Below are 70,621 nucleotides of genomic sequence, written 5' to 3'. Positions count from 1 at the left end.
CTTCACACCAGATATGGAGAGTGTGGGAGTCTTCACCCAGATATGGAGAGTGTGGGAGTCTTCACCCAGATATGGAGAGTGTGGGAGTCTTCACCCAGATATGGAGAGTGTGGGAGTCTTCACCCAGATATGGAGAGTGTGGGAGTCTTCACACCAGATATGGAGAGTGTGGGAGTCTTCACATCAGATATGGAGAGTGTGGGAGTCTTCACACCAGATAAGGAGAGTGTGGGAGTCTTCACCCAGATATGGAGAGTGTGGGAGTCTTCACCCAGATATGGAGAGTGTGGGAGTCTTCACACCAGATATGGAGAGTGTGGGAGTCTTCACACCAGATATGGAGAGTGTGGGAGTCTTCACACAAATATGGAGAGTGTGGGAGTCTTCACACAGATATGGAGAGTGTGGGAGTCTTCACACCAGATATGGAGAGCACAGTGCCCTGAGGATGAGACCTCGAAGCTCTGAGGTTTGAGAAGTGAGGCCCGGGTTTGAGCCCTGGTTCCTGGCACGAGGCTGGAGGGGCAGCTGGTGGGTGGGGCATGGGCAACCTGAGTTCTGGAGGGGCTCCTGGGCGCTGGCTGGAAGCTCAGGAGTCAGGCCGGGGCCCCTCCCACTCACCACAGCTGCGGGCAGGGGGGCAGCTTGTTCCTGTCACATGGGCGCTCACCTCTGGAGCAACACCACCTGGGCTTTCGGGCAACACGGGCTCTCCCCCCAAGCTCAGCATTCATTCATTTACTCGCTTTAGTCTTTCATCTCGGTCCAAGCCGCTGGGCACCATGGAGGAGCTGTGTCAGGGACAGGAGCAAGCTGGTCAGGGCCCTGACTGGCCCTGTGGAGCTCACAGCCTGGAGAGGGAGACAGAGAACTGAGAGGTTCTTCCCTGAAGAGTGAGGCAGCCTGGGCCGGGAGCTGAGCTAGAGGGAGGAGGGGCCGCTGCGATTGTCTGGGGGTGGTCAGACAGGGCTCCCTGGAGGAAGCAGCACCCAGGCTGAGAGCTGAAAGGCAGTGGGAGGAGCATGGAGACATGGGTGGGGAGGGAACAGCACCTGGAGGCCTGGGGGCGGAGAGTCCTTGGGGAGTGCGGAGGAGCTTGGCGCTCTGCGGTGGGATTCCGGCACCTGACGGTGATTGTTTTGGTTCCTCCTCCCCCCATGGTCACGCTGCGGGAGATCCCTTGCTTGGTGCCAATGGCCTCAGGCCTGGGGGTGGCTCTGTGGCTGGGGGGTGTCAGGGGCGGAGAACCAGGGGAGTGCTGACCCTGGGTGTGTCTTGGTGGCCGCTGGGTCCTGAGCATCTGCAACCTCTGGATACGCTGGCCTGTGAGCCTGGAAAGACCACAGCATGTCTGGAAGGACGGAGCAGCTGAAACCCCCCAGAGGCTGCTGGGATCTGCGCCAGAGAACCGAAAGGTGACAAATGCCCTGCCTGATCCCAGGGGGCGGAGGGTGCGGGCTGGGGCGCCTCGGCTGCGGCTGCGGCCCAGAGGGTATTCCCTCCTGACACTGCCAGCTGGCGATGTAACTTGCCGCCCTTCCCGGGCGGAGCACGTGGGTGCAGACGAACGCGGACGGGGCATCCAACAAACAGGCTGCAGGCACCGGCCGCCTGGCCCCCTGCCCCCCTGCCCACGGCCCCTGTGGCCTCAGGATCACACACAGGAAGCATAGCAGTGGGTGGGGGCCTCCTCCATGAACATGGCCCCCCAAGCACGAAAACGAGCTCCGGGGGAGCCAGAAACCGAGCACAAATCAATATTTCTCCTTGATGAGCTGCCTCCTGCCGGGGAGGTGAGACTCTCGTGATGAAGCAGGTCCTGTCCAAGCAGGAAGTTGTGGTTTTCTCATTCCCGCCCCCGGGCGAGCGAGGCGGGGGAGGGGGGCGCATGTTTATTTCATCATGCACGGGCTTTGGGGCTGCCAGCAGGGGGCTGGGTCAGTTCAGAGGGTCCTGCCCCCCGCCCTGCAGCCCACAGCTCTCCCCAGGGAATCTCCCAGCCAGGCGTGCGGCGGGCTCTGGCGACACCAGCTCAGCTTTGCTGTCTTTTGCGTGATGTGTCTGAAGGCTCCTGAGCTTGTCTGCCGCGCCGGCCCCCAGGGAGGGTTTGAGAGGGGAGACCGAGGGCTGTCTGCGGGCTGGGCTCTGGGAGACGCAGGTGTGGGGATGAAGGGCGATGCGTCTCGGACCAGGTCCCAAGGGAAGCTGGGACTCACTTGGCAGCAGGGCTGGGTGGAGAGGCGGCGAGCAGACCTTAGCCAGGCTCTGCAGGAGTTCCACGGAGGTTCTCAGGGGAAGCTCCTTTAAGGGTGCGGGCCGAGCTGGAGGCTCCTGACAGGTACCACAGGGCTTTGCGGGCAAGAGGTCAGTGGAGGGAGGACACAGGGGCCAGAAAGGGGCCGGCTTCCCGATCCCCATCAAGTCCCGGCGGGGGAGCGGACCTTTCGGGGACGCGGGGGAAGCTGTGTGGTCTTGGTTTGAGGGCAGGCCCTCCCACTTAAAACATTTCTTTTTTCTTTATTGATATTAGAGAGAGGAGAGGAGAGGGAGAGAGTGATGGAAACATCGATGAGAGAGAACACCGACTGGCCGCCTCCTGCAGGCCCCCCACTGGGGATCCGGCCCACAACCTGGACATGTGCCCTGACCGGGAATCGAACCGGCGACCTCTTGGTGCACGGTCGACGCTCCGGCACCGAGCCACACCGGCTGGGCTGCTCCCCCACTTTTAGCAGGTGGCCCAGGCGACCTGAGTTCTGGTTGTCCTATCGCAGGGTTTGGAAGGTGAATAGGAACAGGGTCTTCTCACTCTGGAGACCTACGGTGTGCCAGGATTCATGCCCATGTCCCCTCGCATGTGCTCACCCCACATCCTGGAGGCGGCAGGGTCTCATTTCCTGGAGAGGTTGGAAGAAACCCCGGGAAATTTATTAACTTGCCTAAGCCCAGAGACCCTGAGTCTGAGTCCCCCGACCCCCACCCCCAAGCAGCTCTCCTCTGGGCTGTGGACATTTCTGAGCTGGTCACCCATGTCCAGCCTCCGCTTCTTCCTCCCTGTCCCCAGGGGGATGGTCCTAAAACCACCTGCACCCCTGGCCATCACGCGGATGCCTAAGAACTTCCCCCGACTCCTCAGTGCTGACGAGGGGAATGATGCTGTTCCAGAGCCCCGGCACCCCCTGCTCCCGCCTCACTCGGGAGCCTGCGCCTTGCGGTCCCCAGGTCCACGTGCATCTCTGTGTGCTGTCGCATGGTGTCCTTTCCGCCAGGAAGCCCCCAGCTCTCCCTTCGCCCTTGTCTGGGAGGGGGCTCCACAGCCTGGGGACAATGAGGCAGCAATGCCAGAGTAGACGCGTCTCGGCCTGTGAGTGCCATGCAGTCCCCCGCCGGGAGGTGCGTACAGCTGCGAGTGTGTGACGCCTCTTCCTGGGGCTGCGGCCCTGCAGAGTGCCCATGTCTGACACCGCAAGCTGGGCCCGTGCCCGGCTCTGCCCACGCAGGACATCTGGTCACACCAGCCGGCACCACCCAGCGTGAGCCTTTAAGGTGTGTTCACACGCACAGCCCCGTGCACCTGCCTGGCTGGCCAGGTGAAGACTCTGAGGCCAGTTTGCACAGGGGGACCTCAGACAAGCACGGACTCGCCCACTTCCTGGTGAGCGGCCCTCCAGGTCTCCGTAGTGTCAGAACAGGGTGTCTGGGGATCAGGCACCCCCAAGGGCTCTAGCCGGGGCTCCTCCAGCGGGCTCTGTCTTTGCTGGTCACGGTCACGCAGCAGGCTCAGACCTCAGCCAGCTTCCTGGGGCTGCGTGCAGCCAACCTGCCACCCACCCAGCCCCCGCCCGCCGCGTTCCCGCCGCAGCCCTGACAGGCGGACATTCTCCCTCGCGAGAGAAGAGGACCTTAAGAATTAGCAAGAGGCCTCCCAGAACAGAGTGGGCGTCTGACTTGCAAACTCTGTCCCCTGCTGTTATACTCTCTGTCCCCAAAGAGTCAGGGGTGAATGGATGCCCACACCGTGCTCTCGGTGCGTGGGGCTCAGGTCAGGTGTGCTGGCAGCCCTGCTGTGTCCTCTGGGCAGACGGCGTGTGCTGGAGGCTTGCTCTGTGCTGGAGTGTGGTAGATGCCAAAGTGGCCACGGATTTGTCCCTCCCAAGATTCATGCCTCTTGGCCGTGCTCCTTTGCGAGCTCCTTCTTGCCCTGGACTCGCTGGCCCGTGAAATCCTGGCAAGTGTGCGGTAAGTGGAGCCTTGAGGAGCCTGCCCAGTGGGGCTGGTGCCCTCTTGCTGCTCATGCAACTACGTCCCTTGTGAGATGGCCTCCTGGGGACGAGAGACCCGTGGCCCAGTTGCCTCTGTTGCCTTGTGGACAGCCTGCCAATTGCCAGACATGAGAGAGAGGCCTTCCCAGTTATTCAACCACCAGCCAACCCACCAGCCGACCTCAGACACGTGGGACAGCCGAGGAGAGGGCAGCTGGCTCAGCCCACAGCACAGGAGCTGCCCAGCTGGCCCACGCAGCCGTGAGCTGAACAAATGCCTGCTGTTTGAAGCCACTGAATTGTGGAGTGGTTTGTTACACAGCACACGCTGACTGATGCAAGACAGTGGATTTCTGTTGCTGCCGCTGCCTGACAAAGCACCCCAGAAAGTAACTGTTAAAACAACCATCTTATGATGTGAGCCAGGGGTTGCTCCATAACGTCTGGGGCCTCAGCTGGGAAGACTCGGGGCTGATGAGCTGGGGTGTGGGCAGAGGGGCTGGGCCCTGGAGGCGTCCCCACTCACTCCTGGTGGTTGATGTCGGGTGTCCGCTGGCCTCCCAGCCGGGGCGGCCACCAGAGCAGCAACATGGCCTCTCCATGCGGCCTGAGCTTCTGTTCAGCGTGGTGGCTTCCAGGCCGCTAGACGTCAGAGGACGCCCCGGGCTCCGAGGGCGAGTGCGCCAGCCAACCAGGGGTCGGGCAACTCGGAAGTCACGCGGCCTAACTGCTGCTACCTTCTCTTCCATTGGTCACAGGCCAGCCACCAGCTCTCTGCTCCCCCAGGTTCAAGGGAAGGGAATTCGACTCCACCTGGATGGGGGATGGTGGGAACGACATCGTGATCACTCTGGACAATATAACCCGCCACCCACCATCCCGCCCAATTCCTACAGCAACCCGACGAGGTAGGTACTATGGTTAGCCCCACTTTTCAGCTGAGGAAACCGAGGTTCAGACGATGGTAAAGTGCTCAAGGGCACCCAGTTAGAGAAGGTCAGAGCTGAGTCTAACCATTGCCCTCCCCTGCCTTTCATCGGTTGGCTTTTCATTCCTTTCCTCCTGCTTCAGGGTTTGTCTCCACCTACTGGGCAGCTGGACTCTCAGCATCTCTCTCGACCTTGTGGGTGCTGCTGTTTCCTCGTCTCCTTTCAGAGGCCGGGGCTCTGTTCCTGTGGGGGAGGGAGAGTGGGAGGGTCTCCCCTGCCCTCCCTCCTCCCGTAGAGACGGTCAGGTTTCCAGGTGCCTCAGGGGCAAGTCGAATTTCAATCTGGAGGATGAAGAGGGCTCGTGTTTCTGGTCCGTGAGAGGTTTACTTTCTGCCTTACAGAGAGGGTTTGCGGTCCTGTCTCCCACTCTCCCTGCCCAGCCCGCCAAGGATTCCACCTTCGCCCACTGACATTGCCCCGCCTTCAGGAAGAGGAAGGGAGGGCACGGTCCGATAGCGGTGCTCTGGGAGGTTCTTTATGACCTTGATTGACGTGTGAAACGCGCGTCTGGTTTGTGCCGACGGGAGAGCACGGCTGTAGCAGGAAGATGGAATGGTGCCATCAGATGGAGCCCGGCGCTCGGTTCAAGGTGAGCCTCCGCGAACACCACATGCTTTCGCTAGAAGCTCGTCTCACACTCATAAAAGGGTCCGCTCATGACTGTAGAGTGTCATGAATTTCAAAGTGGGCTCATCTGGTAACCAGCCCCCAAATAAAAAAATGGAATATTCCAGACTCCCCAAAGGCCCCTCGTGTTCCCGGCCAGGGACTCCCACCCTTCCCTCCTGACTTCTCAAGATGAGCTTTGCCGGTCTGAATGCCAGGCGGTGGACCCCCGATGTGTGTCGTCTGTGGCTGGCTCTTCTCTTCATCACCATGTCTGTGAGGTCCATCCACGCTGTGTTCGGCCGTGGTCCATTACGGGTAATGTGACTACTGTGTGGGACACGCTCACACGGAAAAATTATTTGTTGTTTATTTGAAATTCAAATTCCGCCAGGTGTCCTGTATTTCATCTGACGGCCCGTTCCCTTCCGCCGTTAAGGGACGTTCCGCGGGTTTCCATTTGGGGCTCTTACGAATAAAGTGGCTATGAATCTTCTAGTGCTTGTCTTCTGGTGAACATATGGACTAATTTCTCCTGGGTATTTACCTAGGAGTGGAGTTTGGGTCCCAGGAAATGCATATGTTCAGCTTCGTGTCCCTGCCGAAAGGCGTCCGGAACGGTACCCATTCCCTCGCAGCCGGCCCAGCGGCTCTCTCGCCGGGGCTCGGCCTTTCCTGCCTTTTCCTGGACACCCTCCTCGGGGTGTGTTCTGTTTCAAGGTCGCTGCGGTTTTATCTGCAACCCCCCGAGCACTCCTGCAGCTGGGCACCTTCCGCCTGCTCAGCGGCCGTTCGGGTCTCTTCCCCTGTGACTCGCCTGTTCCCGCGAGTCGCCCTGTTTTTGGTGGGTCGCCCTGTTTTCCTATAGAATGGGGAGCACGTTCCGTGTGCGATGCATGTCAGCTCTCCCCTTGGGGAGTTTTGGGGAAGAGGTGGGAGAGGATCGCTGGCCGGCGCTGGGGCTTGCGGGTGGCTTAGAAGTGGGCGGCGAGAGGCGTTCGGTAAGAGTCGCTCTGGAGTGAGTGGGAGCTCCCGACAGGCACGGGGGAGACCGAACTAAATGTCTTACTCGTTCCGAGACGGGCCACTCGGGACCCTCAGATAAATTCATGGGGTGCAGGCGGACGCCATTGTACTGAGTTCATGACGTGTCCTGGGAAGTGTAACCTGGGGAGGTTGGAAGCAGGAACTTTGCAAATGTCCCGCCCAGACTCTGTCACACACTCCCACGCCCTGAGGGCAGAGGTCAGCGCTGAGTGAACAGAGAGCCTTATCCTTCCCGGAGGGACGAATCCCGCAACACACACTCGGTGAGAATGACACGGTGGGGACTTGGACGCTGGTGGCACCTAAAGGTGCACTTGGCTCACGAGTCAAGGCCAGTGCCGATGGTGCGTATGGCAATTCTCGCCGGGGACGGTATTAAAATTTGTCAGAATTATAAATGCTGTCACACAAAATACCACAGTCGCCAGGCATAATGGATGACTTCCTCTTGGATGTGCTGAATACATTAATGTGATTGCTATACAGGCGACATTAGTGTGCTTTTATAACGAATGCAGATCCGAGGGCTGCTTGGGTGCGAGGTCTCGTTGGAGGCAGAAAGCGGCTCCAGGCAGAGGTTGCCACGTGAAGAACAGTTTCGAAATCGAACAGGATCACACGCTGGTGGAGACAGCAGTTTGGGGAGGACCCTGCGGAAGAGAGGACACACCGGGCGTCTGTGCGCGGCAGAGCGGAAGGCCAGGACTCTGTTTCCGACATTGCTCCGGGTCCCCTGGGCTGCCGGGGTTCCGCGCATGCGGTGTAAGAATGGGGTGCAGTGCAGGGGGACCGCCGAGCAGGTTGAGGCCGGAGCCCCTCGTTACCGAGCTGGCCTCGGAGCAGGATTCTGAGGGGCTCTAGGAAGGGGCACCGAATGGTCAAATCATGCTTCTTGGAAACGGGTCTTTTCCCTGGAGGCTTCCTTACAAGTAAAACAACCCCAACCTAACACACATGAAGGCTTCTCCTCTTGCCACTGTGCTAAATTCTTTACATTCATGACGTCAATTCCAGTTATTTCTTTCCTCTTTAGAAAAAAATAACCACGGGTTTATTACAAACTAATGCATGCCGACTGGATATTGTTGATTATTTATTTTATTTTATTTTATTTTATTTTATTAATTATTTTATTTTTTTATCCTTACCCGAGGACATTTTCCCGCATTTATCTTCAGATACAGTGGGAGGGAGAGAGGGAGGAAGAGAGAGAGAGAAACATCGATGTGAGAGGGACACATCGACTGGTTGCCACCCACACGACCCCAACTGGGGCTGGGAACAAACTGCAACCGAGGTACGTGCCCTTAGCGGCAATCGAACCCGGGTCTCACTTGTCCGCAGGCCAATGCTCTAACCGCTGAGCCAAACCGGCCAGGGCTGGATATTGTTTAGAACATATAGATCAACAAGCCCAGCCATGCTCCCCCTTGGCTGCTCTGCGCCCGTGCTCCACTCAGGGGGTGTAGCCCTGGACTGGGTGGGTAGTAGGCCACAGACTGTTTTTCCAGAAGTTTCCCTGTTCCTTAGAAAGACCCCCAAGACAGAAGGAGGTGGTTTACTTGGAGAGAATTTTTCGTGGGTCCCCCTGCCTAAGGGCTTGAGTCAAGTATGGGCCTTAGTCTCTGCCTGATTTACAGTCGTATTTCAGTAAAAGTCCCCCAAAGCGTGGTCCAGTAGATGCATTGTGGACAGAGCGATGGTATTTCTCTAATCCTGAGGAGCACGAGGCTAGGGCTCAGTGCACACAGAAAAGCCAGGAGTCGAAGGTAGACAACGGGAAGGGTTAATGGCAAAGAAGGTCCCCAAACTCAGTTTCCCCAGAAACAGTGTTCCCTCACTGCAGTTCACCCTGACTGGCGGCAGCCACACGACAGGCCCTGGGCAGGTGTGAGGGGGCTGTGTGGTGCTTGTGTGTGGGTACATGTGAGAGCACGTGTGGGGATGTGTGTGCTGTGGACGTGTGTGCATACATGTAGGTGGTGGTGCATATGTGTATGTGTGTGTGCATGTGTGATGGGTGTGTGCTCACATGTGTGAACACCATGCATGCGCATCAGACTGATTATGTGTGCATAACTGTGTGAGTGGGTATGAGTTGTGTGTGTGCGTCAATGTGATTGTGTGTGCGCATGCCTGTGTGAGTGGGTATGGGATGTGTGTGTGTGTGTGTGAATGCCTGTGTGAGTGGGTATGGGTTGTGTGTGTGTGTGTGCATGCCTGTGTGAGTGGGTATGGGTTGTGTGTGTGCATGTGTGTGCATGCCTGTGTGAGTGGGTATGGATTGTGTATGTGTGTGTATGCATGCCTGTGTGAGTGGATATGGGTTGTGTGTGTGTGTGTGTGTGCATGCCTGTGTGAGTGGATATGGGTTGTGTGTGTGTGTGTGCATGCCTGTGTGAGTGGGTATGGGTTGTGTGTGTGCATGTGTGTGCATGCCTGTGGAGTGGGTGAGCTGTGTGTGCGCGTGGTGAGAAAGGAGGGGATGCAGAGGTGAACAGGATGTTTGTTCTGCCCCAGGAGTTGTGACCTTGCAGGGAGAGAATACAGAGCTGCTCCCAGACTCTCCTTTGACACCAAAGCCCCTTGACCGCCCTCCCACCTCTCCCCTTCTCTACGGCCCTAAACAACAGCCACCCTGAACTGGTGGGGTTCCCCACACCTGCTCCCCACACCCCGTCCATGACCTGGCCTGTCTTCGGGGGTGGGGGGACAAGCGCCCCATGCGTCCCGCCCCATGTTTGCGGGGATTCAAACGTGACCCCAGCTGCGCTGCTGTGCGGCTGGGTGTGGGGCAGCCTCAGGGAGCAGCAGCAGACTCGCACCCGTGTCCGATGGTGAGGGGCGCCCAGATCAGAGGCTGCAGTCGGGGAAGGAAAGTGAATGCAGGGAACACAGGAAACTGAGCGGCTGAGCGTGGGGACCCCGCGGGGAGGGGGGCGCGGTCTGCACAGCTGGTTAGACTTCCACCTGAGACCTCGCGGTGGAGGGAGGACAGCTTCCACCTGGGAATGTGGGGAGGGGCGCTCAGCCCCCGGATCCTCGGCTGAGCCCCCAGAGTGGCGGAGCTGCTGGCTGTTTGCGGGGCCTCGCTGTCCGTCGGGCTGGGCAGCCGAGGAGGCCAATGTGTTTACTGAACCTCTGCTGTCTCAGAGACGAGCGAAGAAAACTGCTTTTCCAAAGCGTATTCCTGCTTCCCGTCCAGATCCCACAGTCCTCTTCAGAGAAACGTTGTGGCTAGCCAACCTGGCATCACTGACACCCTCATCTGCCTTCGGTGTAGACCGTCGGATTTTTAACTGGGCAAATGCTCTGTGGCGTTGAGGCCCCTGGTCAGTGCAGGGCAGTTGAAGGATATTCTCAGTGTGCATTTTTTCGGCATCCGCGTCTGGAAATCTTTTAGCCTCAATGTTGTGGCAGGTACTGTCTTCCTGCCCCTCTCAGAGAACCTTTCTTCAAATACTTTACAAGACAAAATCCACCAAATAAATGGTGGTGCCAATTCTTCAGCAGCCCCCATTCAATTTAGATGCTGCGAAATTGTAGGCTTTTTTAGTTTCATGTCTTTCTGGGGTCGAATGTATTTTTTAAAATTAAGACTAGGAGCTCCAGCCCTGACCAGTGTGGCTTGGTTGAGCGTCATCCCGTGTACCAAGAGGTTGCTGATTTGATTCCCCATCAGGGCCCAGGCCCAGGTTGTGGGCTTGATCCCCAGTGGGGGGCGTGCAGGAAGCAGCCGATCGATATTTCTCTGTCATAGACGTTTCTCTCTCCCTCTCCCTCTCCCTTCCTCCTTCTCTCTAAAAGCAATAAAAACATAGTTTAAAAAAAATAGGAGCTCCATCAAAAGATTCTTATGCATCAAGATAGTCTGAAGCTCCCTTAAAGAATTTCAATATTGAGCTCTTATTATATAATGTGTTCTGCTTCTCCTTATTTTTTTAGGGATGAATTCCAACGTCTTTGTAGTTGGCAGCTTTGTTTTCAATTAATGCAATTCTTCCAAAGCTTCAAAAACTGAAAGCCATGTGTTGAATAATTTGATCAAGGATCTCCAATTTTTTGAACAATACACATCTAGAATTCAGAGGACTCATTTACAAAAAAGTTCCACATTGTGGCAGGACACGTTGGTTTCAAAAGCTCGACCTTTTCTAAAATCTGGTGGACGGTGGGAGCAGAAAGAAAGCTAAAGCATGCTCTCGCTGGTTGTTTTTCATTTTTCAGCAGCGTTGTCACAAAATGTGGCCAACTACACCTTGTACTTAAATTGGTAGTGATCACAGCTTCTTTGGATCTGATTAATTCCAAGTCGATGTATGTCTCATGGGTGTCCACTGTGTTTGTAATGTCATTGCAAAAACAAGTGCTATTTAGTGTCAATGTCAACCTCGCAGAAGGATTCGTGACGACTCACAGTAATAAAGAATACTCCCAAAAGTTTTGTTTCGAGTCGATGACTTGAAATAATGAAAACCTTTGGAATGAACTGATTTTATTCATTCATTCATTCATTCATTCTTTAATTTTAATTTTTTTCTTTTATCCCTTGAACTCATTTGACTTTTTTTTTATTGTTGAAAGTATTACAATTGTCCCCCTGTGTCCCCCCATTGACTCCCTCCTTCCTGTTCCCACTCCTCCTTCTTCCCTTCTTCCCCCAGCCTAGTGTCCGTGCCAGTTGGTTGTGCATATGTACATGTAAGGTCTTTGGTTTATCTCCCCCACCCTGTCCGTCTGAGGTTTGTCAATCTGTTCCCGCCGTCCATGACTCTGGATCTCTCTGGATCTTATTTTGTTCATTATGTTCCACAAATAAGTGAGATCATGTGGTACTTCTCTTTCTCTGACTGGTTTATTTTGCTCAGCATAATACTCTCCAGGTCCCTCCACGTCGTCTCAAAGGATAAGAGATCTCTCTTTCTCACAGCTGCATAGTACTCCATTGTGTACATGTACCACAGCTTTTTTTTTTTTTTTTCATCCTCACCTGAGGACATTTTTCCATTTTTTGTACAGATAGAGTGGGAGGGAGAGAGAGAGAAAGAGAGAGAGAGAGAAACATCGATGTGAAAGGGACACATCGAGTGGCTGCCACCCGCACGACCAACCAGGGCCGGGGACAAACTGCAACCGAAGTACGTGCCCTTAGCGGGAACTGAACCCAGGTCTCTCTGGACCGCAGGCCGACGCTCCAACCGCTGAGCCAAACCGGCCAGGGCATACCACAGCTTTTTTATCCACTCATCTACTGGTGGACACTTGGGCTGTTTCCAGATCTTAGCTATTGTAAACAGTGCTGCTACAAACATAGGGGTGCATTTATTCTTTCTGATTGGTGTTTCAGGCTCCTTAGGGTATTGGAATGAACTGATATTATATTTGAAGACTCTGATGACACCAAAATAAAATGCATCTTTTTTATTATTTGTATAGTTTTTCTAGTGGAGCCAATGTGTGAGCAGTAATATCTTCGCTTTTTGTCTATGACAGCGTAGAATTGAAAATGAATAAAATCCGAGTCTCACCTTAAAATAGGATGTAGAAAGTGATAAAAGACGGTCTTTCCTGAGAAATACTAAGAAAACACTGGATAGGAGTGATTTTTAAATATACTATTTATAAATATATTTTAAAAAGCCTTTGAAGAAGCAGTGGATGCAATGAAATTTATACTCCAGGGAGGGAGACCAACCCTTTCTAGACGAGCAAGATCAGTGGCTGATTTTATACCAGGGGGTATTATCCAGATAGCACATGGTGGGTAGAGGGGTCAGTTTGCCATAGATGAAGATATTTTGCTGGAGTAAAATAGCCAAACTAAAAAAATTAGAAACATTTTAAATTACACTTGACATGCAACATTAGATTAGTTTCAGGTGTAGAGTATAGTGGTTAGACATTTATATACCTTACAAATGGATCCTCTGATAAGTTCAAAAAGGCAAACTTTTATTACTGTGTGGACTGGCATGAGGGACTGGGATTTTGAAGAATTCCAAATGCAGACGAATCTTCTTTGTCTGTGAATAAGCTGAGTAGGCTACGGCTGAGGGTGTGGCTGAAAAGCAGAACCACCTCATGGTCTCAAGATGCCTGGTCCCAGAGCTGTGCTGGAAGGCCGGATCCCAAACTTGAACCTGTTGAAACCAGAAGTAAACAGAAACTAAATTTACACCCAACCCAGCTTAAACCAAGCTCAATTCCTAACTGTATCAGGGTGATCTACTCTTAGTTGCCTGACAGAGGACAGGGCATCAATGATCTAACCTCATCTCTGCTTTTCTTTAATAAGCAGTGTCCAGAATTGAATTTAAAATCATACGACATGTAAAGCATCAGGAAAATAAGACTTGTAATCAAGAGAACAAACAGTAAATAGAAGCAAACCCATAAACAAGCCAGATGTTGGCATTGATGGACAAGAACTTTAAAATAATACCTATTATAAATATGTTTTAAAAGTCAGAGGAGAAAAATGGGCAATGTGGTTAAACAGATGGAGAATTTTATGAGAGAAGTGGAAACTCTGAAATACAAACAAATGGAAATTTTAGAACCAAAAAAAAAAAAAATTACAATGTGTGAAATAAAAAAAAATTGCTTGGCCTTAATAGACTAAACAGATCAGACGAAAGGATTAGTGAACTCAAGGACAGTCAACAGAAACATATCCAAACGGAAGCAGAGAGGAAAAAGAATAAACAACAAAAACAGAGTTTTAGAAGCTATGCGATTGGTAAACATTTCATATGCACTTTACCTGTTGTCTCTCACATAACCCCCTGACCCCACTGACTGATGGCCTGCTTGGCAGCTTGCACCTATCCAAGGTTGTTGCATAGGCCACAGCACACCTGGCTGGTGTACTAAGTGACCCAGCAAGAACGGCAGACTTGGAGACTTCTACCACCATCTGCGATTTGAGGGATATCCAAAGCTGTTCATTTTCCTGTGGATTTTATTTTATCAGAGAGGGTCCTAAATAGTATTGTTTAAAGGGAGGTTAGTTACCGGGACACAGGGTCACCCTACTGATGGCCCGTGACCCATGGCCTCCAAAAAGTCTTTCTGATATGCCCTGTAGTAGTCTGCAAGGGCTGTCATAACAAAGCACCACATCCCACACTAAACATCTCATTTTAATTTAATTACCTCTTTAAAGGCCCCATCTTCCAATACAGTCACATTTTGAGGTTTTGAGTATTAGGTCGTCGACATGAATTTTAAGGGTTATGATTCTGCCCACAATACCCTGCCCTGGAGCGCTCTCTCTTCTCTGTTCCTTTATCTGTAGTTTCCTTACAATACCGACCACCATTCCACTTTGACTTCCAGATGTCTCTGTGCATGACTCATCTCTTCTATTAGAGTGGGGGCTCCCCCAGGGCAAGGGGAGTCCCTGGTTCATCTTGCATTCGGACTTCTTAGCACACTGTTCAAGCTTTATAGTTATTTCAGAGAAAGACAAAAATGTAAGTGTGACCCGAGACCTCCCTGGGTGCGTGTCAGATGAATGAGTTCAGAGGACCGAGGAATTTCCTGGCTCTTCTGAACTCCTTGATGTGAGGGACTGTGTCTGATCCACCTCTCTGTCCCAGGGTCAGGGAGAGCTTCATGGAAGAGGAGGCATTTGGGCTGGTCTATAGGGAATAACACGTCAGAGGACTACTTTTCGGTTTGTACTCGGAAAGAAATGTGTTGCATATAGGAAACGACTCAAACAATACAAGAGAAGGGAGGACGCTCCTGGTAACCTCCTGGGCGTTGCTGTGTAGCAGTACCTCTTGCTGTATTCAGTACTGCAGGGCTCACGCCATGTCTTTGTACACTTTGCGTTCACCGGTCTCTCTTGGTCGGGCAACCCCATCGGTGTTGAGTGAAACCCTCATCTGAAAACAGGTTTAGCTCACTCACACTAATCCACCTCTTTGTACCTCTATCCCCTCAAAACATGCCATTTGTTACACTCACATTTCAGTTCCAATGGTTGCTTTGATAATGTTAAGTATTATCCTTATCCCTTTATTTTTTGTTTTATCACCTTTGTATAGAGTCTCAACTGTTGACCAAGCAAGGGATAGAATTACATGTTCTTATGGTTTCTTTACATCTTTTCTTTTTATCTCGCTCGTTTTCAAGTTTAATGTTGCCGCCCTATAATTTCCACATCATCCGTGTTTACAACGTGTACGTTCGTTTCTTAACTAGAGTGCAGTGTTCAGCACTTTATTTATAAGATTAAGTGTTAAGGGAGAAAAAGAACAAATGGCATTCAAATATCACCATTATGTATTATTACAGACAGGGTGAACGCATTCAGAGGAAACACAATTCCATGCTAGCACATTTTACTGCTAAAAGGTGAATATTTTAAGAGCCTGAGTGAAAAGGATTTTCTTTTGTTAGATTGATAGGTCAAACTTTGCTACATTTTAGTTTCTTTATATTCTAAAGACCATGACTTTTTCTTATAGAGATTTTTTTCTTCCTGGAGTTTCTAATTGCCTTGCTTTTTTCTTTTTAACAAAGGAGCGATGTCTTTAGGCTACTCAGTCACTCAACCATACTCTTTGTTGAAGAGGTTTTCTTCCTGAATACACATATTTTTTCTTCTCAGAGTTTTCTGATTCTAGTTCTGCTGCCCATCTGTGACCTTGACATTTTTTCCTTGAACTCCTGGGGCAAGTCTCCCCTTTTAAAGAATCCCCACGTCCTTCTTCCTGCTTGAGTTCCTTTTTAATTTTGCCGGAGAATATTCTGGGAGAATATTTTTCAAAAAGAATATTTGAGATGTAAATTTTCTAAGTAATTAATGCCTTACAATATTCATTTTGCACGCACACTGGTTCAACAGTTTTTTAAAAAAGGTAAAGTAGAACCATAAGTTTAGAATTTTATTTCTTTGCTGAGAACTTCAGAGCAATGCTGTGTCTTCTAGTTCCCAGCGTCGCCGATGAGAAGCCACCTGTTAAAGTGATTGCCATGCCTTTCGGATGCCTGGTTTTCCTGTCTGGGAGCTTTGAGAACGCTCTCCTTCCTTGCCGGGTTGCAGTTTTCAGAGTGTGTCTGGAAGTGGGGTGGTTTTCCTGTCTGGGAGCTTGGAGAGCGCTCTCCTTCCTCGCCGGGTTGCAGTTTTCAGAGTGTGTCTGGAAGTGGGGTGGTTTTCCTGTCTGGGAGCTTGGAGAGCGCTCTCCTTCCTGCCGGGTTGCAGTTTTCAGAGTGTGTCTGGAAGTGGGGTGGTTTTCCTGTCTGGGAGCTTTGAGAGCGCTCTCCTTCCTCGCCGGGTTGCAGTTTTCAGGGTGTGTCTGGAAGTGGGGTGGTTTTCCTGTCTGGGAGCTTGGAGAGCGCTCTCCTTCCTCGCTGGGTTGCAGTTTTCAGGGTGTGTCTGGAAGTGGGGTGGTTTTCCTGTCTGGGAGCTTGGAGAGCGCTCTCCTTCCTGCCGGGTTGCAGTTTTCAGAGTGTGTCTGGAAGTGGGGTGGTTTTCCTGTCTGGGAGCTTGGAGAGCGCTCTCCTTCCTGCCGGGTTGCAGTTTTCAGGGTGTGTCTGGAAGTGGGGAGGTTTTCCTGTCTGGGAGCTTTGAGAGCGCTCTCCTTCCTCGCCGGGTTGCAGTTTTCAGGGTGTGTCTGGAAGTGGGGTGGTTTTCCTGTCTGGGAGCTTTGAGAGCGCTCTCCTTCCTGCCGGGTTGCAGTTTTCAGGGTGTGTCTGGAAGTGGGGTGGTTTTCCTGTCTGGGAGCTTTGAGAGCGCTCTCCTTCCTCGCCGGGTTGCAGTTTTCAGAGTGTGTCTGGAAGTGGGTCTTTTTTTCACTCATCCTTCCTGAGACCTGGGGAGTCTCATCCATCTGCAGACCGCGCTCCCTTCAGTACCTGGAGATGTGATTCTATCTTTTGTGTCATTTATACATTTTCTGTATCCGCCTTTTCCTGGCGTTCTCAGTAAGTGAGCGCAGGACTTCCTAGATTGGGCCTGTGTGTCTCATCTGCGTTCCCTCACGTCTTCCTCGGTCCTGTTGATCTGCATTCTGAGAGACTTCCTGAACTTGAAACTTTTTTTTTTATCCTCGAGGACATTTTTGCATTTATCTTCAGACAGAGCAGGAGGGAGAGAGGGGGGAAGAGAAAGAGAGAAACATTGATGTGAGAGAGACACATTGACTGGTCGCCATCCACACGACCCCAACTGGGGCCGGGGACGAACTGCAACCGAGGTACGTGCCTTTAGTGGAAACGGAACCCAGGTCTCTCTGGTCCGCGGGCTGACGCTCTAACCGTTGAGCCAAACTGGCCAGGGCTGAACTTGAACTTGAAACTTTTTTGTGTGGAAGTTTTACTTTAGCAATCACACGTCTCAGAGGGCAGAGCAGAGTCTGAGCACTGCCCACTGTGGGGCTGGGAGAGGAGGAAAAGAGCTCAGGGGTGTGCAGCCTCCGCTCATCCATGCATTCACTCTTCATACAGTCATACATTCATTCATTCGTGCATTCATTCATTCACGCATTCATTCATGCATTCATTAGTGCATTCATTCACTCATTTATTCATTTATTCACGCATTCATTCATACATTTATTAGTGCATTCATTCATTCATACATTCATTCGCGCATACATTCATTCCCTCATTCACTCGTGCATTCATTCATATATTCATTCACTATTCATTTGTCCATTTATTCATTCATTCACTATTTATCCATGCATTCATTCATACATTCATTCACTCATTCACCAGTGCATTCATTCATGCATGCATTCATTCACTCACTCACTCATTCATTCATTCATGCATTCATACATTCATTTACTCATTCATTCGTGCATTCATTCATACATTCATTCACTATTCATTTGTGCATTCATTCATTCACTCATCACACTCACTAAATACCTCTAAATGTCCCTGTTGTCCCTGAGCCAGGCGCTGAGGGGCTCAGGGGGTGGAGTCCCTCACCCAGCACTGCCCCTGTCTTCAAACCAGGAGCCCGTAAGACACCCTTTGTGTTTAAAGCAAGTGGTAGCTGCCCACCTTGTTGTCATCTTGTTGTGTGTGACCTCAGTTCTGCTTGGTGACCTCATGCAAATTGCTTACCCTCTCTGAGCCTCCGTGTCCTCCTGTGGAAAGCCAGACAAGAACATCGTTGTCACTTCGCTTTTCTAAGCCTCAGGTGCACCCACGTGAGATCAGATCAGCACCCACCCGTCTCGGCTGCGCGAGGATCCACGCAGAGCCTGTGGGTCCTCAGTTGTTACTGCTCAGCCTTGAGGAGCTGTGCTCAGGTTGGCGGCTGCCCTCTGGTGCGGATGGACCCAGGCTCCACGCTGTGGATGGAGAACCTGGGACCTCCGGGTCTGGGTCCCAGGCTGCCTGAGGTGTGCAACCCAGTCCCACTCCGGTGCCCTCAGGGCCTGTCTGCATCCTGGAGGAAGAAGAGAGTATGTGACGATCCCCAACTCCTTCCGCCGCCGACGACACAGCGCCCGGCTTTTCGCTGTCCTCACACCTCTGCTGAGCTCTGCTCTGACGGGAGGGGCTTGTTCAGAGGAGATGAGACCAGGAAAGGACAATGGGCAGAAGAGCCGTCCGTTGTCCACGGCCGGTTCCCAGTCTGCGGACCTGGACGGCCCGTGGTCTAGCACATGAGGAAAGCCCACCTTCTGTCCCGAAGCGCTGAGCAGCAAGCGGCTCTGACCCCTAAGCATCACGGAGCCGGACCGCAGACAGTGACCCTGTTCATAGCCCGTGCTGCTAGAGAGACAGAGGACGCTGAGCCCGCCGGTCACTAAACACAGTTCTGACTCTGAAAGGAAATGGATTGTGTGCAATCAAGTTCATCCGGGATCAACAGGAGCGTCCTGCTGGGGAGCCTCTCTGGCAGCTCCCCTGGGACCCGTGCTGAGGCCTTAGGAGAGCCCGGCAGCCCCCTGGTCCCCTAGGAGAGAGCGGCAGCCCCCTGGTCCCCTAGGAGAGAGCGGCAGCCCCCTGATCCCCTAGGAGAGAGCGGCAGCCCCCTGGTCCCCTAGGAGAGAGCGGCAGCCCCCTGGTCCCCTAGGAGAGAGCGGCAGCCCCCTGGTCCCCTAGGAGAGAGCGGCAGCCCCCTGGTCCCTTAGGAGAGCCCGGCAGCCCCCTGGGCCCTCAGCCTCCCGGGCCTGAGAGTTGCGGTTTCCGAAGCCTTCCCACCACCTCGCTCACACAGCTCCCCCACCCTGCAGCGGCGCATCTTACAGCGCAGGCTCGGAAGGGCCTGCCGTGGTTCACTGCTCTTCCGCTGCCAGATTGAAATTAAAAAAAAATTTTTTGAAAATTGATTTAGAGAGAGAGGGGAAGGGAGAGGGATAGAGAGATAGAATCATCGACTGGCCACCCCTGCATGCCCCCCACTGGGGATCGGGCCCACCACCTGGGCGTGTGCCCTGACCGGAATTGAACCAGGACCTCTTGGTGCAGGGGATAATGCTCAATCCATTGAGCCACACCGGCCGGGTGCCAGATCCAACTGTTAGTAATTTTACTGTTGACCTTGTGATTTGTAAACGAAATCGGTGGGCCGTGGAGCACACACGTGAGCGGAGATCCGAGGCGTCCTGCAGCCCACGCTGTGCCGTGTCCTCGAAGCGCTCCCGTGTGCTCAGAGCTCCAGGGACCCCGGCGCAGGGGTGTCCGTGAGGCTCGGGGTCCTAGGGCACACGTCCTGGCAAGGACTGGCGGGGGAGGATGCCGACAGCCTGGGAGCCGCGCCTGCCCCTCCGACCAGAACTTGCTTTGAACGCAGAGTGGAGGCAGCGGCGGTCTAGGGCTCTCAGATGACCGCTGAACCCTCTCCTGTCCTCTCTTACTCCTGGGTCTGCCCTGTGGTAGCCGGTCCTCCCCTGGGAACGGTGACTCCGGAGAAGGAAGCTAGGACCACGGCAGTGCCCTCCGGCCAGCCCCTCCCGGCTCAGTGAGGCAGAGGCGGGAGCACGAGCGTGGGCAGCAGGTCAGGGGGAAGCAGAGCGCTGAGCTGACCTGCCTCTCGGTCCCCGTGAGGACAGAGATACACCGGCCCGCAGACCACAGACACGACTCCGCACGATGCGTCCAGTGCTCTCAGTTTGTGTTAAAAACGGGCATTGCACAGGACAACAGTGAGTGGTGCAGTTCATGCCACTCACCCCCATCCAGACCTTCAGGATTTGCAGAGCAGGGGCGTGTTCTCCTCTCGGCACCCCAAGCACCCAGCACGCGCGACTTTCATCGGCGTTTCACAAGCACCGAGAGGTTAAGCGGCCAGAGTCCCGCAGCCCGGCCTAGAGGGAGCCTGTGCCTTCGGATCCCTGGGACCAACCCTTTCCTCCGCGTGCGTCTCTGTGGGCGGTGGGCTCTGAATGCCACACGGCTACTTGGGGGCCCGGGAACTCGGCCTTGGCTGCTTTAGGGAGACCCCGGTTCTCTGGGCAGCTGCACTGCCCCACGGTCCGGACACGGGTGAAGACCGACGGAGAAGGCCGCCCTCCGACCTTTGTTCAAGGGCATCGCCACCTGGGAAGGCACAGGTAGGTGGAGGGCGCCACAGGGTTTCTCTTTGCCAGAGAAATGTCCATCTGTTTTCCTCTGGTTTTTACAAAACTCGTGTGTGCTTCTGGGAAGGAGTCATGTGTCCAGCCAGGGCTGGAGCGGACCCAGTCTGTGGACCCTGACCTGGCATCTGTCCCAGGTGTATGTTCCCACCTGGCCCCCGGATTGTTCTGGGGGGGGTGGCGGAGGAGGCGGGGCTGGGATGGTTCTGAAGGAAACCTCTGGGGTTGGGCAATGATGTGGGTGTTGCTGATGGGCTCAGGTTGTAAGTGGGGAAAGGGCCCTGATTGGTCCTTCCCGTCCACTTTGGTGGCAGCGGACCGACCGCACGAGGGCAGATGCAGGCCCGTGACCTGCAGCCCCTCCAGCCACGTCCCTGAGTTGCATACTCTCCCGCTGGTTAGACAAGTCACAGCAGGTTCTGGTCATCTCAGCGATGGCTCCTGTTATCAGTCCCATTTTACAGATGAGAAAACCGACGCTTACCAAGGCCAGTGACTTGCTCCGAGTGGCACAGTGACTAAGTGGTGGCCCTGGGGTCTGGGGCCTCGACCTCCGCCCTGTCACCTGCTAAATCCGGAGCCGTTTCCATGCCAGGCCTGGAGCCCAGGCTCTGCAGGCATCGTACCATTTTCCTCTTATGCTGACGGGCAGGGCAGGTACTGCGTTGGTGTCTTATAGGCGGGGGCACTGGGGCTCAGAGGGGCTCACGATTTGCCCCAGTCACACAGCTAATAGGTGGTGGGCCAGCACTAGGACCCTGGTCTGTGGCCTCAGAGCCCTTTACCTGGGCTGTGACTTCATGGCCGGTGGCAGGACTTCCGGGAAGGAAGATTATGGTGATCATGGGGCCAAATCAGCGGAGATTACAAGGCAGGGGTGATGCTCAGGCCCCGGATCCACCCTCCACCCTCCAGTGGTCATGGAGGAGAGGCTGCTGGGAAAGGCCGAGCTTCTGCATTGCTGGGGGCAGTCCAGCGCCGGGCACCTGACCAGACGACGTGTCAGGGCCACGGCCGGCAGAAGCCTTGGGCTTCCCACTTACAGCCACACACGAGCTTCGCCCTGGGTCTCCAAACACCCTAAGCAAGCGGACTGCCTCCGTCATTAAATTGTTACATGGTCTTCCTTTCTGCAAAACCACATATTAGCATTTTCCTGTTCACCCAGACCGTGGCACACTTAGAGGTCGCCAGGGGTAGCCGCCAGCATTCAGGGCCCGTGCTGTGTGTCACTGCCTCATGCATCAGATGTCCTTGCTTGGGGGCTGGTCCCCAGGTCGGCCCTCGGGGGGCTCACAGGCAGCAGGGGAGGTGTGGAAACTATTTTGGGCAACTCTAAAACTCAGATGACGGACTGATGAATTCATTCGATGAATATTTATTGAGCACCTAAGATGTGCATGAAATTGATATTTAAATTATTCACATTTTGCCTTCATTTATTGGTTTTAGAATTGGAAAGTGCCTTCGAAAAGTGGCCTTGAAAAACCTGACAGACAGTGACCTTGTTCACATCCAGGATAAAGATCATTGTCCACAAATAGCTTTAATTGAGCATAGCCCACCACGGTCATGGTTTGGAGTGGGTGCTAGACTCTGCCCAAGGATCCCTGCCATGGTCTGGCCTCGCACCTGGAGGTCCTGGTTTGAGAGGTGAGAGGTGGGGCCTGGGGAAAGGTGCGCCTTCAGACCCCAGGTGGTTGTCACGCGTCGCCCCACGGAACCACTGCTCTTTACCAGTATTCCGGAACCTTCGCAGCACATGAACTTTCCCTGGGGGTCTTAGAAGTCCCCACGGCCGGGCTTACCTGGCGCACTAAGTCAGAGTGCCACCCAGACATCGATATATGTTAAAGCTCCCTGGGAATTCCGATGTGCAGCCAAGACCGAGAACCACGGGGCTGCACCTGGAGTATGATCATAAATGGGTTGAGGATGGCGGCACAGTGGATGTGAGACTGCAGCTAGGTTTTGAAGGATGCATAGGAGTTTGTTAGGATCCCCATAGGGGAGGAAGGGCGTTTCTGGGTAGAGAAACCAGGATGTGCTAAGGTAGCAGAGCAGGAAGGTGCGAGTGGCGGATCTGGGACGCAGTGTGGCCGCGGCAGTGGCAGGAGGCCGCGCAGGCCACGGGCAGGGAGTGCCCCAAGGGACCTCGGCCTGCGCGCTGCCTCTGCTAGAGGAGTTCAAGCAGGAAGTGACCGGACATCCCTGTTGGTGATGGTCGCCCTGGAGGGCAGAGCTGGAGGTGGGGGAGCAGCAGAGCGTTTCAGGAACCCGGGTGGGAGAGAGGCCTCGGACTGAGGTGGAGGCGGCAGGTGAAGGAGGGCGTGCATCCAGGAGACTTCTGAGATGGTGGCACGTCTGCAAGTTCCATGACACTCTTCCCACGGAGAAGTGACATTGGTGCCCGATCCTTGGATCTGGCCCAACCTTCTCGGGGCCAGAATGCAGTGGAGGTCCCGGCGCATTGCTTCTGAGACCAGGTGCAGTTCTCTCGAGACACTCGCCTTGGGGGCTCCGCACGTCCATTTAGAAGCCTGACTGCCCGAGGCTGCCACGCTGGGAGGGAGTCCAGGCCACACGAAGAGGCCATGTGTGCATTGGGTCCCACCCGACAGATGCTGCTGAGGTCCCAGCTGACATTAGCATTGCTCACTGCCAGACATGCAACCGAAGGGACCTCTGGTGATTCCCGACTCCAGCCCTGAGTGTCCCCAGCTGGGGACCCAGACACTGTGGAGCTGGGCCTGCAGAATCCAGTCCAGGAATGAACGGAAATGGTTGCTTCATGCTGCATAGCACAGGTCACTGGACTAGATGGACCCTGGGACCCGGCAGGCCTCCAAACCAAGCTGTTACCTTGCTCAGCTTTTCTTTCTGTTACTAAGTATCATGAAAGGTAAAATCCTTACTTGGTCCCTGAGCTCACCTTGGGGACGAAGTGAGACTCCAGGAGGGGGAATGTCCACATGAACTGCATGCAGCTGCTCACGGGCCACATCCAACTGGTATGTGTATGTACACAAGTGTACATCTCTGTACATGCATATGTATGTACATACGTGTGTATAGATGCACGTGCACACACATACATGAACATGTTTATGCATGCACCCACATGTGCATATGTATGGGTATAATATGTATGTATCAGGATGTCCACACGTATCTGTGCATGCATGCACATCTGTGCAGCACACGTGTGTGTGCACACATACATGCACACACATGTGTGTCTGTATGTGTGTCTGTGCATGGATTAGGTTTATGTATGAGTTATAATCTGTGAATATTAGTGTAACTGTCTGTATGTGGGTGTATGTGTGGGTACATGTATGTCTGATTGTGAGCGTCGTGTGTGTGGGGGCTGGTGAGTGTCAGGGTGTGCGCACACGTGCATAGCTTCTCTGAGCGCCCAGTGTCCCGACGGCCGGCAGGAAGCTCTCTGCCGCGTTGAATGAACAGTCGCCAGGCCTTGCGTGACAATGGACGACAGGCACTGTGAGATCGTCCTCATGACGGCTTTGGGGCACACCTCCGTCGTCTGCACTGCCCAGCTGCACAACTGGGGGTCCAGCTGGCTCAGTCACTCACCCGCCTCCAGCAGCCGGTGCGCACCCCGCGCCGGAACCAGGCTGAACACGGGCAGCGGCTTTGCACCAAGCGGCAGGGCCCTCGGCCCACACTGCAGCCCTGGAACCCGCCCAGGCTGTGTCTGCCCCTCACAAACGCCCTACAGGACAGTCCACCAGACTCACTGACTCCGCTCTGCGAAAGCCCCTCGGGCGCTGTGAGGCCGCGGAGGGACCGAGCAGGACAGAGCCCAGCGGCAGGCCCCGCGCGGGTGAGTTTACTGCCCTGCGGAGCCGGGGATTCAACGGTCTTTGTCCTTGCGGAGCTGGTGGCCTGGTGCTGGGCCAGGCCGCGGTGTCTTTGACTGTGGACTCCCCTGGGCCCCAGAACAAAATGGGGGGGCACTGTTCCAAGATGTCACCTTGCTGCTGAAAGAGGCTGATTCAGAGGAAGCAAAGGGAGCCGTTTATTTATCGCCGAAGTCATTTGCAATGGAACCAGGCACGTAATCGGTTTGCCCCGGTCTCTCTTTTTTCGTAACCACCTCCGGACACAGCGCTTGCGCGGACTCCGCGTGTACACGGAAAGGTGGGCTTGTGGAGAAGGTGGGGGCTGGAAGGGCCTTGGAGTCAGCAATGAATATGTTGTTCACTTACTAGTCTTTCAATGATAGGAACAAGGGATAATGCAGTGGGATTCAACAGCCTTCCCCTTGCTGGGCACTTCTGCATGGAACAGAAGGGACCACAGTGCCGGGCATCAGGCTAGACCACAAAGCCATCGTCATCAAAACAGCCTGGTACTGGCACAAGAACAGGCATATAGATCAACGGAACAGAACAGAGAACCCAGTAATCGACCCAAGACATTATGCTCAATATTTGACAGAGGTGGCAAGAGCATACAGTGGAGTAAAGACAGCTTCTTTAATAAATGGTGTTGGGAAAATTGGACAGCTACACGCAAAAAAATGAAACTAGACCAGAAACTTACACCGTACACAAAAATAAACTCAAAATGGATAAAAGACTTAAATGTGACTCATGAATCCATAAAAATCCTAGAAGAAAATGTAGGCAACAAAATTTCAGACATCGCCCTGGCCAGTTTGGCTCAGTGGTTAGAGCGTCGGCCCACGAACCAGAGAGTCCGGGGTTCGGTTCCTGCTAAGGGCACATGCCTCGGTTGCAGTTTGTCCCCGGCCCTGGTTAGGGTCGTGTGGGTGCCAACCACTCGATGTGTCCCTTTCACATTGATGCTTCTCTCTCTCTCTTCCTCCTGTTCTCCCTCCTGCTCTATCTGAAGATAAAAATGCAAAAATGTCCTCGGGTGAGGATAAAAAAAAATTCAGACATCACACGCAGCAGAAGTTTTACTGATACAATGCCTAAGGCAAGACAAACAAAGGAAAAAATATGTGGGACTACATGAAACTAAAAAGCTTCTGCACAGCAAAAGAAACAGCCATCAAAATAGAAAGGGAACCCACTATATGGGAGAGCATAATTGCCAACGATGCAGCAGATAAGGGGTGAATTTCCAAAATATGTAGAGTACTCATACAACTCAACAAAAGGAAGACAAAGAACCCAGTTAAAAAATGGGCAGAGGACCTTAATAGACACCTCTCCAAAAAGGACATACAAATGGCCAAGAGACATGAGGAAATGCTCAACATCACTAATCATCAGAGAGATGCAAATTAAAAAATGCTTAGTAGTCAAACCTCAGAGGAACATGTCCAATCAATAGGGCACTGATGAGGGGATTTATTATTTCCATTTCATGCACAAGGATGCTGAGGCTCAGAGAGGTGAAGTGACTTCCTCAAGGTCACACAGCCAGCAGGTGTAAACTTGACCCTGGCCATCTTAATCTGGAGGTGTGCTCTTAAGCACTTCATAGTGGAGCCCACCCTTAACCCCACCAAAATCTCTCTCTTCTGGTTTGCACCAGGGGCCTCCTTCCAATCACAGACCAAGGACTAGTCCATTCAACAGCCTTCTCTGAGCTCCTCGGTTCCAGGTTCTGGGGTGGAGGGAGAGGGAGAGGGAGAAAATTCAGACAGACACAACTCCTGCTCTGGAGAAACCTGTGAGCTAGGAGGGAGGCTGGTGCAACCAGAGCATTGGGTGCTGGGCAGAGGTGGGCACCACGGGGTGGTGGCAGCCAGGTCACAGGTGTCCCCCCAGCTAGATCAGCAAAGGGACACCTCCCATGGTCTTCCGTTCCTGGCCTAATGGCTGCTCCGTCCCCAGGCCTCTCCCACGCCCTGAAGATGTGCTCACCCCTGCTTCCCAACCACCTGCCTGTCCCTGCTCATGCCACCCCCGCTGGACAGAATGGTCCCATCTAGCGGGGAGCTGCAGGTCCCTGGCCACACATGACCTTTTGCTTCCTGAAACCTAAATCGCCCACGAGCCCATCCTCCAGGACCTGAAGTTTGTGGTGAGTGCCCTGCATCCTTCTTTCTCCATCTCTGCGGTGTTTCGGCAGACACCTGGAGTGAGCCGTTTAACCCCTGGCCAGTGAGCCCTCGCCTGGAGTGGTGGCACCATCGGTGATCTCGGGGTGTCTCGCATCCGTTCCTGGGTCAGTGAGCAGGATACCTAGCTGGTGGGGAGCCGAGGCAGGCGGTGCCGCAGTGCCCGCTGTGCCCAGGTGCAGGCTCAGGCCCCCGGCCGCCTTCTGTCCGGGCAGGAGAGCGGGCGGGCCGGCGGCCGTCTTCTTGGACATCGTAGGAGCTCCTCTCGTCTGTCGGCATCTGGCATGTTCCACTGCGAAGCTGAAACCTACAAGAACAGACATTCTTTGAACCCAGACACGGTGGGTAATTTGGAAGAACATATTTCAAGTTCAAGACAGATTACGATCATGCAAATAATCGGAGGGTTTCGTTTTGTCTTTTAGCGGGGACGGAAGAGGAGCTGGTTGCCATGGAGCGCATCTCCATCACTTACAAACAGCTGGTCAACCATTGTTCACTCGGCGGCGCTTAGTGCCAGGCCTTGGGGGCTGGGCGGGCGGCACGGGTGCCTCCCTGGAGGCCTGGGGTCCGGCCGAGGACATCGATCCCCACGGCCACGGCGAGGGCCACTTTCTGATGCTGTGATGTGGGGGTGGCTCCTGGCCCCCAGGTTGGGCATCCTCCCCTGCCCCCCACCAGGAAGAGGATACGAAACTGTGGTCAAAAGCCTGGGTTCAAACCCCTGTCCCTGCCACTTTCTGTCCCTTAACCTCGCCGGACCTCAGCTTCTCGGGAAAGCAGGGTAACAGTCGTACCACCTCACCGGGTGTTGGGGGTGATGGAGCAGGCACACACGGCTGGCACGCTGTGTGCACACCGCAGGGCGCCGACGACCGTGGCTGAGTGGATTCGCACCCCCCGCACCTGTGGGCTGAGCAGCGAGGTTTCGCAGGAGCACTCAGTTCTGGTCGTGCCGCTGCCCAGCGTGGAGGTTCCCTCGGCCCTCGCTGCCAACACAGCCTTCTGCTGCCACCGCCGGCCCTTTGCTGCCGCCTGGCCCGAAGGCTGCCCGGCCCGGGCTCTCTCACCCCCACGTCGCAAGCGACATGAAATGAAACGCCCCTTCAGCATGCTGGGCGCCCACCTGCTCGCTGTCCTGGGCAGGCTGTTCCCGTCTCAGCAGCGTCTTTCCACCCTTGCCGGCTCCCGGTCAACACCCTCCACGCAGGCCCCTCTCAGGAGCACCGTCTCCAGGAAGCCTCCTTGGATTTCCCCTGCATCACAGCGCCTCTCCTGTCTGTCCGCCTGTCCTCTCCATCGGCCGACGAGCCCTCCAGCAGAGACTGGGCTTTCCTGATCCTGTGCCCAGTAAGCGGGCGTTCCCGCCAGGCTGTCCCAGCCCGAGCTGGGCCACAAACAGCTGGACACGGGCCGTGGTTTCGCAGGGTGTGGTGTGTGTGGCAGGCGGGGCCGGACATGCCTGAGGTCTGAGGCCAGCCTTTGCCAGCTCAGTGTCGCAGGGCTGGGGAGGCAGGGCTGAGGCCCGGGTGGGCAGAACGCCGCAGGGCCAGAGCTGGTGTCCGCTGTGCCACCTCCCGTGTCATTTAAAGGAACAACGACTCGCGTTCACAGGGCGCTCTTGGTGAAAGGTGCCAGTTTTGTAGATGTCGCCAGGGCAGGAGGGCCCACTGAGCACTGAGCTGCTTCCTATGGGCACCGTGCGTGGGCATTTCCCAAGCAGGCAGCCTCCCCCGCTGCCCTGGGCTCCAGTCCCTGCGAACACAGGCAGTGGGCCGACGTCGGGGGCACGGGTCCAGGCGTCCTCAAGCTCACGGTTGGGGGAAGCGGGATGGGTGGGCAGGTCAGTATCTCAGAACCTTCCTTTTCTTGCCAGACTTGGAGGCTCATTGTGACGCCCTCTGCTCCTACCCTGAGCCCAGGATGCCCTGCTCGGACCACGGCAGGGCCAGTGTGGCCACCAGGCCTGCCGCTGCCCGGGGGAAGAGAGGGTCCACCCTCTAACAGGTTCGGGAAGTCCCTCGGGTGAAGGTTCCCCTTGTCCAGTAAGAACGCTTTCAAGGCCCCTGAGAAGTCCTGCAGGAAAACAGCGTCTGAGCTTATTTAGCCCAGGGGAGGCACATATCCCTCCAAAGGACCAGGTCGTGTACAGGGTGGGCAGAGGAGGTTTACAGCTGCACTGTGACAAAGCTGTTGTGATCATCACGACCTGCGTGTCTTTTCCCATACAGACTACTTCCAACCGCCTCCTGCCCAGCCCGAGGCCGCTGAGGCCTGGCAGGCCATGTGCTGCCGTCCGTCACAGCTGCTCAGCTCGGCGGCTGTCACGTCCGAGCAGCCGACCCCTCCATCAATGTCCTAGGGCTTTACCTGCAGACCGGAGCGGGCTGGGTTCGGCCTGTGAGCTTCGTGGACCGATGTCTGCTTTAAACCCTCACCCTCCCGTCCCCCACCTCCTCCCACACGGTCGATCCAGTGCCAGTGCCGTGCTGGGAGGGGCTTGAACGCAGCCCCGTACTTTCAAGTTGGGGGGGTCATGTTCCACGCACGGGGTCCGTTCTCGGAGCTGCTGTGTCGTCCGCAGCAGGAATGATCGAGGACCTCCTCGCCGGGTGGACGGAGGGCGGGGTGCGGCTCCTAGCGGGCTGCGGGCTGACAGCCTCCAGAAAGCCCGTCTACACGTCCTGCCGCAGCAGCTTTGTCGTCACGCAACTCTTGACATGTTTGGGACATCTGAAAGGAGAGGTTTGCGTTCTTTTAAATTTTGCACAAAAGGAGGCTTTGACGCCACGTTTTCTGCGGGATTTAACGTGGGCGCACCGCACACCTGTTAGCTCCCCAAGGGCCGTGGGTCCCGCCGCCCCCTCTTTGGGAACTGCCGACGTGGTGTTTCACGGGGACAAGGGGAACCGGTGGGGCCGCTGAGGGGGACCCCTGCTCCAGGGAGCCCCCCCGGGTGGGCCCACCGCTGAGTCCAGAGCAGGACGAGCCCTCGTGTTGCCCGGGGCAGGGGCGGACACTCTCCTGCTCTTCTCCTGGCTGTTGCCCTGTGTCTCCGCCGCCTCAGCAGGACCCCGGAGCAGGGCTGCGTCCCAGGCGCAGGCTCCCGGGAGCCTCAGCTAATCCTGGCCCTCCACGGGCTTGTGGGACTGGAATGTCGTGCGTGTCCAACACCACTGAGTCAGGAGCCTTGGAAACGGTGGAAGAAAATCCGAGCGCCAGCCTCTATCTGCTGCCTTCTCATGACAGCCTGCCAGCAGCTGGGGCAAAGAGGAGTCGCTGTCCCGAGGGTGCTCTGGTGCTGCATCCGCTGCCCGGGGGCTTCCCAGGAACACCCACCAGCTCGCAGAGCTCATCCCTGAGCCCCGCGTGAGCCGGGACAGTGCCAGGCTCCTCGCCTCTTCCGATCCTCGCCGCGGTCCCACAACCGAGTTCTGTTCTTCCCATTTTCCAGATGCGGGAATCAAGGCTGAGCATATTTGGGGCACTTTCCCAAGACCACAAGGCCAGAGCATGCTGGGACCAGGGAGGAAATGCGGACCCCAGGGCCACAGACCCACGCTTGTTTCTGTTCCTCCTGGTGGTGTTGGACCAAACGGTGGGGCCTGCCAACCCCTCTGTGGAGCCGGGTCTCAGCCCGGGTTTGTGGCAAATGCCAAGCACATGGTGGTCTCCTGTGCCAACAACTGCCCCGTGTGTCCCTGCTGGGCAGGGTCCTGAGTGCTCCCACGTCAGAGGGCACCACCGATCCCTCTGCCTGGCAGAGCTACTACCCATTTCTCGGGAATGCCCCTGAATTTTTCTTTGGGGAACACATTCCCCCCCTTCCCTATTTTAGGCCTCCCTCAAATCATAGGGATTGGTTCAGGAATGGGTTGTGGCCCAAGTCCAACCCGTGAGACCCAATCGAGGAAGTTTTGCTGGAGGGAGTCATTTGCTCCGGGGCGTGCCAGACTGCTAGAACCTAAGTCGAAAGTTCTGGGACCAAGTTAGCACCTGTTGGAGAGGGTCTGCTTGAGAACAGGGCCTGCCTTGGGGAAAGCCGAGTGAGAGATGGGGGGAGGAGAATGCCATCCATCGCTTAATACCTGGATCCAGCTGCGCCTGAAGCAGGCTTTGAACTTCCCCATTTCACCAGCCGGCTTGAGCTCACTTCTTTGGGTTCTTGTCCATTCTGTGCAGTGGAGTCCTGAGCCGTGTGCTCTCCACTGAGAGGCGCTGTTGCAGCAGGTGGTTAGGGCAGATGCCGCGACTCTGGGTGAATTATTCAAGCTCTCGGTGCCTCGGTTTCCTTGTCTGTGCAGTGGATTGTGATGCTACTCCCTCCTCCGGTCCTGAACAGCCTCTGTCTCTAACAGGCCAGTCCCGGGAGTGTGGACAGGTCCCTGATTCCCCGCCGATGTCTAGGGGCCATCTCGGGCTCGTGTCCTGCTGTTGTAGTGGAGATTGCTAAGGGGGGGAGGTCAAGTAGGTGCCTGGTCACTCCACGGGGCTTCCAGGGGGTCTGAGCACAGCCCAGTAAGCCACCCGCCAGCCTCCGTGGTCCCCGTCTTCTATTCTAGCTGCGCGAGAGCACAGTGGCTTCTCCGGGGTAAGCTGGCCTGTGCACATTCCCACCCTTTCAGAGCCCAGTGTCTGTCTTGTAGTCTCAGGAACTTGGGAATTTCGTGGAAACTAAAGAAATCCCCAGGCTCTCCAGAAACAAACTGTCCCCTTCCGTGATGCACGGAGCAGATGGAAGCCTGGCTGTATGCCTTCCCCTACCCCAGTCCCCTTCTTCTGCTGTGACTCGTACAGGGACACGGGTCGTGCTGGGTGCCCTGCGGGAGGCGAGGCCACTGGGGCTGGAGGAACAGATGGCTGTGTCCAGGCTCAGCCCCCCCTCGGGGGACCCGTGGCCACTCCCTGCAGGCACTGGTGTCCGCTGGACGGGCTCATACGGGTCCCCAGCCGGGGTGCCTCGTTAGGGTCTGCTGGCAAGGGGCGTCATTGTGCCCTCGGAGATGATCAGCGAGGCTGTTCTCATCTGGGGTTCTCACGTGGGGTTCACAGACAGCAGACCTGCGCACACTGTCCGTGCGAGCCAGGAACGGCCACGGGACGCAAACGGACACTGTGCTCGTCGGTCATTGGCACGTTTGAAGGCCGTAGGGGGACGGTTCTTAGTCTGGGTCACTGAGGATCTAATAGCTGCCCGTGCCCGGAGAGCCGCCTGCACACGGTTTCCCCTGGGGGTGTGGGGTGGGGGTCGCACACTCTCTGAGCCCCCTCACGGCTCCGTGGACAGTTTGTGGACGGACCCCTCAGTGGGACAGCGTCAACGTGATCCCTTCGTGCACTTACTGGTTGCCCTATTCTCTCGTTTATGTACCAGACATGTTAGAGGGCTTGCTCCATGTAAGACGGATTGCCTTCCTTTTGCCAAATTTTCAGCCAGACACGACCCCGAGCGAGGGCAGTGGGACCGCGGAGGTCTGCGTTTGGAAGAGGCCTTGGTGGCAGCGTGGCGGGCACAGGTGGCAGGCGGGTCCCGCGGCCCCACCCCTCACAGGGCTCCGTGGATACTGGCTGCTGAGTGACAGAGGGGGGAGGGGAGGACTCGAGGGCTTTGGAGACGGGTTGTGGCATGGGGTGGGTGGTGGGAGGAGGGTGGCATCTCTATGTCTGTCTGGGGCCCCTCGGCAGTGATGGTGGCCTTTGCTGACATGGGGACACTGAGGAGGAGCAGATTTGGGGCCAGAAAGTGAAGATTCGTTCTGGACATGCTGGGTTCAATGTGTCCCCCTCTCTCCTTGGGGTCATGGTTTGGGAAATAATTGTCAGAGCTGGGCTGGCCTCTGGGGGTCTTCCCCACGCCCCTGATTTTATCTTTGGACAGACGGAGGCTGGGGGGAGAAAGGACTTGCGGGTTGAGGGCCAGCCAGGTGAACACTGTTACCTCTGCCCCGCATGTCACATAAATCACGGGGAACAAGCAGCCCTTTAGGGTTTCAGGTGGGAGAGGCAGGGGCCTCTGGGCGGAGAGAAGAGCCCCTTACTCTGTGGGCTGCAGACCTGCCTCTTCCTCCCTCCCTTCCTTCCTTCCTTCCTTCCTTCCTTCCTTCCTTCCTTCCTTCCTTCCTTCCCCGAGGACATTTTTGCTCTTATCTTCAGAGAGAGCAGGAGGGAGAGTGGAAAGAAGAGAGAGAGAGAAACATCGATGTGAGAGAGACACATCGACTGGTTGCCACCCACACGACTCCAGCCGGGGCCGGGGACAAACTGCAACCCAGGCACGTGCCCTTAGCGGGAACCGAACCCGGGACTCTTTGGTCTGAGGCTGATGTTCCAACCGCTGAGCCAGCCCGGCCAGGGGTCCTTTCTTTCCTCAGGCTCTTGGGCCAATGCCTCGGTCAGGAGGCCATTGTTCCCGACGGGCTGCCTCCCCACCCAGGTCCGAATATCCTCCCTCTTCCCGGACAGCCAAGCGCGGCTCAAGCCGCCGGTGTACCTCGGAGCCCGGTCAGCACAGCCAGTCCACAGTGAGGTCGCTGCCCTGTCTGCTCGCTGGGGCTAAGAAGGGAGACAGGCAGCTTGAGGCGTTGGTGCAAATGACTGTGGCATCTCTGGGGAGACAGGCTGTGACCGTCTCCGGGATGGGGGCGCATGCAGGGATGGCAGAAACAGCCCTGGGCGAGGGGAGGAGCAAGAGAGCCAAGGACGCCCCGGGCCCGTCCTCCCCAGGAAGGGACTGTGCTTCTCTGCTTGGAAGGGGCCCAGTTACTTAGCCTGGCAAAGCGGATCCGCACTCTGGCCATTTCCGGGGCAGCGGCAACCGGCAGCTTCTTGTAATTATCTCTTCGTAATTATCTGCTAAGACTTGGGTAAACAGCAGCCTAGCTAGCCATCCTTGAAGAATTAAATCATTACAGTTACGACTCTATCCACTCGCTATTAACCTGCTAAGAGGCTTTTCCACCTCAGAACCGGGGTTTCAGGCGATGAACTCGAGGGAGAACATTAACGTCGGGAGGCTTGGGGTGCAGGGTGCTCATCACGGGCTGGCCGAGGTCAGCGCTGCTGATCCCCGCACTCCATCACCAGGTCTGGGGCTGGCATCTGCCGCATGCTTTTCAGGGCCGAGGAAGCTTGGCAGAGCGAGTGCATCACGAGAAGCAAAGGGTCAGGCTCGGGAGGGTTCTGGGGAGAGACCTAGGCGGCCAGGCTGGGTCCTTCCGGGGACGGACGGACGGCTGTGTCGGGACTGTGTGGGGTCTGGTCTGCAGGGCCAGAGGAGTGATCTCCATCTCTCCTGGAGTCTGCAGCGAGCTTGCTGCTTGGATGAAGGTCAGAGAAAGGTCAGGACCATGGAGTCAGCGAGGAGGTGCCCCGAGGTCTCCTGTGGGCCTTGGTTGCCGTGTTTTACTCTGAAGATGGCAGGGGTAGCCCCAAGCCATGGCCATGAAGATGAGCCCGCTGCTGCTGAATCTGCCGGGGGTGGGGGGTGGGGGGGAGCACCTGTGGGCGTGGCCTCAGGTCCTGGTCCAGGGACTCTCCACGGGGTGGAGAGCTGCTCCCAGGGGTGAGCTGGAGCGACCACTGCTTGTCACAGTGTCTTTGGTGACGTGATATTTGCCGACCATGGTCCTGGTCGGGGGCACCTGGTGGAGGAGATTTGGAAGGGGTGGTGGTGGGGTGATCTGTGCTCTGAGCTGCCCCGGGGCACGTGGGACTGTGCTGTCAGGAGGCAGAGGCACTGGACGCAGAGGGGACACAGGACAGCTCGTGGGCTCCCTGTCGGGGGTGGAGGGCTGGGACTGGCCCTTTCTCCTGAGGGCTCCGTGTGTTGGGGAGAGCGAGGCTGTGCCTTGTCACCGCACAGGTGGGCAGTGGGCGTCCGGGGAGCTTCGGGTCAGGGTCACGGGGACTTTCTTCTGAGTCCTCCTGTGTGCCAGGCACCGTGCCAAGCGGAGACGCGCACCGCCCTTGCTCCCGTGCGGAGGACAGTCGAGAGGAGAGGACCGTGATGGAGCTCAGGATTCGAGCAGGATCAGCACGGATGCCGGGCTCAGCCTCCGTCTCGGGCCCCAGGCCTGACAGGGAGCGGATACTCAGGCCTAATTCTGGCTGTTCCCGCGACTCCAAAGCCATTACCCAGGAGCGGAATGAGAGGAAATGGATAAACAGGATCAATGTAAATCCACTTTGGAAGAGGCCATTACAACGGTTTGCCGTAGAAACCCTTGGAAGCCAACCTTCCATCTTCCTGTTAATGATCCAGAGCCCTGGCGTGCACAAGTGGAACACGGCAAAACCCCGCCTGGATCGCGGACCGGCCGCAGATGGCGAGGGCCTCGCAGGCGGAAAATGCCGCGGTTCCCGCTGTAGTGTCAATTACAGTCCGGGGTGGCCGCGCGCTGGGGACCCGCCCAGGGACGTAGGGCGCCTCTCCACTGCAGGGCTGGAGTGGACGCCCTGTGGGTGAGTCAGGGTGAGTGAGTGGGGTGTGACGGGAAGGCCCAGGACACCACTGTCCCCTGCTGCGGACTTCATACACACTGTCCCACGAGCGCGCCCGTTCCTTCCCACGGGTGAGGAGAGGACACGGAAGCTGCCCCCTCCGTGCCGTGAGCAGGGCTGTGGCTGACTGACTGCGGACACAAGGGGAAGCTGGCCGGGTGAGGCGGAGATCCCCAGGACAGCCACAGGAGAAGTGGCCGGGCCTGGGGGGCGGCGGAACAAGAACTGAAAATGAGCGCTAAGCCCGGCCGGGTGGCTCCGTGGGTGAGCGCCGACCCAGGCATGAAGAGGTCGATTCCGGTCAGGGCCCAGGCCCAGGTTGTGGGCCCGATCCCCAGTCGGGGGCGTGCAGGAGGCGGCCAGTTGGTGTTCTCTCATCGATGTTTCTATCTCTCTCTCCCTCTCCCTTCCTGTCTCTAAAAATCAATGAAGAAAATTTTTTTTTAAAAACTAAAGACAATGGAAGACAAAGGAACCATGTGGTTTGCTACTGCCTGCCGGGGTGGTGGTCAGATTAGGGAACTCTGTGGTATTTATAAAATATAAAAACAGGGCGTTTGACATGAGGAGGGTGTAGAACCGGGGACTCGGTATTTGGACGCTGGACATTCGTTTTCGGTCCCACTGCCTCATCGGGCACAAGGGCCCTTGCTGGCGCGGAATTGAGGGAAGGAGGGAGACTCATCTGTGCTTTACATCATTACGACCAGAACGTACTCCGAGGTGCAGGGGCAGCTGGCCCCACATGACCACCCGGCGCTTCTGCTGACACGGCCCCGCTCTCAATCCTTACCAAGGTCGCTTCTGAGGACCTGTGTCCTTGCCCAGGATCCTAAGTCCTTGACAGTCCGAAGACCGCCAGGCTGGGTGTGGGGGCTGGCGAGCCCTCTGGACTTGCAGCGCCGGGGGACGGGTGTCTGCTGGGCCAGGTCGGTAGCCGACGGATGGGGATGTGATCTCTTTGCAAAACTGAGGTACTGCGGGCGAGAGGGAACCTCTTGCCAACCCCACGGACACGGCTCCCACCAGAGAAGAGAAAAATTCCTCCCGAGCCACGAATCCTCCCATTTCTTACAAAAAGTTCAGCTCCGTTCTACTTGTCTGGGACCACTGTCATATAAGTGGTCCGTCCTTGACCAAAACATCGTTCTGGGCACGTGACTGTCCCTTGCTTGCTAAGATCTGTGAAACGGAGGCTGCATCCGAGAGCTGGGGTGGGGGTGGGACGGTCGCTTTGCCTGCAGGAAGGGACTTAACCCTGGTTTGCATCAACATGACTGAGGGGATCTACCAAATCCCAGATCCCTGGAGGCTGGGAGCCCCAACACGTGGACCCTGCCAGGGTCCCTTTGAGAGGGACTCCCCAGCTGGGCACACCAGTGTCGCAGCTCCTGCCTTGGTGTTTGGTTTGCACACCCGTGAGGGCTCTAGGGCAGCCCCGTGGGGAGGCCCACGTGGCGAGGGACTGTGGCCTCCCACCGGCAGCCAGATCCGCTTGTCAGCCGCGTGACTGAGCCACTTGGCAGGGGACCCTCCAGCCCCTCCACCTTCAGAGGGGTGTAACCCAAGATGTTATCTGACTGCAACCCCATGAGAGACCCCAAGATTGAACTGCCAGCCAAGCTGTTCCTGAACTGAGCACAGACACCGTGAGGGACGACGGTTGACTTAAGCGGCCCAGCTCCAGGGTGATTTGTCCCACGCCACTGGACACCCGACACAGGCGACTGCTTGGTGAGCAGCTTCCGCGAGGGCTGCCGATGGGCCCAGACTGCTGGTGATCCGAGCCCTCGGGCAGTGCCCTCTCCAGGTGCGAGTGGGCATAGCGACTGGCTTCTAGAAAGAATAAGGCCCGCCTGGTGGGCGTCACTTTGAGATGAGTGACAGGACGACTCTGGTGTCTGGGTTGCTTGCCTTTCCTGCTGTCGCTGGCTCTGAGGAGCACCAGCTGCCACGCGTGCTGCCGTATGGAGAGGCCGCGTGGCCCAGACCGAGGGACGTCCCCAGCCAACGGCCAGCGAGGAACCAAGGCTGTGAGCCCAGCTACTGGCAAGGAACACAATCTCCCAGGGACCACAGCTGAGCCCCGTCCCACCTTGGAGTGACGCAGCCCCGGCACACCGAGAGGCCCGAGTCAGGCCCCTGGTGCGGGAGTCCAGCCTCTGCTCCAGGGGCCGAGCGTAGGCTGGGGGTTGTGAAGCCATAGATACTGACACGGTTATGGTGCACGTCTGTCCTGTCCCAGGGCAGCCGCCTAATTCTGTCACCTTGAGCCTCTGTGCCCTTTCAGGGAGTCACAGGACCTCCCTGAGCTCCAGCTCCCAGGCAGAAGGGAAGCCACAAAGTGGTCAGCCTGCCAGTCAGCCCAGCCAGACAGGGGACCCGAGGACCAAGGTCTGGGGAGGGGCTTGGCACGGAACCCGGCAGGTGGTCCATTCGAACTTGGCCTGCAGCTGTTGGGGTTCTCAAGGTCATTGTCTTCCTCCCGGCCACCACTGTCACGACTTGGGAGCACCTAGGCTCCCCACTGTTCCAGGGACTCCCCCAAGGAGTCCTGGAGGCCAGCGAGTGCAGGCGGGCTCTGGAGGGCGTCCAGCCGGGCCGAAGCCTCGGCTCAGCCCCTCCAGGGGCGCCAGGGGTCCGCCTCACTCGGTTCTTGCTGTAGGGAGCGATGATTTAATTCTCGCCTGGGATATAACTCAGCCCAAGTTTGTGCTCGAGTGAAACCTATCTTAACACCCACCCATTTCCATATAGATAAAGAGGAAGGAGAAAAGGAAGGAACGATCTCAAACAGCATCTTCACGCTGCGCGGGGACCTGTTTCTTGGAGGTGGACGCCTGTGAGCTGCCAAGAGCTTTGCTTCGACTTGTCAACAGCTTCACCCCCACCGAACATTCTCGCCCATGAATTATTCATCGCCCAGCCAGTGTTTAAAAAAAACCGGCGCCCGGGACCGAGGCACTTTCTCCAGTCTCTCCTGCTTCTCATGTCCAAGTTGTTTTTTTCCTTCCTGCTCCCCGAGAAGCAGGAGGAACAGTCCCCTGACTGGACCCCAGCGGAGCCCAGGGTGAGCTTGGCTGGCGTGGGGGGCACTGCCAGTCTGGGGACAGGCAGGACGCGGTTATCAAACACAGGCTGGCGCAGGAAGTCGGTGCTCCAGGCTTTCTTCCTTTTCTCTTTTTCCGTTGGCAGGAACTCGAAGGGTTTCAGAAAAGCAGAGAGGAGCCTCATGTCTATTCTGGTCCCAGGCTTCCCGAGTCCGCAGTGAGGAAGGATCTGAGACGCCCTGCTCTCCCCCGTCCCGCTTCCCTGCCCCTCCCCCCATGGGGCCCTCCCGGAGACAGCACCCCCTTGTCCTGCTCCCTGGGGCCCACCCTCCCTTGTCCTGACAACCCCCCCCACCAGCCCCTCCCCCAGCCCGGGCTCTCAGGTCTGCGTCCTTGTGCCGACTGGGGGCTGACGGAGCCCGTGGGTCAGGCAGCAGAGTGGGGGGGCTGTATGAGCTGGTGCTTAAGGCAGCAGAAACCCCTTCTCACGGGGAGGCCAGGCCTCAGTCCAGGAGGCGGCAGGGGGCAGGGGGCAGGGCCGCCTCCCTCCCTCCAGGCCCTGGGAGACCCTTCCTGCCTCTGGCTCCCAGCTGCGGGCTCCGCCCCTCTTGTCACGTGGCGATCTCCCTGCGTGTCGGTCCAGTCCCCTCTTCTTCCTCTTTTTAAAAAATTTTCATTCCTCACCCAAGAATAATTTTCTATTTATTATCAGATGGAGTGGGAGGGAGGGACAGAGGAGAGACAGAGAGAAACATCGATGTGAGAGAGACAACAGAGACTGGTTGCCTCACGGAAAACCCTGACCAGGGCTGGGGACCCAGCTACACCGAGGTATGTGCTCTTGACCAGAATCAAACCCGCGGCTCTTTGGTCCGCTGGCCGACGCACTAGCCATTGAGCCACACCGGCCAGGGCCGGGGCCAGTCTCCTCTTACAAGGACACTAGTCCTGCTGGGCCAGGGCCCACTCGCTCCTCATCTTAACTTCACCGGTTACATCTGCAATGACCATATTTCCAAACAAGGTCACATTCATAGGCACCAAAGGTTGGAATGTCACCATATCTTTGCGGAGGACACGGTTTGACCCGCCAGGGTCAGAGGGCACAGGAGCCCCCAGTGACCGGGCCCCAGAAACTCCAGAAGGTCAAAGTGTTGGCATCCCACGGAAACCTCACCGTTCCGTCCTGCGCCGGAGGCCCCTGCTGTGCCCTGGCCGAGGCGGTGCCAGGCCCTGGTGTGGCCGAGTGACCTGTCTTGTTCTACCCGCAAGGAGAGAAAGCCGGGCTCACACACCTCACAGGACCCAGACTTGCCGGGGGAACCTTGTGCAGTGGCTGGTCAGAGGCCACAGTGCCCACCTGCCGTCCAGAGCAGGTGATATGGCCTCTATGACCGCACCCCAACTCCCAACTTCGCCACAGTCCCCATGTCCTTTCTAGGCCCCGGGGGCCCTTCTGGGTGGGGGGTACTCTGAAGGCCCCTGCTCGCCACCTCTCAGTCTCGGGACCTGGCTGGTGGCCGCCGGGCCCTCCCCGCTCAGGCCCTGCTGTAAGTCCGAGGCGTGCTGCTAGGACCCTGCTGTGCTCAGGTTGGACGGTGTTTCCCCCAACCCTGCTCCCTAATGTGGGGCAAGGGATTAGCGATCTCACTCCCAATGTTCTGTGTTCGAATTTAACACCGAGGAAGAAAACTGGCCGAGAGCTCTGGCTTCCAGAGGTGAGACCCAGGTGTTGTGTAGAAGGACCAAGAGATGGCAGGTTCTGTCAAGGTCAGCCCTGCCCCTGGTACCCATCACCTTGCACTGGCCCCGCCGTGCTGACTGGGTGCTGGGCTCCGTTACCCAGGTGGCAGACCAAAGAAGCCGGGTCCCAGGGTTAGGGTTAGCGCATTGGATGTGCTTGCTTCTTTGGGTCATTTGTCTTTAGGGCCATTTAAATTGAAGTCAGACAAAGAAGCCTTCAGCTGGAGACCCCGGGCCGTCCTGAGCCCAGGCGTCTCTAAGTGTGGGAGTCAGTCCGTCTGGAGCAGAGGGGGCTGAAGGAGTGGACAGGGGACGGTGTGAGCCCCCGGCCCAGGACAGCTGAGGAAGAAAGGAATTCAGTGCCAAGGGCCCCCACTGGCACTACGTCACTTAGTCCTCACAACAGTATGCCCGTTGCACAGAGGAGGACACAGAGGCTCGAAGAGGCCCAGCGACTGGCTAGGTCACCTGGCTGGTAAGTGGCAGAGCCTAGCAGACCGAGGTTCCTCAGTGAGAGGGTTTCTTCTCCAGGCTGGTAGCTTCCATGTCCCTCTGGTCACAGAGGGGTGGACGGGAGCCTCGTCCAAATCATCTTTGGGAAAATGGGCTCTTTCCCAGGGCTGGGGTCTGGGGGGGGGGGCTTTGGAGCTGAGTGCTGCCTTCTCCTGGGCTGTCTGGGGGTCACACACACAGCACATCCGGGGGTCACACATGTAGCACGTCTGGGGGTCACACACACAGCACATCCGGGGGTCACACACATAGCACGTCTGGGTGTGGACTGGGTTAATGGCAGAACCCAGGATGGCCAGCCCCCCCATGCCCTGGGGCACTTGAGGGGGAACTACTCAGGAAGAAAGTGTAGTGGGGATTGGGGCCACTGAGCTTCTCATCTCTCAGTAACAGGTCTTTGCAACGAGAGCTTTTCCAGGAGCCACTCAGAAGTATTTCGTAGAAATTCAGACTCTTCTAAAGAGCAACTGGAGAAGCAAAATATCCAAGATGAGTTTATTAACGGATTTCATGTGTTTCCTATTGTCCAATCAGTCACTTATTATTATTTTTAATCCTCACCTGAGGATATGTTTATTGACTTGAGAGAGTGAGAGAGAGAGAGAGAGAGAGAGAGAGAGAGATCTATCTATTGCCTCTTGCACCCTTACTGGGGATTGATCCTGCAACCTTTTTTTTTAATCCTCACCTGAGGATATTTTTCCATTTTTTATACAGATAGAATGGGAGGGAGAGAGAGGAAGGGAGAGAGAGAGAGAAACATCGACGTGAAGGGACACATCGAGTGGCTGCCACCCGCACGACCAACCAGGGCCGGGGACAAACTGCAACCGAAGTACGTGCCCTTAGTGGGAACCGAACCCGGGTCTCTCCGGACCACAGGCCGACGCTCTAACCGCTGAGCCAAACCGGCCAGGGCGATCCTGCAACCTTTTGGTGTATGGAATGACGCTCAAACCCACTGAACCACCTGGCCAGAGCTTAGTTTTTTTTGTTGTTGTTGCCATTATTTTCTTTCTTAAGACTGGACTCTTTGAAATAATATTGGCATGAATATGTAATCATTTATTTTCCATATTCTTTTTAAATTAACAATCTTGTTGAGATATAATTCACATATTGTATAATTCATTCATTTAAAGTGTACAGTTCAGTGGTTTGAGTCTATTCACCAAGGTTTGCATCTACCAGCACAATACATTTTAGGGCATTCATCAGCCTCGGGGTGCAGTCACCCAGGGATGACAGTGGCCTTAGCAGGGCTCCCCGAGTTTGTTCCCGCTCTCTGTTAAGCTATCTGCTTCCTTTGGTAACACACCAGCCGAGGAATTCGACTCTACAGTCGCCTGCTGACTGCTCTGTCACTTTAAGGGAGGCCCTGGGGCATGAATTACTTCTGGGCCGATGCAATTAAATTCAGGCAGATGTAGCCGGAGGCCAGCCTCTGACGTTCGTTTTCACTCAGGAGGGCTCCTCTAGGCCTGGTTCTCTGGTTCTCTGGTTCGCCTGGTTCTCTGGTGAGCTAGCTCACTTTGGGTTTAGCAGGCTGCTCTGAATTAGGGGACGCAATTGTTCTCAAGGGTGTCCTCAGGCTTGAACTTCCCCATGGTCTGTTTTAAGTAGAGTCAGTTCCTTTGGGGAGCACCAGATCCCTTTTCTCATGACCACCTCTCCCCCTGGGCAGACTCTCTGAGCTATAGATCTGGGAGCCTCTGGTTTTCTCAACTTACCTCTCCCATGGAACCTGTGCCCTGTGCGCAACCTGGGGTGCGAGTGGTTGGGGGCTCCAGTCTTCCCGGCCTGCCCCCCTGGGGTAGAGCCTCCGTCCTGCAAGCAGGGTCTGGGAGGAAGGCAGGAATTTAGCTTTTCCAACTTGGAGGGGGAGGGGATGCAAAATTCCGGTGGCCTGTCCTTCCTGGTGAGCTAGGGAAGAAGCCCTGACTTCTTGCCCACACCCACCCTGGGTCAAACTCTGTCCCGCTGAGCCAGGGTGGGGTTGCCAGAGCTGCTGTGGCTGAAACAGCACAGACTCTTGCTCTTCCCACTGAGTTTCAGTAGATTTCCTTGGATACACGTTTCTTTCTTTGTTGTATGCTCTTAGGACAGTTCTCAGAGACCTTAAATAGTTGTTTCTTTGTTGTAAATAGTTTTTACTGGCTTTGGTTGTTCCCCTGGGGAGGGACCCACGGACTGGCTCGAGCTGTTACCCCAGAAATAGAAACTGTATTGTTTCATTTCAATAATAGAGGTATCGTTAATTGTAAATTTACTTCTAAATGCAGCTTTGATGGTATATGATTTACAAGTCCTATTCTAATTTTCTGTTGTATTTATTTTCTGAACTTAATAGGAAGAATACTTTAGTTTTCAAATGGGCTATTTATTTATCTAATTTTGGTGTTCAGGCTTTCGGCATTCTAGTCTACCCTTTGTGAAAGTTTGTGGTTTGGAGAAGGGTTTGCATAATTTCTGCTCTTCATTATTTAGAGAAGTTATCTTTTTGGACATGTCAGTATGTCATAAGTTTTTGCAAGTTCTCCATCACATTCTGCTTGTGGGACACAAAATTCAGCTTTTATTTATTTATTTTAAATTCTCTCTCTCTGTTTTTTTTATCCTCACCCAAGGACATTTTTCGATATTTTTTTCAGATAGAGTGGGAGGGAGAGAGAGAGGGAGAAACATTGACGTGAAAGGGACACATCGAGTGGTCGCCACCCACACGACCCAACCAGGGCCGGGGACAAACTGCAACCGAGATATGTGCCCTTGACTGGAATTGAACCCGAGATTCTTCGGTCCATGGGCTGATGCTCTAACTGCTGAGCCAAACCGGCCAGGGCCAGCATCTATTTATTAATTTAACGTTAGTAATTCTACTGTTTTGATCCTCTAGTTCTGTGTCAGACAAACTCAACGGCAGTGATGGGGTAGAGGAGCGAGGAAAATGTGCAAAGCCCCATTGCAGAGCAGGTTCAGCCGGAGCGTGGTGACGTCATGACAGGTACTACTGGTGCATCTCCCAGATGCTAGCCCAGGAAGCACAGAACACAGCCCTAACACATCTGGCTCAGAAGGGACCTTGCAGGTTTCCAATTCCACTTCCTTGTTTTACAACAAGGAAAATGACTTGCCCAAGGTCACACAACTGACACACTCTGAGGCTGGGCAATGAACTTGAGTCTTTGGAATCTGGTAAGGGCACAAAGTCTCTGTTTTGGTTCTGTTTTGGGTGAATGGTATTTTGTTTCAGTCTTCATTTTTGTCTCTGAGACATTTCATGCCTTAAGACTGGGTAGAGAGACATTTTTCATAAAAAAATGGCCTTGCCTATTTATTTGTAGGTACTTTACAGTCTGCAAAGCACTCCTTGATGTGCATCAGCTAATTTAATCTTCCCAGTCAAGTGATGTTTAGGCTGTGCTGCTACTCCCTTGATGTGGGTGAACAGAGTGGAGAAACCAAGGCTTAGAGACAGTTGTTGTTTTTTTAAATCCTCACCTGAGGACATTTTTGCATTTTTAAAAAATTTCAGATAGAGCAGGAGGGAGAGAGGGAATGAGAGAGAGAGAGAAACATTGATGTGAGAGAGACACATCGACTGGCTGCCGCCCGCATGGACCCCAACTGGGGCTGGGACAAATTGCAAGTGAGGTACATGCCCTTAGCGGGAACCGAACCCGGGACTTTCTGGTCCATGGGCCGAAGCTCTAACCACTGAGCAAACTGGCCAGGGCGAGACACAGTTCTTGTTAGCACTGGGGTCTTCTGCCTCCCCCACCCCAGGCCTCCCCCCACCCCAGGCCATGCACTCATTACAGGGCCCGGAGTCCAGTCCCACCTTGGCCCAGAGCCCATGTTCAGACTCTTTCTTTTCCTGAGTGGTTTTTTTGGGGTAAAATTATAACATCCTGCAGGATGTTTCCTTCCTCCATTGGAACTGTGCCCTAGACACCTGGCTGGGTTTGGGGAACACAATGACAATTCTGGGAAAATACTGTTTTTTAAATCTACCCCACGCTCTGCACCTGCTCTCAGTAGGTTCTAATCAATGGTGTGTGCTTGAAGCACTTTTCGGCTTACCTTCGGGGACGGTCTTGGTTCATTCACTGGCTTTGCTCCTTCCGGTGCAGGAGCATTTAAGTAGCCACATCCCAGCTGCCCCCACTCCTGCCGCCCCAAGCTATCGATTAGCCAGCCTTTCATATTCTCGTCAGGGAGCTTTGGACCCACTTAAATTGGCCATGGGGTGAGCAGAGGCTCTGAAATGCTTCCCCTAAAAAACCGCCTCAAATAATTGTCTCTATGTAGGGTTGCGTTGCTTATCTATTACTCTGCGACAAATTATTCCAAAATGTAGTGGTTTAAAACAGCAATACTCAGTCCAGCCGGTGTGGCTCAGTGGTTGAGCGTCGACTCATGCACCAAAACATTGCCGGTTCGATTCCTGGCCAGGGCACATGCCCAGGTTGTGGGCCTGATCCCCAGTGGGGGGCATGCAGGAGGCGGCCAATCGATGTTCTCTCTCCTCGATGTTTCTATCTGTCTCCCTCTCCCTTCCTCTCTCTCTAAAAAATCAATAAAGGAAAAGAAAAAAATAAATAAAAATACAGCAATACACATTTACCAACGCAAACAGTTTCTGTGGGCTAGGAATTTGGGGGTGGCTTGGCTGAGTGCTGGGTTGGGGTCTCTCTTCGGGGTGCTGTCAGCTGTCCACCGAGGCTGCCAGCACTTGATTTGCAAATAGATTTCTACGGTGGTTTGCCTGTGGCTGGCTCTTGGCAGGAGGTCTCAGTTCCTTCTGTGTGGGCCTCTCCACGGGGCTGCTTGAGTGTCCTCACAACATGGCGCCCGCCCGTCTTCCCCAGAGTGAGGGAGAAGTCGGAGCTCAATGCATCTTTTATGACCTGGCCTTGGAAGTCACATCAGTCATTTCCGCAGTATCCTGTTGGTTACATTTCTGCAATATGTAATGGGGGTGGGGGAGGAGGTGGAAGGATTATACAAACTGTGCCTAGCAGGAGCTGAGAATCACTGCCAACCGCAGAGTGCACCAACCAAGTTGGCGCCCTTGGTTGGCTCCTTTGTATACATTTCTCTTCTCTACAGTTCTGTGAGGCAAGCCCCGCTAGTCCATATTTGTAGGAGGGGAACAGAGATGAAGTAATTTGCTTCCTGACCCTTCAAGTAGCTCTGAACCCAGCGGTAAAGCTTGTGCCTTAGCCCCTGGCCCTGTCCTGACTCTTGGCATCTTCCATGCCTCCTGTCTTCCAGCAAGTGCCGTGATTGTTCTGCTCAGCTCTTCTGGACAGACTCAGGGGCTCTGTGTGTGGACACGGCTCTGGGACTGGAATGCAGGACGGAGGCAGCAGTGCAGAGTTGCCTTTGTTTGAGCTCCGGTTGGATGAACAGAGATATGATGTCTAGAATAAAGGAGGTGAGAGTCTGGGCAGGCTATGTTCTAGAGGATTGTGGGTACCTCGCTGTGAGATGTCTGGAGATGTTAAAATCTATTTAGGGAGGCACAACCCTTAGATATGGGGTGGCAGATCCAGCCAGAACTCACCCCTACAGAGCCCACCTTCTAGTGGGGGTGATAGCCAGTCAACAAGTAAATGTAAGTGCCAAGGTGATGAGAGCATCAGATAGGAGGGTCTGACTTAGGAGGGTTAAGCTTTCCCTGGGAACTTGGCTGGAGCTGAAGGGTGAGCAGGTGCTCCTACGCAGAGGCGGGGCCAGCGTGTACGTCCCGCTCGCTGTTCTGAGGGCCGTGGCGTCGGCGAGTGGCGGGAGTCGCTGTGGGCAGTAGGGCATGCTCTGCTCTGCGGGTGCACCTGTTGAGGGCGGCAGAGGGACAACCCACATATCGGGGGTGAGGACCGATGACTGCTCGGGTCTCTCCAAGTCTGGATAGTATGAGTGTGCCGAGAACTCCTGGGTCCCTGGGCGCACAGCCCGGTTTTAGGAATCGAGATCCATCGTGGTTGTTTGCAGCACTCAGAATCGTTCCTTTGAAACTCCTGGCTCCCTGCTCACGTGGGAACCGCAAGTGCCTTTGTTTCCCACGGTCCGGCATTTTCTATCAATAACACTTTCTTGTCTACCACGTGCCAGGCATTGTCCCTTACTCCTCATGTCTGGATTCGGTCTCCCGAGGGCCCCCAAAGCCTCACGTGGACCCTCCTCTGCTAGAGGCTGCCATCTGCCCACCCCCTTTTGTTCACCGGCTGACAATCTGTGCTGGGCCAGGGGACATCCGAGCTGGGGGGCAGGCTTCCCAAGCCCTCGGGGTGCAGCCGGAGGTACTTAGCCAAATCGGAGCAACATGAGGCGGCCGGCTGCTGTGCCCGTGGACTCTGAGGGGAGCCTGGCTGAGCCCCATCTCTCCTCCGCTGAGCCAGTGAGCTCCAAGTTCGCTTTCCTGTGGAAATCATGATCAGAGGGGACACTGCCCGGAGAAAGGGACCACCGAGGAGCCAACATGCCTACCCCGTGGACACCACCCCTGCGAGGGAGACCCTGGTGTTCTAGGGTTTGAACAGCTGGGCTCATCTCAGCTCTGAGCCTTCTCTGTGTCACCTGCTCTCTGTAGACCTCAGTTTCTTAATCTCTAAAATGGGCTAACGAGCCCACCTTGAGGGAGAACGGCACGAAGTAGCAGGTTGGAAGGCTCTGTGAGTGGATTTGCCGGCCTCTGCTCCTCCATGGTGTCCTGCCCTTGGCTTGTCTGCCCTCCCTTACGTGGCTGAGGACAAGCGAGGGCCCTGGATCCCTGGACCATTTCCCACAGGGCTCCACCTGGCACGTTCTTACTTAGGACCCACCCTACCGTCTCGCTGTGAAATCCAGGGTTGGGGCCGGAGTCTGGCAGCTCCCAGAAAAGGGCTGGATTCTTACTTTCCCCGCCCACGGGCGACGTGGTGACCCGGGTGGTTGTCTCACGATGTGATCTGCCCTCACAAAGCGGTGCAGTGTGTCCTGAGGGGCTGGCCCACTGCCCTGCCCCATCCTCAGGACGCCCTGGAGGTGGGCCCGGCTGCTGTCCTCTCCCCAGGGCTGGCTCTGCAGGCTGGCTCCGGGGCTCAGGCCTGTCATGCATGAGGGCGGCCTTTCCCCGTATTTATCCCAGGAGCGGGTGCCTGTCGCCCTGCCGGAGGAGGCCTGGTGGGAGGCTGCCCCTGACCAGCAGTGTGAACTGGGCAGTGCGGAGTTCGGAAGGTGGTTTCACCCGCACGATGTATAAGAACAAGCTGGGAAGGGCCGAAGGGAGTGGAGAAATTCGTGTGAGGGCCTATGGAGAAGGGACAATTGCTGGCCTGTCCCTCAGCCCCGGGGACCCCACTCCTGCCGTGGCCTGGCCGCTGACCTCGCCTTCCGTTCTCACCTGCTCCTGGCTCCGGCCGCCCCACCCTGCGCCTGGACGGTCGCAGTAGCCTGGCATCGGCTCCTGTTCCGTCTCCCTTCGGTTCCTGGGTGGCACAGGCGCGGGCGTGATGGTGCTCCCCTCCCTGGCCCGGGCACCCTTCCCCGCGCCCTGCTGGTGTCCAGGGACGTCCAAGTGCCCGGCCTGGGTTTAGCTCCCACAGCCCGCTGCCCTTCTCATGGTGCCGTGCACACCTTCCCTTCAAGCGTGGGATCGGCCCGCTGTGTGGGCAGCCTCGACCTTCGGGCTGGTGCCAGGGAACAGGAACGGGGTGGCGGCGCCTTGGTGCGGGGAGGCCACCTGGAGGGTCGGGGCTGTCTGCAGAGGAGAAGCTCCCGCACTGGTGAGACACACGTCGCCTGTCTGACCTGCTGACCTGGGCTTTCCCTGACCCCCCCCCCCCCCAGCTTTACTCCGGGAGGAGAACGCACACAGAGGAGGGGACCTGGGGCGGGAGCCTCACTCTGTCACGTGGCTCTGAGCCTTTGGCGAGTTGCCTAATCCCATGAGCTCCAGTGTCCTCATCTGGGAAAAGGAAATAGCTGTTTCTCCTCTTTGGGCTCTGAGGTTTTGGTACCACAGTGGGGTCAGGTGCCTTAGGCCAGAGCAGGGCAGTGGTCAGCGTCAGCCCCAGTGACTGACGGGCTCGCCGGCTGCCCCTCCCCAAGGGGCCGCTGGAGGCTGCTGGCCACGCGCACGAAGGGGCCGCTCTGAGCTGCCCTGAGGAGGGTCCTGGGCTCTGGGCCCAGCCGGGAACGGTGCCCCTCCGGGTCTCCGGGGGCCGAGGGGCCATGGCTGGCCCGACTCGCTGTGCTTTCCCACCTGCGACGTGGCAGAGCCCTGCACCACTCCCCATGGCTCTGTGAGGGGGGATGCTCCCCAGGAGCCCCCGAGGCTCGGCCGTGATGGGAGAGGGCGGGGGCCACTGGAGGGTGCGGGCACGAGTTAGTACTGGGCAGACAGGCTGGCTGGCACTCAGTACCCCATCAGAACACTGGGGGTGACCCGAGGCTGCCCCGTGCCTTTCACTGGTCTAACCCCGGAGGCAAGGTGCCCTGTGCGGAGCCGGCCCCAACAGCGACGTGAGGTTCAGGCTCAGGCCGTGGTCCTCCTCTCCGCAAGGGGGCTTCGTGCTCAGGCGAACTTCCTGCTCTCTGAGGCACACATCTGTCTGCCACCAGGACCATCACCCAGCTCCCCTCTCCGAGCGGCAGCAGGCCTCGGGAGACTTCTGTCCCCTCTTGGAAAGATGGAAAAGGAGAAAACGTCCTCGAGAGAAGGAGGGTCTGGTGGACAGCTGGCCTGGACGGCGCTTCCCCGAGGTGGCCAGGAGGGTCCGAGCCTGCAGGCCCTCGGCCCCGCCCCCCACCTGCAGCCCCATCTGCTGTGTGAGCCCTGGGATGGCCCCAGCCGGCAGCTGGCTCCGCTCTCCCGCCCGTCCTGCTGTGGCTGCAATTTCTCCTTCCAAGCTCAAGGCCCGCAGTAAACAGGAGACACCAGATTCCTTTCCGTCCTCCGTCCACCCTGTCAACCCACCAGACACGTGTTTTCTGTGTGGCATGGGTGGTGGGGCCCTGCCCTTAGGACTGTCTGAGGGTCTGGTGCAGGGACAGTGGGCATGGGAGGCAGGGACGGGCCACTGAAATAAAGAGCCAAAGACCAAGGTGGAAGGCTCCTGGGAGGGGTGTCTCAGAGGGAAACCGAGTCCTGCAGGATCCAGGGAGCTGCAGTGAGGAGGGAAGGGTGTGCTGGGGGAGGGGCTGGGGGGCAGGTGGCAGGCTGAGCCAGTGGAGGCCTGGAGTGCAGCTAAGGCGCTGGGGCAGAGGGACAGTGGGAACCGGAGAGATGTGAGCTGAACGTGATGCGGAAGGCGGCCGGCTGGCGCAGGGGACTGGAGGCCGGGGTGGCAGGCACAGGCGATGGTCCCGGTGGAAGGGGCGCAGGCCAGGGAGTGGACAGGGCTTGAGAAGGGCTGCTGGGAGCTGAGCCATACAACCTGAGGAGCCTTGGCATTGAGCAGAATGGGGGAGGGGCTGGTGTGTACTGATGTGTGTGGGGGGGACAGCATTGGGGTCTCAGACCCCACTGAGCTGGGCTCCAGGCTCAAGTCAGCTAGCTGGGGCCGGCTGCATCCTGGCCTGGAGAAGGGGAGTCCCGGGCAGGTACCCCCCCCCCACCCACACGCGCGCACGCATGAGAGAGCAGCCGGTCATTGAGTGCTTGCTCTGCGGAGCCCGTGTGCGGAGCCCGTCTGCGCGAGCCTCCCCATGCTCTGTCTGCGGAGCCCGTCTGCACGAGCCTCCTCATGCTCTGTCTGGGGAGCCCGTCTGCGCGAGCCTCCTCATGCTCTGTCTGCGGAGCCCGTCTGCACGAGCCTCCTCATGCTCTGTCTGCGGAGCCCGTCTGCGCGAGCATCCCCATGCGCTGTCTTTGTTTCTCCCCACTGCGCAGATGAGAACACTGAGGGACACACCTGGCTACACGGGCCCGGCTGGTCATGTAGAGCTGGACCCTGAGCCAGGCTGTCTGTGTGCCGGGCAGAGCCTTGCCCGAGGCTCAGGGAGCACCCCCCCCCCCCGCAAGGCTGTGTGCTGTGCCCGTGGGGCTGGCACTCGGTCTGTGCTCCCTAGCACACTCCAAGCTGCTCACCCGACAATTTGCTCCTCTTCCTCAGAGGCCATCGTGAACGGCTCAGATCCTGCCTCCTGTTCACGGGCCCAGGTGCACCCACTGGGTACTCCCGTCCTGCCGATGGCGCTCAGCTGTCTGCACCAGCACCCTCTTCCTCCCACCTCCCTCCTCCCTCCTCCCTCCTCCCTCCTCCCTCCTCCCACCCCCCTCCTCCCTCCTCCCACCCCCCTCCTCCCTCCCTTCCTCCATTTTAATCTAATAAACACCAGCTCGTCACCATCCAACGAGAAAGCTGGGCTCTGACCAGATGTGCCTGCCCACTGCTCTCCATCCAGAGCCCCGCCCTGCCCGGGCACCAAAGGGCCAGGACTCCTCTGTTGGCCTCCCCTCTGCGTTTCATTCCACCACATCTAAGTGCAGCCTCAAAATATTTTGAATTTTAGTCATTTTTAAGTTTAATAGGTGTTATGCTGAATGATTTAAAGTGGACTTTAGCCCGGTTAGTGTGGCTCAGTGGTTGGGCGTCGACCCTGCACCAAGAGGTCGCCTGTTGATTCCCGGTCAGGGCACATGCCCAGGTTGTGGGCCTGATCCCCAGTGGGGGGCTTGTGGGGGGCCAGTCGATGTCCTCTCTTATCGATGTTTCTCTCTCTCTCTCCCTCTCCCTTCCCCTCTCTCTGAAATTCAATAAAGGAAACAGAAATTTTTAAATGGACTTTAATTTTTAGAAAATTTTAGATCTACAGAAGAATGGAGAGGATAATACAAAAAGTTTGCACACTGCCTTTCAACTTTCTCCCCCCCTCTCGAAGTTATATTGTTGTCTCGGAAAACGTATCGCCTTGGGCACGTGCACCTTCACGCGCCTTACAGACCGGCCGCTCTGCTCCTCTGCGTGTGGGCACGTTCCCGGCCGCCCGTCCCCGGTACCCGACGCCGGGACAGTCCATCCTGCGAACAGGGGTCGATGGGCACACTGGGCTGGTGGGCCCCGCCGCGGGGTCTCACAGAGCAGGGAAACCGAGTAACGGCAGCCACGAAGGCGTGAGTGGGTCGTAGTTGTCTGATACGATGAAAATAAATGTAGTCTGAGAGCTTGTCCCCCTTACTCGGGATGTGGGTGACTGCACAAAGCTGACGGAGCACTTAGGGACCAGCTTGCCGAAGGCCACCGCCTTGGGGGCGGAGGGAGCAAAAGTCTCCGGAGAAGGGCGGTCTGCCCGCAGGGGGACCTCTGGATGGGAAGGCGGAGGCCTGAGGTGCGGCCCAGTGAGCCAAGGTGACCTGAACCGAAGCAGTAGTGCCCCCAACTGAAGCCTGGAGAGCGGGGGGCCTTTGCCAGGGCTGGAGAGAGAGGAGCCCGCTCCCGAGGGAGAGGCCGGGAGCGGAGGAGCCTCCCATTGGCCGCACGAGTCAGGGTGCAGCAGGGAGGAGGCCCACGTGCGCAGGGGACACCTCCAGGGGCTGCCCCGTCCAGTTTCCGCGCTCACCCAGCGGCCCGCATGCTTTTCTAACAACTGGGTTATAAGACAGCACAGGCTTAGAAAAGAAAGAATGAGAAGGACGGGAAGCAGAGAGAAGGATCAAAATCCTCCCTGGTTTCCCCACTCAGGGTCACATTTTGGAGTTTATTTTGGCCTTTTTCATGTACTAATAATCATAGTGCACCCATGATGTTAACTCGGGTGTTTTATTCAAATGTGTCTTCCCATTGTGAACCTTTTACAGCCACCGTGTTCAATGAATGTATATGAGTGGAATCTATCCATCTCGTGTCTGTCTGTCTGTCTGTCTATCTGTCTGTCTATCTATCTATCTATCCATCTTGTGTCTGTCTGTCTATCTATCTATCTATCAATCTATCTATCTATGCATCCATCCATCATCCATCTATCCTATTTGTCCATCCATCCATCCATCCATCCATCCATCCATCATCTATTGCACCTTCACTTAATAGAATATACATCATCTATGTATTATCTCTCTCTGTATATATTCTAATGGCTGTCCTCCAATGGTAGCTATTTTGGCTATTTCTAGGTTTCCACTATTAGAAGTCACCACGCCAGGAATATCTCGGAGTGAAAAGGTTTTCCAGTATTGAAATTATTTTCTCAGAAGAGGTTCCCAGAGGTGGGATTATTAGATCAAAGAGCTTGAACATATTCAAGGCTCCTGATACTTAGCCTCCAGGTGGCTTCCGATGGTGCCGCCACAGTGTGCCCTCCCGCAGGCAGCCGCGCCCGTGCCCGCCGCCCTGCTCCTTCGCAGCGCTGAGCGGTCTGGCTGTGAACAGCTCCGGCATTTCTGATGGGTGGACGGTAACCAGTGGCACCGTGGAGGAGAAAGGGGCGACCCTGGGGGTCAGGTCCGGGGAACGCCCTGTCCTTCAGGGAGAATGATTCAGCTGCTGTCTGGTGGCCCGGTGGCCTGGTATCGCTTACTCAGGGGGGCCGGTCCCTGGGCAACGTTATGAAGAGGAGTTCTGGGCTCAGCTGAGCCGAGGCACAGACCCAGGGATTTCAAGGCCAAAGGGCCAGCCAGGCGAGTCTTGGTCTCTCACAACCGGGACCGTCTCTGGAGAGAGAAGAAGGGTCTGAGGGGAGCCGCCAGAGGGGCTGCTGTTGACCAACCTACATCTATCGCTCTGTCTCCTTCCCAACAACAGAGACGCAGTTTGTCCAGGCAGCCGTGCCCATCACCGCGCTCGGGGACTCCAGCCCCAGGAGGAGTCGTGATCGGACTAAAGCAAGCTTGATGCTTTCCTCGTCACCACCCGTCACGGATGGGGAGGCCGCGTGACGCCGTGGTCAGGGACATGTGAAAGTAAGTCGGTGGGTGGCGCAGATCTGACTGGCGTGGCCTGCAGGGGGATGTAGTCTTTCTGTGCACAGGGAGGAGAAATGGGGTCCGAGCGACCAGCCAGTGGCACCCAGAGACCCCGACGGCTATTGGTCCCCGGACTGTGGGCCTTGTCAGTTCTCATCCCCAGACAGCATGTGACCTGGGAGTCGGGGGCCCTGGTTTAAATCCCATCTCCGGTCGTGTGATTCGGGTTCATTCCTGCCGGACTCTCAGGCTCCCCGTGGAGCAGGGCAGGGATGGGACCGGGTGACCGCCCACCCTCCTGCGGCACGTTCTGGGTCTCCCAACGCACCTCCCGCTCCTGTGCGGTTCCCACTGTCATCGCTTCCGGTGGCCGCCTGATGCCCAGGGTGCTGCTTGTGGCCGGCGCGGGAGGCGGGGGGAGGCACACACACACACACATGGGCACGCACATGCACACGCACACACACACGCGCACATGCACACGCACACACACACATGCACACGCACACACACACATGCACACGCACGCACACACATGCACACATACACACGCACACACACGCGCACATGCACACACACACATGCACACGCACACACACACATGCACACACACGCACGCACACACACGCACACACACACACACATGCACACACACGCACACACACGCACACACACATGCACACATACACACGCACACACACATGCACACGCACACACACACACATGCACACACACGCACGCACACACATGCACACGCACACACACATGCACACATACACACGCACACACACACATGCACACACACATGCACACACACATGCGCACACACACATGCACACACACATGCACACACACGCACGCACACACACACACACGCACACACACACACACATGCACACACACGCACGCACACGCACACAGATGCCCTTTCTCCAGCTCCACCCCCATGTGCGTACGTTCTCTCTGCCGGGTCAGACACAGAGAAGATGGAGAAACCGGCTCCCCTGCCCCCCTGCCTGCGAGGACTCTCGCTTTGCGCAGGTTCCAGGGGCCCACATTACTCAGTTTCTAAGCCGGGGGCTCCCGGGCGGTCTCTGCAGCCTCCTCTCCGGCTCCCCCGCCTCTAACGAACGGCCAGTCCGCAGGGGAAAGGGACTCGCGTGGAACAGACTCCCCGGAGTCAGCAGCGGTGCGGACGGCCAGGGAGGTCAAGCGCCCAGGGCAGAGGCCAGCAAGCTGTCCCCGGAACAGCCAGAGAGTAGACGGCTCGTGGTCCCTGCTGAGACTCCAGCCTCTCCTCGTGGTGGGACGTCTGTCAGCCAGTGTGTACACACCCCCGTGTGGCTGCATTCTCGTGGGGCGTCCCTGTGGACACGACAGTGTGATCCCGCGTCCTGGTCGCGTGCTGGGCTCCGAGGCTCCCCAGGGAAGCCCAGGCTGCCGGGCTGGCCCTGCACAACTCCCCTCGGGGCCTCGCCGGCCGACCTCCAGGCCCGCAGCACGCAGCTCGGGCAGGAAGCTGGCGAGGCCTGAGCAGTCCCGTAAAGGAGATAAGGAGCCAGGAGGCGTCTAGAGGGAGCCGAGCCGGCAGGGGAGGGAGGACAGGAACTCCCTCTGGCCGCCTCCTCTCCCTTCCATCCTCCGAGATGCCGTAATTAGCGTGCTGAGCTCCCCACGGCCCGGCCCGGGGGCTGCGCTGAGGTCCCACTGGCCTGGCACGATTCTCCCCATTCTGGTCCAAGCGGATCTATTTCTGGCGGATCTAATTTTGGATGCTCTGCTCCCAGCGAGGGGAGGAAGTCGGGAAGCGCGTTTAGGGAGCAGGACCAGAGGGGAAGCCGTGGCCGCTGACTTTTCAAACCAGGTCTTGGTAGGAGCAGGCAGCTCAGCCGTGCACCCCGCCTGCCCGCGTGGGCCGGCCAGGAGGCAGGGGGCTGGCTCAGGGGAGGCCAGAGAGCTGGCGGGCACGCTCTGCCTGCATCGGAGGAACCAGTGCGTTTGCAGAACTGCCTCTCGGCGTCTGTGGAGGGACGGGGACGGGCTTGGAGTCCGATGGGCCCAGGCCCGCAGGACCGCTGGCCTCCCCAGGGTCATGTGAGGGTTCGTGGAGAGAGCAGCGTGCTCAGGGTCAGCTCAGGGTGTGGCACAGGAAGGTGATCAGTCAGTGACCGTCTGCACCCTCCGTTCCTTCCACACCGGAGGCTTCCCAGGGCTGGGGGAGATGAGGCCAGAGAGTCCGTCTTGGGGGTCCCAGCCAGTGGGAAATGCCCAGGCACGAGGGGGCCCTCGGGAAGGAATCCGAGTGGGGGTAGTCTTTACCTACTTTAACTGCCCCCACTGGCGAGTCTCTGACCGTGAGAAGGGAAAGCACCGGCTTCACAACCGGACTGACCCATGGGCCTTGCTGAGTTCGTCCTTGGCACGAATTCCGGGGCACGGCGTGAGCCGGAAGGAGGCGGCGAACACGCAGGAGCCTGCTGTGCTGGCTGCTCCTCTGCGTCTTGCTCGCTCATTCACAGCCCACGGACAGCGGCTCCGAGTGCGAATTCTCCCTCGGCCGTGTGGGAGCCAGGGGCCCAGGACCATGCCCTGCTGAGGGCTCATTCAGAACCCGTCGGGGTGTTCAGTGGGTCCTCCCGACACCGCTGCGAACCTCGGAGGGAAATGTGAACCGAATGTCGGCCGGTTAGGGTAGGACTGCGCTTGTTTGTTCAGCCAGCCGTGAATCTCGCAAACCTGTGAAATTGCCAACATTTGACTGTTTTCACCCACACGAATGGTTTTCGCACGTTCACCTGCTGTTTATTGGGTCAGGAACGGCTTAATTCCCTCCCCACACGGGGCTCTGTTGCTACGGAACCTGCTGGTCCGGAGGGAGGAGAGCACCTGGCGATGAGGGCCCACCAGAAACAGCTCTGATTCTGGGGCCAGGTGGCCCTGGGTTCAAATCCTGGCCCCAGCTCTCCCGGGATCTGTGACGAGGCCCCCGTGGTGTGCCTGCACAGTGCCTGCTGAGGCCTCTGCCCTGCAGCCTGTCCCTGCTGTCCCTGCGGTGAGGGGCTGAGCAGGAGCGAGGCCAGGAGGTGTAAGGTCAGAGCTGAGAGCAGGAAGTGGCATTGAGTGTGGAGCCAGGGAGGAGCTGGGGTAGGGAAAGTTGGAGATCCAGAGAGAGCCAGAGGTCGGGAGACGCCAGGGAGCAGAGCGGCCGTGGAGACCAGAGCAGACAGCAGCTGGTGCCGGAGACGCAACCCCGGGCGCTCAGGTATCCGTTCAGTCACTGTGGCCTCAAAATGCTGCTAAACCTGCCCTTCCCCGCAGCGGCCTCCAACAGCACGTGGTCATTGTCCGCATCACGGGTCTGTGGCGGGGCAGCTGTTTCAGGCAGTGGCTGGACTTGCCCAGGGGTCCAGCATGAAGAGACAGCAGCCATCCAGGGCACGTTTTCCTCGAGGGACAAGTGGGAACATGCGTGTCCCTGGAGGTCTAGGCTCTGGGCTGGAACCTGGTCACTTCTGCGCCAGCCCATGGACCAAAGCAAGGCAGATGGCCACGCCCACCGTGCGTGGGACAGGGCAGGGCAGCCAGTGGTCACTGACAACAACCCATTTCAGCACCTACTCAAGTCGGGGGCAGAGTCAGCAGACACGGGGAGGAGAGCCCAGGACTCTGGACAGCTTCTCTTTCATATTTCTTTTTCTTTATTGATTTTAGAGAGAGAAGAGAGGAGAGAGAGATAGAAACATCGATGAGAGAGAACATCAATTGGCCACCTCGTGCATCTCCCCTGCTGGGGATCGAGCCCACAACCTGGGCATGCACCCTGCCTGACCAGGAATCAAACCGGCGACCTCTTGGTGCGTGGGTCGACGCTCAACCACTGAGCCACACGGCCAAGCAGGACAGCTTCTCTTTCAAAGGCCAGGTACCCACACAGCGTCACCAGGGTCCCTGGGGCCCTGACAGATCCTAGTAATCAGACAGCCACTTCTGTGTCCTTACTGCGGCCACGCCCATGACTGCCAGGCCTCAGTCAGCCCTGCCTGGCGGGGGCGCCACTCCCTTTTCGTCTTAGGTGGGTGGCTTGTCCATGAGGCATTTCGAGGCAGAGCCAGGGGACCCCAAGGTCTGTGTGCTTTATGCTGTGCTGACCGTGAAGGCCTGTGACCTTGGGAGCAGGAGATTCCAGCCGCAAAGGCTGCAAAGAGGCATTTGGGGGTGCAGAGGCCTCCCCGTGGTCCCGTATGCAACAGAATTCTGCGCCTGTCGAGGCGCGTTGAGAGGAGGCCGTGGTGACGGCATCTTCCACGAGGCCGGGTGAACGTCCTCAGGCACCTTCACGGGGTCTGCAGACATGGCTGGCGCTGGAGTGGCGGGGGGCGACTGGGTTCTCAGCGGTGAAATGTGTCACGCCGAGGACCTCTCATGGGCCCCCGGGCGGGGGGACGCGATGAAGCCGTCACGGCTTTGCAGGGTTCTCCTCTGCCGCGAGCACAGCCCTGCCCGGGCAGCCTGGGCCCCCGAGCTTTTCAACAAGGGGACGAACTCTGAATCCCCGCCGGCTGCCGCGGACGCGGGCTGCTCCGGCCATCGATCTTGCTGGAATGGGCGGCGTGGCTTCAGCCGGCGCGTCCAGTGGACTCCCGAGCTTTCGATGGTCTGTCACGCAGGTCCCCCTCGCAATGACCTTGCAGAATTATGTCTCGGAGCCTCGGAGCAGGGACATTTGTATTCATGAGGAAATCGACAATGCTCTGCCTCCGGCTCTGCCAGGGCCTTGCGGGCAAGGCTAAAGTCCCCCCGAATCAGTATCCAGCTGAGGCCTGAGTGTCGGGGAGTGGGGTGCTGTGTGTTCCTCCAAAATGAGACAAAGTACGTAATGAATTCTTGCAACTCATGTGCATACATGGCTGGTTTGATTAGAACGGGAGACACTGGGACAGGGCTGTGGACGGAGCGCGTTGGGGCTTGACCTATTTCCCGAGCTCTCTGTGTCTGCAGAGTGTGCACATTTCTGTCTGAATGAGGCGGTCGATGCTGCGCTGTAGCACAGATGTCGGGCCTCAGCCCACACAGAAACGGGCCAATGCCCCAGGGAAGGACGGGGTGGCCGTGACCTTGGGGGACGCGCTCTGCTGCTGCTGGTGTCTGTCTCGGAGAGTCACCTTGGGAAGGTGGCTCAACCAAGCAAGTCAGCCCTGCAGCTGTCCTGAGGCCACAGCCACATGCCTGAGGCTGGAATCTGGGGGACCTGCCCCCGCCCCCGGCCTTGGGAGGAGGCGGTGCAGGCGGCGCCCTTGCCCAGGCTGGGGTCACCTGTGCACGACTCCTGGCCCTTGGGCTGTGCTCACCTTCGCTCTTCTGTGGAGCAGGTGCAGCTCTGGAGTCTAAGACATGGGAGCAGGGAGAGGGGACCCACACCGCACCCACTTTCGTGTGACCACGACGCGGAGTGTCGAGCACTTGGCTGCTCTACAGTGCCCCCGTGTGGGGGTGGAGGTGCCGCTGCCTCCTGGGGAGACCCAGAGCTGTGACTGCGTCCTGGGCCACACGGCAGCGCGCCCCCCTCGGTGACACCACTGCCCGCACCCACGAGCCTGGCGTCCGGGCGTGCCGTCCGCAGGTGGCGGAGCCCTCGGGAGAGGCCGCCTGCCCGCATCCCGCACAGGCTGGCACGGCTTCCGAGTGCAGGCGCAGGAACGGGCTCCCAGGGCTCGAGTCTGGGCTCGGCTTTCGTTACCTTGGGACAGTGCTCTGCCTGAATGACCAGTCAGCAGGCTCAGCTATCGCTACGCTGCAGCCACGAGGACAAGCCTGTCCTGCTGCCGAGGCCCCGAGGACAGAGTGTCACAACCTTGGGCTAACAAGGTGGGCCAAGGTCCCCGGGTGTGGAATTCAGGGCTGGGAAGAAGGGTAATCCGAGTCGTTTCAAGTGGTGTCCCCCGTAATTCTGGCAAACACAAGCCAGGCCCACTGGCCTCCAGGCCAAACAAACTGCTCAGAGGTCCCCACGTCCCCAGCTCTTCCGTGATTCATGTCTTTGTTCCTGCGTCCCCTGCATGGGTTGTTCACACCTGGGGAACTTGACCTCGTCCCCTCAAGCTCTGTGGAACGCCCTGACTCCTAGGGGCTTCCCCTTCGGGCCTGCCCAGGGAAAACCGGCTGACCCTTTCTCCTCGGGGACACCTGCCCTGGCTCGGGCCCCGGCTGGCTGTCAGCAGTGGAGGGCAGACTCCTGCTCAGCCTCAGCGTGGCCCCCAGCACATGGGACACCAGCAAATACAGGTGAAATGAACACCTGTGCTGGCGCCCAGGGACAGCGCGGTGCTGGTCTGTGCCCCCCTGGCTCTGGCTCCTCTGCACCTTTGAACCCCCAAACCTCTGACAGGGAGCAGGGCTGAGCGATGTGGTGACATGGGCCCAGACAGACTGGGAACGGAGAAGTTGTCGGGGGAGGGGCGAGCCTCCTCAAGAGAAGGGGGTGGGGGGAGAGGAGTCGTGTCATCTGCTTGCCCAATAGGATGTGTGTTCACTTCTCCAGAAACCGCATCCCAGGGGGCTCTGGGCTGAAATTCCTGGAGGAAACCAGGATTGTTCTATAAAAATAACCGAAAATAGCAGCTGCCTCGCCTGGCTTCCGTCCCGCGAAGGCCGAGGAGGCGGCTTTCTGGCTGGGGAGCCGAGTCTGAGCCGCACCGAAGGCCGGGCCGCGGGCTGGTGGGCTTCGGCACCGCCCACGGGAGGCCTGGAGGGTCCTGTGTGGGTGCTGCTGTCTGTCCCTCCTTGGAGGCCAGCGTGTCAGCTCTGAAGGGCAGTGCTGGGGGGCGGGGAGCAGAGAACCTTTTCCCGTCATTTTGACCCATCTCCTCCCTCCCCTCCCAAAGTATCACATGTGGGTCAGAGAGCCCCAGTCTCCCAGACGGAGACGAGTCCCAGATCTACCCTCTCCTTGCTGTGACATGTTGATCAGTAACTAACCTCGCTGGCCTCTGGCCTTCATGTGTCTAATGGGAAGCCGGAGCCCTTCCCTGACCGGCTGGCTGTCGGGAGGACAGAAATGGTCCCGTTGTAATTAGCTGATTATTAATAACAGGAAAGGAGCCAAGGGGACATTCCCTGCGAAACACCGGGGGAGGGGACGGGACACAGGGACACCGACGCAGGCCCAGTAAAGTCTGGGTGACGGGATAAGCTTGCCTGTCGATCACAGCCAGGGACAGAGATGGCTGGCCAGAGGGCATGGCCACTGCAAGGGTGCAGGCGTTTAGAATCCGTAGCCCTGAACAAAGAAACTCGCTCTCTCCTGTGCTCTCACGCTCTCGGTTCCTCTTGGCACTCTTGTCTCATGGATCACGCGTGGCTTCCAGGAGTTTGCCCACGTGGCCCACAGCCACACGGACCCCCCCACAGTGGACTAAGGGGCTGCAGCCAGCCTGATGCTGGACTGGACCCAACTCCACATGGAGGAGAAGCTCTGGACACTGCTTCTAGCTCCCCAGAAACCCCGCTGCACCTCTGTGGTTGGACGGGGGAGACGGAGTCTTCAACACCCAGGGGTGTATTCCACGCAGACAGAAATCACTGGTTCTCCTGTGCGCGTCTCCGGAGATTCTGTTTCTCGGGACAGTGTAAGAAGTCCGCCCCCTGCAGCACCTTGTGGGGGGAGGACTCCCCACTTCGTCCGATATCAGAAGCACCGGCCTAAGATCACGATCTCCCTCCCCCCACCCCTGCGGGGTCCAGCAGAGGCGGTGGCGGGGAGAAATCGACTGGTTGCTTCCGAGGCCCCTGCTGCGAGGGGTCTGAGGCCACGCAGCACATGCGGGGCCCGGACAGGAGTCCCCTGCTGGGTTCTTTGACCGAGCACCATGTGCCCCTCCGCCTCGCTGGGCCAGCCGCTCCCCGGGAGCTGGGGCGCGCACGGGTCCGCCCTGGTCGGCCCTGGGCTGTGCAGTCGGAGCTGAGTTTTCCCTTTTGCTTTTGTGTGTTTTCCGGAAGTTCTGCTTGTGCCACACAGTATCGGTGCTCAGAATGAGAACAACCATAAGCATCATTTAGAAAAGACAGGGCTTGCTGGGTGCTTTTGCTCCCTGGTCTCATTCGGGACACACAGAGGCTCTGGAGAGGCTGGCGGGAACTCTGAGGGGCTGCAGGCCACCGTGTGGTGGTGGGAGCCACGGGGCAGGGGCAGGGGCAGGGCCAGCACAGGAGAGGGTGTCCCCAGCCCCCTGGTGTCTGCAGGGACCTGAGCCTGCACCCTGGGCTGGGGCCGCAGCCATGGCACCAAGCCCAGCCTCACCGGGCTGCTGGGCAGATCTGGGCTGACGTGTGCTGGGTACCCTCCCTCGGCTCCTCTGCGGTGTTCCTAGAACTCTCCGCAGCCCTGCCACGGTGGCCCGGGCACCGCCTTTCCCCGTTTGTCTGTCGGGGCTGACGACAAAATGCCACCCCTTGGGGGTCAGGGGCTGGGACAATTTGACCCTGAAGACATTTTGAATTGAGTGTGGCTGAAAAGGGACCACATACTAAATCGGACAAGCTCAGGGGGGCCTGGTACACGGGACGGTCTGAAAGGAAGACCGCTAACTAGAAGTGGCTCCTGGTGGGCGGTCATGTCCTAAGGCGGCATTTCCCCTGGCAGAGGTCAACCGTCACCCTGACCTAGCCCATCTGTGGTCCTTTCCCTGGAGGGTCACACCTGGCGGACACGCCTTCGGAAGAACACAGGGGCCCTCACAGCACGGCCAGCACCGCAGAGCCCACAGTGCTGTTGTCGCTGTGTTCAGTCGACTAACTGCACCCGCCCGTGTCAGAGGGTGTGTCTATCCTTTCACCCTTTATCCAATCCCAGAGGTTCCCCACTTCGCTTTCTCCCGCCTCCCTCATCGATCACCCGTGGACTTCATGGGACCCACTTACGCCCCCCCTTTGATTGTCACGTATAAATCACGCTGCAGAAGTGCCCTTTTTCCAAGCATCTTCTCAATCCCGGGGGGCTTGCTTCCTGGCAAGTGTCATCAGTTTGGCTCAAATAAACCCATAAACATTCTCTACAGGTTTGAACGTTCCTTACGTCAACACGAGCACTTGAGTCAGGATTACGGCAGCGATGCGTTTGCCTCTAGAAAGGGCCAGGGTTCCACGGGGAACGCCATCAGGCCGACGCGGTCCCTCCAGCCACTTTCCACGCAGCTCCACTCGGCCATTTCCGATGGTTCCGTTTCCATGTTGCTGAAATTAATCTCCCCGAGATCAATCCTCTTGCATTTAGGACTTCACAGTGCGGATTTGCCTCGCGGACCAGGTTTTTATCCGCCTCAGACTTTACTAACGGCAACTCTGGGCACCGCGGTGGCCGCGGTCTCATCGAGCACGGGTGTCCTGGGCTCTGGGATCCGAATGGATCCACGAGGAAGCAGCGAGGGAATTTAGGGAGATGGGGAAGGGAGACGGCAGGAGCAGCGAGGGAGACAGAGGGGCCCCCGGCGTGAAAACAAGGCTGCAACTGGCCAGGTGGGTGGAGGGGGAGAGGGCGAAGTTGGCGTGCCTGCTTGGCCACAGGATCATTATGTGGCAGAGCCCTGGGCGGACACTGTCCTCCTGCCTCCACGCCAACCTAAAGGCTGCCCCTGGCGTGTCCAGCTGGCACCACCGAGCCGCAGGGACAGGCAGTCGAGGTAGGAGGGCCAGGAAGCAGAGAAGAATGATGGACCAAGAGGCAGGAGGGAGGCCAGGGGCTCCGTCATTTCTGACCCTGGATCCACCTATGCCTGAAACCAGCTCCCCATGCTGCCCCCTCACCTAAGCCATTCAAGTACCCTTATTTTTTTTTTTTATTGATTTATTTTTGTTACAGCTGTTTCTCCTTTTCCCCCCCATTGACACCCTCCTCGTGATCCTGCCCCTCCCCCCAGCATGTTGTCCATGTCCTTCGATTACACATACATGCATGTACATTCTGTGGTTTATCTCTTCCTTCTCCCCCGCCCCCTCTTCCGAGGTTTGTCAGTCTGTATCCTACTATGTCTCTGGGTCTGTTTTGTTCATTATAGTACACAAATAAGTGAGATCATGTGGTATTTGTCTTTCTCCGATTGGCTTGTTTTCGCTTAGCATAATACTCTCCAGGTCCCTCGTGTCGTCTCGGCGGATAAGAGACCTTTCCAGTGCCTGATTTGGGTTCTGTCCCTTGCAACTAGACACATTCTCCCCAGGGCCTCTGTGCTCACCAGGCTCCGTGTCTGCCCGTCACCAGGTGGTTCTGATGCCCCCGAATGTCTTGCTGGGCCCCCTGCTCGGGACTGACACCCAGGAGCCCTCCTACTGTCATTCCTTCGTCAGGGGTCCCCTGGGTGCCAGCACCCTGGGGACGGCCACGGGAAGGGGAGCAGGGTGGGGAGCGTCTGTGACAAACCACTTATTCAGCCTCTCTGCCTCAGTTTCCTTCCCTGTAGAAGGGGACAATCACAGTGGCCGCAGAGACTGCCGGGACGGCAGTGTCCAGGTGCAGACTCTGGCCTGGACCTGGTGTGACGGGAGACCGACCCTATGAGGGGAACGCTCCGAGTGGAGAAGCCAAGAGGGGTCAGAGTTCCCCGAAGGACAGGCTGGGTGCCCAGCCCGTGCCCGTGCAGTGTGCGGAGCAGTGGGCGGCGCCTGTGGACCGGGCACTCCTGGCTGCCCCGAGACCTGGTCTGGGCCTCGCCCGCCATTCCGCGTGCTGAGGCTGCGTCGCTGGACGCGTGGTGGAAGCCAAATCCTCAGAAATGAGTTGGCGCCTGCACTTCCCTTGGCACCTCCACCACCCACACATCAGTCTTAGAGTCCAAAATGGCATCTTCCGTGGCACCCTGGGCCCTGGTCCTGGCCAAGACGTTGATCGGAACCAGTCAGCTCCAAGGCCTGTCCTCTGGGCAGCGGTACGTGGTCTGCGGGTGCCGCCCTCCTTTCTGGGGACATCTGCTCCTGGGCGGGGGTTGACCTCTGTGTGCATGTCGGAATCTAGAAGCGGAGAAGCTGTGGCGGGTGTTTTTGGATCAGCATATTCGATACTTGAATGTTACTTTATGTTTGGAAAACTAAAAAGAAATTCCCATTGTTTTAATACAACGAAAAAAGTAACGCTTTAGAAATTGCTCTGGGCCCTGGTCGGTTTGGCTCAGCGGTTAGAGCGTCGGCCTGCGGTCCAGAGAGACCCGGGTTCGGGTCCCGCTAAGGGCACGTACCTCGGTTGTGGTTTGTCCCCGGCCCTGATTGGGTCGTGCGGGTGGCAGCCACTCGATGTGTCCCTTTCACATCGATGTTTCTCTCTCTCTCTCTTCCTCTCTCTCCCTCCCACTCTGTCTGAACAAAAAATGGAAAAAAAAAGAGAGAGAGAGAGAAATCGCTCTGGCTGCAGAGATGGAGATTGCAGCACTTCCTCACAGGCCGAGGAGGGTGGCAGGCACATCTGGAGCAGTGACAGGCCACTGTGGAGGTTGTCATTCCACACTGCTCCAGCCGGCCTCCCCTGGATCAGCCCCGACCTGATGCAGGCCCGCTGTCCTGTTCCACATCCTCAGGCAGTAGAGTTGGGACCTGTGTCAGAAATGTCCCTCCTTACACAAAGGACATGCATCGTGCCGAAGAGAATGGGCTGCGGGGGTGGCAAGGGCTGTGTAACCCACACATATTTGCCAGGTCACCGAAGAATAGAGGGGGAGGAGGAGGCTGGCGTCTGCAGTGGGGGGGCAGGGGCCAGTGGGGGGCAGAGGACTCCACTGTGGGTGTCCTGGGAAGCTCTGTCCTTCCGTGAGTCCTGGGCCGAGCCTGTGGGACCTGGGGGCCCTCTCCCAGAAGGCCAGGAGCCCTGCACCCTAGACGTCAGCTTTGTGCACGGAGAACATGAAGGACCGGGGTCTCTGGTGAGAAGGCCGCCTGAGACCCGCTGGTGTTCCCTAGTGTGTGCCCTTGGGCACATCAACCTGTGTTTTTTTTTTTATTGATTAATTTTTGTTACAGATGATTCTCCGTTTTTCCCCCACTGATTCCCCCCTCCCCCTCCCTCCCTGCCCCTTCGCCAGATTGTTGTCCATGTCCACTGTTCATGCACACATGCGTATAAGTTCTGTGGTTCATCCCTCCCCCACCTCCCCACTCCTTAGGGGATTGTCCGTCTGTACCCCGCTTCCGCGTCTCTGGGACTACCCCATTCCTCAAGCTATTATGTTCATTATATTCCACAAATAAGTGAGATCATATGAAATTTGTCTTTCTCTGTTTGGCTTGTTTCACTTAGGATGATACTTTCCAGGTCCCTCCATGTCGTCTCAAAGGATAAGAGATCTTTTTTTCTTACCGCTGCATAGTACTCCATTGTGTATATGTACCACAGCTTTTAATCCATTCGTCTATGGACACTTGGGCTGTTTCCAGATCTTAGCGATTGTAAATAGTGCTGCTACAAAGATGGGGGTACATATATTCTTTCTTATATCAACCTGTTTTCATCTTTACAGGCGTCGGAGATCCCTCCCTTCTTCCTCTTCTTAGCCCCGAGAGCGCCCCTGTTGCACTGGCCAGTGTGGCTCGGTTGATTAGATGTCACCCTGACACCAAGAGGTCGCCGGTTCGATTCCTGATTAGGGCACGTGCCCAGACTACAGGCTTGATCCCCAGGAGGGGGCGTGCAGGAGGCGGCTGATCAATATCCCCCTGTCAGGCTGTGTCTCTCTGTCACCCTCCTCTCTCTGACATCAGTGGAGTCACATTCGGGACAATAGAAAAGAGGGTCCCTGTTCTCCCTCCCCTGGAGGATCACATGCAGCATCTATATCTCAAAGGTCCTCAACGGGAGGCAACACCAGTACTAACCGGCGTCCGCGGAGGGCATCTGCGTGCCAGGCATCAGGCCGACGCGTTGGCACGTCCTGGCCGAGTGAGTCCTCCCTGACCTGTGGCGTGGCGCCGTTATCATTCTGCTATACGGACGGGACAGCCAAGGCAGGGGCCTTAGCAGAAGTGCCCCCCCCCGAGTCAGAGCTGTGGGCACCGCACTACCCTGTCCCCCATAAAAGTCCTCCACCCGTCAGTGGGCAAAGGGTGGTGACACCGGCTGGCCCCTGGCCCCTCCGCCTGGGCGTGTAAGGAGGGAAAGGGGTCTCACCTGAGCTCCTGGACCAGGAGCTGTTTCCTCCTCTACCTGCCTTTCCTCTTCGGCTCCCCGCAGACCCCTCCACGCTGGGCTTCTGATCAATCTGCTCCTTGTTCCCCAGGGAGAAGCTTCTGGTTGAGGGAAGCCAGGCGCCCAGAGGTGACTTGTCCAAGGTCACACACACACCACAGCCAAGAGGAGCCCGGACCAGATGGCGGCAGTGTCGTCTCCAGCGGTGAGCTGCACGGCCTTATGTCCCGAGTCATGTTCCAGCTACAGTTTCTGAAGTGTAATGGGGGGAGGGGGCAGAGGAGAGAAGGGCCCCTGTTTTTCCAATTCAGACTGAGGTCCCCAGCTGGTGGGCAGGCTGCCTTGAAGGGTGGACCCCAATAAAGACAAGGGAGGGAGAAGTCAGCTGGCTGGCCTCCAGGAGAGAGCCTGGCCATGGGCCTGAGGGTCCCCGAGCCTCCTGCTCCCTGCCCTCTGACGGGCGACAGGCGTGGGCCTGGCGGAACCGGGTCACCCAGCGGGTGCAGGGGAGGTGGTTCTGTCTGGGGCCGTCCCGGGGGCTTCATCGTTGAGGCAGGGGCATGCACCCGAGCTGCCCACATCTGCCGTGATCCAGCACGAGCGCTTTGGGCCGGGCGTGGGAACTCGGCTCAGCCGTTCCTGGGCTGTGAGATCTTGGGCAAGTCCCTTTCCCACTGGGCCTCGGTTTCTTCATGTGGAAAGTGGAGATTAGGACAGGAGCCACCCCAGGAGGCTGTTGTCGGGTGAAATAGAGGCAGGAGCCATGTGCGGGCACGCTCTGCCTGTCAGCTCTCACCAGGACTGACGTCAGTCACACGCCTGGGTTGTTGGGACGGCTCCTGGGGTGACGCATTCAAGAAGTGCGAGTTTTATTTCCTGAACGTGTTCCCCCAGAGTTTTCTGCAGCTCCCACGCTTCGTTTGCAGCTCACACACTTACTTCCTCCCCAAGGTGGGGAGAACTCAGTGACCAGAAGCACTGAGTCTACTTCTAATTCTTCGGGGGACGTAGGTGGGTCATTCCATCTCTCTGAGCCTGTTTTCTTACCTGTAGAGTGGGAATCTATTGGTGAAGAATGTTTTTCAGCCCAGCCAGACTGGCTCAGTTGGTTGAGCGTTGTCCTGTGCACCGAAAGGTTGCTGGTTCGATTCCCGGTCAGGGGACCAACCTGGGTTGTGGGGTTTGATCCCCGGTTTGGGATCAATTGATATTACTCTTTCACATTGATTCTTCTCTCTCTCTCTTCCTCTCTCTAAGCATGTCCCCGGGTAAGGACTAAAAAAAAAAAAAAAGAATGCTTTTCCCTGGGATAAGAGAAAACTCAGCTGACACCGGCATAGACGAGACAGATTTTTCGCGCATCAGCACATCCGATGGATTAGCCCTCAAGGGTGTTCCCAACAACAATCTACGCCCCACCCCCAGCTCCCAGACACCTTGAGCTCTGTGTCCTGCAGCTCAGCAGACGTCCAGGGTTGATGGCCCAGGGTTACTGCCGTGGTTCCCGTCAGGGGCCCAGATGCTTTTTATCGTTTTCTTTTCCTGCTCTTGGCTTGTTGGCTCTGTCCTCATGGCCTCAAGGTGGCTGCCCTCCTCCGGCCTCTGGTTTGTGTTCTGGTGAGAACGGAAGAGAGGACTCTGTTCAGAAGGGGGACCGGCCCGCGGCCTTTGGCCTGCGTCTCCCCGGCTTAGTGTCTTACGGGCCCACTGGGCCTTGCCGATGAGTTCCTTTCGTTCTCTAGGGTTCCTCCGCCCTGGTCGGGGTTGCCCTGTGTCCTCCATCTCGGACAGAGCTCCCACTGAGGTCGCCGGCATGGGGGCCATTCTGAGGCTCCTCCCCTTTGCGGACTCTCAGACGGTGGGGGCGTGTGCCGCCTGGAGACAGTAGGCTGTGCCCAGCGGTCACCAAACGGCTGGTGGCTGGCGTGGCCGGATTAAGGCTGTGCTGCCCGCAATGCTACCAGTCAGAACTCGGGGCCCACCTGCGCTTTCGGGCCCCGTCCTGACTTGATCAGTAATTACAGCCGAGGCCCCGAAGAGGTTCAGCTCAGCCGCCTGGCTTTTCTGGAGAGATGCAGTCCTGCTCTGTGTGGCTTTGTTTTAAGAATGTTTTGAAAACCGTGCTCATCCGGACAGAACGCCGAATCCCCGATAACAGCCTGCTGTTCACGGCAGTCACGTCCCTTCCGCTCCGGAGGGCTCACCGGCCACGTTAGACGATGCAGGCGCAGGGGCTCGGGAAGGAAATTCATCAATTTCTCAGCTGAGCGCGGGCCTCACCGCCCGGCCGGCCGCTCACCTCCAACTGCTCTCAGCAGCCAGTGACCGTGAGCCTCAACCTGGAGGTCATTCCTCCTGGACTTGAAAGGACACAGAGCTCAAGGTGTCTGGGAGCTGGGGGTGGGGTGTGGATTGTTGTTGGGAGCACCCTTGAGGGCTAATCTATCGGATGTGCTGATTCCCAGGGGCACCTGACCGTGGGCAGCACCCAGGCTGGCGCGGTGCCGGCTGCTGCTCTGTGGGTCCCCTGTGCCCGGAAGCTGGTTATGGCAGCTTGTGATTGGCTCTGGACCAGAGAGGGTGGAGCTGAATAACAGACCCTCTGCCCAGTCTCCCCTGTGGCACGGGCCTTGCTGGGTTTTTATGGCTGATGCTTCGACCAAGGGTATCATCGATCTTGAAATCCCAAAATTGCATGGGTTTTGTCGGGAGGGGACTAGCTACATCTGTGGTTGAAAACCATATACATTAAAAGCATGGTTCCTGGCAGTGCCCTTGAAGTTCTCTGTGGCACTTTGCACCCACCCTTAAATAACGCCCAGCATCTATTCGCGTACTTCCTGTGTGCTGGGCACTGCGCTGGAGTCTTTCCGTGAACGAGTCTCGTGCACTAATCCTTGCTACAGCTCCCTGGGGGAGGGACCATTGTCCTCCCCCAGAGACGAGGACATTCAGGCTCCAGGAAGTTAAGTCCCCTTGGGCTACATCCCCTGTGTTGGACCGGAGACCAGAACCCCTGCCATTCTGAGTCCTCTCTGGGAGAAATGGCCAGGCAGGGAGACCCACTGGTGCTAGCCAGGGAGTCAGGACACCGGGGTTCTGGGGCCCCCTCACTAGATGTCAGCTCTTCCCCTGTGAAAAGAGGGCTTGTATTAGTTAGGGTTCTCCGGAGAAGCAGAACCAATAAGGTGTGTGTGTGTGTGTGTGTGTGAGATACGTATACATGAAGAGACTTAGTATAAGGAATTGGTTCATGTGCTATGACAAGCCCTAGACCCTGTGGTCGGTGAGCGGAGCAGCTGGGGAGCCCACGGTGCAGCTCCTCCCGGAGGCTCAGGTGAAGAACTGGCTCTTCGGTTTGGGTCCACAGCAGGGAAGAGCAGGTCAGCGTCCAGCTCATGGGTGGTCGGCTGGGAGGGGCTCCCTCCTACTCAGCCTTTTTGTTCTGATTGGACCTCAGCAGACCGAGGGGGGCGCAGCCCCTGGGAAGGACAGCCTGGTTCCCTCAGCCTACTGACTCGGAGCAAATCCTACCCAGAAACACCCTGCGACACTTGCAGGGGAACTTGGACCGAATGTCACAGCCAAGTTGAAGCATAGACTAAACCACCGCAGGCTGGTGTCCAGGTTCGGGGGGCTTTTCCCTGTGAGCTTCTGTGGGCCTTCAGGACCAAGCTTCTGGCGAGGAGGTCACCGTATGTGAGGAGGTCACTGTGTGCAGTGAGGTCACTGTGTGCGAGGAGGTCACTGTGTGCGAGGAGGTCACTGTGTGCGAGGAGGTCACCGTGTGTGAGGAGGTCACTGTGTGCAGTGAGGTCACTGTGTGCAGTGAGGTCACTGTGTGCAAGGAGGTCACCGTGTGTGAGGAGGTCACTGTGTGCAGTGAGGTCACTGTGTGCGAGGAGGTCACTGTGTGCGAGGAGGTCACCGTGTGTGAGGAGGTCACTGTGTGCAGTGAGGTCACTGTGTGCAGTGAGGTCACCGTGTGCAAGGAGGTCACCGTGTGTGAGGAGGTCACTGTGTGCAGTGAGGTCACTGTGTGCGAGGAGGTCACTGTGTGCGAGGAGGTCACCGTGTGTGAGGAGGTCACTGTGTGCAGTGAGGTCACTGTGTGCAGTGAGGTCACTGTGTGCAAGGAGGTCACTGTGTGCGAGGAGGTCACCGTGTGTGAGGAGGTCACTGTGTGCAGTGAGGTCACTGTGTGCAGTGAGGTCACTGTGTGCGAGGAGGTCACCGTGTGCAGTGAGGTC

This window comes from Molossus molossus, unplaced genomic scaffold (assembly GCF_014108415.1).
Source record: "Molossus molossus isolate mMolMol1 unplaced genomic scaffold, mMolMol1.p scaffold_m16_p_17, whole genome shotgun sequence".
NCBI classification, from domain to species: domain Eukaryota; kingdom Metazoa; phylum Chordata; class Mammalia; order Chiroptera; family Molossidae; genus Molossus; species Molossus molossus.
Note: the sequence above shows the minus strand (reverse complement) of the source record.